General features: G+C 39.1%; 2 protein-coding genes across 6 annotated transcripts; one reads left to right on the top strand and one right to left on the bottom strand.

Annotated features, from left to right (window-relative positions):
* Window positions 1-12,276: 12,276 nt before the first annotated feature.
* LOC130430321 (uncharacterized) lies at window positions 12,277-19,974 on the bottom strand. Of its 2 annotated transcripts, XM_056759379.1 has the most exons (7): window positions 19,862-19,974; window positions 19,368-19,474; window positions 15,722-15,863; window positions 14,293-15,272; window positions 13,984-14,142; window positions 13,537-13,632; window positions 12,277-13,025 (listed from the first exon to the last, which is right to left on the bottom strand). In XM_056759379.1, the coding sequence occupies exons 4-7, from the start codon at window positions 15,268-15,270 to the stop codon at window positions 12,711-12,713; spliced, it is 1,548 nt and encodes a 515-aa protein (XP_056615357.1). In that variant the 5' UTR covers window positions 15,271-15,272; window positions 15,722-15,863; window positions 19,368-19,474; window positions 19,862-19,974; the 3' UTR covers window positions 12,277-12,710. The 2 variants fall into 2 exon arrangements, 1 of the variants encoding a protein (XP_056615357.1); XR_008907766.1 differs by lacking the exons at window positions 19,368-19,474; window positions 19,862-19,974 and having other exon boundaries at window positions 15,722-18,165.
* An 11,590-nt stretch (window positions 19,975-31,564) lies between these two features.
* LOC130430729 (ladderlectin-like) lies at window positions 31,565-59,728 on the top strand. Of its 4 annotated transcripts, XM_056759878.1 has the most exons (7): window positions 31,580-31,608; window positions 58,319-58,405; window positions 58,508-58,575; window positions 58,796-58,881; window positions 58,964-59,086; window positions 59,227-59,338; window positions 59,554-59,728. In XM_056759878.1, exons 3-7 carry the CDS (start codon window positions 58,515-58,517, stop codon window positions 59,619-59,621), a joined length of 450 nt encoding a protein of 149 aa, XP_056615856.1. In that variant the 5' UTR covers window positions 31,580-31,608; window positions 58,319-58,405; window positions 58,508-58,514; the 3' UTR covers window positions 59,622-59,728. The 4 variants fall into 4 exon arrangements, with proteins under 4 accessions (XP_056615857.1, XP_056615856.1, XP_056615855.1 ...); XM_056759879.1 differs by lacking the exons at window positions 58,319-58,405; window positions 58,508-58,575; window positions 58,796-58,881; ... (1 more) ...; window positions 59,227-59,338; window positions 59,554-59,728 and adding exons at window positions 44,102-44,170; window positions 44,306-44,452; window positions 44,534-44,653; window positions 44,778-45,230 and having other exon boundaries at window positions 31,565-31,608; XM_056759877.1 differs by lacking the exons at window positions 31,580-31,608; window positions 58,508-58,575; window positions 58,796-58,881; ... (1 more) ...; window positions 59,227-59,338; window positions 59,554-59,728 and adding exons at window positions 43,690-44,170; window positions 44,306-44,452; window positions 44,534-44,653; window positions 44,778-44,901 and having other exon boundaries at window positions 58,319-58,400.
* Window positions 59,729-60,948: the final 1,220 nt, after the last annotated feature.

A 60,948-nucleotide genomic window follows, 5' to 3' on the forward strand; every position in this document is an offset into this window, starting at 1 on the left:
AAAAAAAAAAAAGATGACACTTTAAAAAACCATCAACTTTGTCAAGATGAAAAACCGGCTAAAACGGTGCGTTGTGTGTGCGTGAGGGACAAATTGTCCCTTTCATTTATTTCATAAAAAAATGTTAAAATAACACATATGTGTACATATGTACGCAAAAAAAGTGTTAATAACAAATACATCCTTTTTGAGAGTGCATAAAACTTTAAAACACAGAATCAAGAGTTTTTATGCCTGAGGTATCTAATCCAAAAGGTGTCCAACAAACTTGATGTGTGTAGAAATTATGAATATTATATCTTCCCGACACAAAATGTTTAGTCCCCGCAATGTTCAAGACATGTTTACGGCCTTGTGCTAATCTGACATTTATAGAATGTTTCTTCTGAATTTAACATGAACAGCCGTTTAAGTAAACATACCTTCTTGTTTACATACCTTCACAGTTAGTTCCTTGTTCACATACTTTATTAGTGTGACTTATTCAAGTCTATGAATCCGTCTTGCTTTTTATATACCTTTTACAGCCAAATAGAAAAATAACGATTCAGATAAAAACAAAGTTCAGACTTTAAATGTGGACACTGAACTGCAATGACAAAACATTTGTGTACATAAATTTGAATATTACAGAATAAAAACAATAAACAAGAGCAGTTCATCAGACCTTTAATATTAACATGAGATATGCAGAAACTGTCTGAGTGATGGCCAAGAATGTCATAGTATTTAGAAAGAATTGTATAGCAGGGTAGTGTGTGTGTGTGTGTGTGTGTGTGTGTGTGTGTGCACCTTGATTTGCTTTTTCAAAATCAAAACCCCTTTAAATCATGCCCCTCTTAACAAAAAAAGTCAAGTCAAAGCAGGACGTCCACTGTTTTACAGAATTTAGATATTAACACCTGTGTCAATCCTAAAGACCCGGATTAGATGGACCAGGCGTAGAACTAAGGTTGGATCTAAAATCTACAGGACAGTGGCCTAATGTAAACTAGGTTTGATACCTCTGCTTATAACATAATTTATTTACAGAACAGGCATATGATGCAATTATTGTTTGATGTAGATCAAAAATAAATATTATTTATCTGACTTCGTAAATTCTTAGAACAGAGGCTACATAAAAAGATGCATTTACCTGCTTTTGCAGTATTATTTACAGTATCTGGCATTTGTGACATCTAATAAAAAAATGTGACATCAAGAAATCTGACATGTGACATTTACAGAATTTTCCTCTGAATGTAATATGAGCACAATTTGGCTGCTGTTTGTTGTTTTACAGAACTATTGTCAACAGCCTTAAAAAAACATTCTTCACCAAATTCCCATAATTAAACTAAACTGTCAGTTTAGGAATGTTATGTGAACTGATTTTAAGGTGAGAGTTGTATCATTACTAGAGGTCGACTGAGGTGTTTTTTTTTCCATATTGTTTTGGCCAATATATTTGGCAGATTTGCTTTTTCCCACCTTTATCTCATAGAATCTAATCAAGTATCAAGAAGTGGAGAGATTATTGCTTAAATTAAACATTTATTGAAGATATGTCTCTTTAAATCAGTGCACTGGATTGAGAAAGAGTGAGTTAGTGTTTATTGTAGGATACAAGATAGTAGTCTAATTCCTAGTAATATTGCCCAACACTTTTAAGCACCTTCTCATAGTGTTCTTAAGCAGTTTATGTTTGTCGGCAGATACTGCTATTAGTCAAAAGGTCGTAATCGAAGAGAGAAAAAGATAACTCTTACAAAGCCCTCATACCTGCGGTTTTAGTAATATTTAGCCCTTTTCTATTTTATAGGACAGTAGTAAGCCTGACAGTAAAGTAGACGCATTTAAAAAGCCACCAAAGATCGCCTACGGACATAATGCGTATACGATAGAAAACAACAAGTAAGGATTTAAACTGGTTTAATGACGAAAAACATTTAAGTAGAATGTTTTCAATTCATTTCAGATTTCGAACACACATCATAGTGTTCAGCGTGTCTCACGGCAATCCAGCAATGATGGTAGGCATTTCATTTGCGACACATGAACCCTGTAACAAATTCAAGGAATGGGAAGGAGTCGGGAACTGGCAAACGTTCAATAACTTTTAATAAAAAATTAAAAAACCACAAAACGAAAGTAAAATGCTGGTAGCTCCCGCACGGTCGACTGCCGGCCACACAAACGTAAACCATAACATAAAATCATGGCCTGGTCCTCTCTCGTCATACACTCCGGTCGCTCATCCTTTTATGTTTCCAATATCCTCCAGAGAGATGCGATACCCATGCAACACAGCTGACACTCATTATCATCAATCGCTCTCGCCCCGCCTTGCTCGTTACAAACGCGTTTGACCAGTCACAGCAGACTACACCACCTGACCAATCACATGACACTAGGCTAGCGGATAGGAGGGGATTAGACGAATGAATCGCGGAACGAATCATTTGGGAGCCAGTAAAGTAGGGTAAGAATAATTACCTACTATTATGATGTAATAGTGTTTTTACACCTTCTATGTACATAAACTTGTTGTTGGACACTCTATAAACCAAAGTAGGAACTTAAAAATCATATGCTACTTACTCTTTAACATGGTCAACTTGTCAAAAAACAAGTTTTATTATGTAGTATTTCTGTGCTCGCTACACTCCCCTACAATCCTACAGGTTTCGGAAAGTTATTTTCCAACATATGAAACTGTTTCGCAACAACTTTTGTTAGTCCCTTATTGGACGATTCTCCCAGAAAAGCACACGGCACGGCCACATGAGAGCAGGAGAAGGAGCATGCGCAGACGTCACTTTCACTTGTAAGCAGGAGAGAGAGAGAGCATACGTTCGGGAAGCTCAGGTGTTTGTTTGTTCACTGCATTTGGGTGGTGAATGTTATAAAAACATGTGGAAATAACGCTGGATTTGGAGATCGTTTGAAACTGATATACGGAGCCGTCCCAGCGCTGAAAGATGCCGGACATGAACCGCATGAGTTGAGTGAAACTGAGGTCTAAGTTTTGTTGACAGTGGGTGCGCAAGTGCTTTGGTTCAGCCCACCCCCCCCCCCCCCGCACGCGCCGTATGTTTTCGGAAACAATCAAAAAACTGTATCTATCTTTTATAAATGTGATCAAACGAAATACTCTTCCAAGATACAAAGTAAGCAATACTGCTCTATAGGTACTCAAGCTTTATATGAGATTGCCAGGAACCCCGTCTGTTCGCTCGCTTTAAGGAGGGGGAATGATGGGTGCTGCAAATGGAAATCAATCTGACAAGACTCAAAAGTTATGGTCATGAACACAGTCACCACACCGTACACGAGTGGCATTACATTAACAATCATTTTGATACTTCAAAATGCAGTGTCATCATTTTGTCTAAAAGAACACGTAACGTCGAAATGTTATACCCCAGCAAACATGTGACGTCAAGCAGACGTTCAGATCATGTCTATATAAGGTCTGTCAGTTCAGACCCCCTTTTGTACGTCTGCTGGACGTACAAAACCGGTTCAAGATATAGACGTCTGACTAGGACTCCATTTGTACGTCTCCGGACGTGCAAAACCGGTTCAAGATATAAACGTCTGACTGGGACTCCATATGTACGTCTGCGGACCTGCAAAACCGGTTCAAGATATATACGTCTGACTAGGACTCAATATGGACGTTTGTGGACGTGCAAAACTGGATAACCATCTGAACGTCCGATAAGAACTCTTTTTGGATGTCTGTGGACGTGCAAAACCGGTTCAAGATATATACGTCTGACTAGGACTCCATATGGACGTTTGTGGACGTGCAAAACTGGATAACCATCTGAACGTCTGATAAGAACTCTTTTTGGATGTCTGTGGACGTGCAAAACCGGTTCAAGATATATACGTCTGACTAGGACTCCATATGGACGTTTGTGGACGTGCAAAACTGAATAACCATCTGAACGTCCGATAAAGAACCCTTTTTGGATGTCTGTGGACGTGCAAAACTGGATAACCATCTTAACGTCTGACTAGGACTCCTTATGGACGTCTGCGGACGTGCAAAACTGGTTCACCATCTAATCGTCCAATAAGAACCCTTTTGGGACGTCTGTGGACGTGCAAAACTGGATAACCATCTGAACGTCCGACTAGGACTCCATATGAACGTCTGTGGACGTGCCAAACTGGTTCACCATCTGAACGTCCGATTAGAACCCTTTTTGGACATCTGTGGACATGCAAAACTGGATAACCATCTGAACGTCTGACTAGGACTCCATATGGATGTCTGTGGACGTGCAAAACTGGTTCACCATCTGAACGTCTAATTAGGACACTATATAGACGTCTGTCAACAGAGGACGTAGAGTGAAGATGGAATAAAAAACAAAAGTCTGTTAGCATTCAAAATGATAGAGAAAGGAATATGTATGGGATTCCTTTTGTGCCTATAAAAACGAACGCGAAATGAAAAAACCAAACAAAAATAAACAACACGAAAGAAGAAATATACTTTGAAAACGAAAACAATGAACTCCAATTGCAAACTTTTAACATACTTTCAAACAAACTGCATTCATCATCAAATGTTTTCTAATTATCCTTTTCGAAAATCATTGTTTATGAATACGATGCCCGAGATTTCGTTTGCGCTGCAAAAAGTTACGTTCGGACTTCTGGCAGAAACCTCTTGCGTGGGCGGGAGTTAACAGTGCTTTACACTCATTGGCTAGTCAGATCTTGATCGACAGGTCCGTGACCTGGAAGTGGAAGAAGTCTCAGTGGCGGCGCGCAACTTTAGAAAGCGATCTTGAGGTGGACGGTGAAGTTACTTGTGATTAGTTACCTTTGTTATTAAACGTAGAATCATGGATTTATTAAAATGTTGCATGAAGCATACAGCCCTTATTTCACAACTGTTTAGAACATGGTTAGCATAGTAAAATCCATGGGTTTGCCAATAATCAATACCCCAAAACAGGTGATTACTTTTATTACAAAAAACTATAAGCTTCGCAAGGGAGTAGGTTAATACCAGTGAGGAAACATAAATGAATGGAATGTACGGAGCCCGGCTAGTCTTTTTGCATAACCTTACATTTTTTGAAACATCTACTATTCATTTACATTCTTAACAAGTAGTGCTGTGATTTTCCTCAAATGCGGTCAATTATGTAAATGAGTAAAGGAACCAGTGTTTAAATACATTGTATAGAATACTTATTTCGCGTTCGTTTTTATTGGCACATAAGGAATCCCATATGAACCACTTAACTAATCAAGGTTGATGTAGGGTTTATAGAAAGTAATTAGTAATGAGTAACTAAATACTTTTTGGACAGAGTAATCTAATTACACTATTGGATATGTAATGAGTAACTAGTAATTAATTACTTTTTCAGAGTAACTTACCCAACACTGTACAGCAGACCAAGGGATATTCATTTATGATAGGAATACCTGATTATTTGCATTAAGATCAGTACAATAAACAAATCAAATAAAAAAAATCAAATTTGTGAGAATAATCGTACACGAGTGTATGGAAGTAAAATAGTGACAAATGTGTTTGAAGCAAAGAGACGTGCTGAATAGCACTAACTGAAAAAAATGCATTGTATTAACAGTTCTTGCATTTTAAGGTTCTGCAATTCAATATGGTTGCACATTTAAGCTGTGAATATTTCAAATTGAAACATTTCACACTCGGTGTCACTGTCTAAAAATGAAATAATCAAAATTCACCTTTTAAATTTATTTAAAAAAATTCAACTTGTTTTTAAATACAACCTTTAATATTCGACAGATAATTTTCAGTCCATATAATTTCGATTTAAAAATTCGCTTCCACAAATTTAGGGGTGCAAATTTGGCTTGAAATTCAAAGTTTCACATCCGGGAATTCCAGGAAAAGCAATAGAGCGCCGATTCTACAAATGCATGATCTCTTCCTTCTTCCTGACCGCTTCACCAGCAGGTGGTGCAAATCGGTTCTGACGTAGATCAAATCAAGAAATCCAGATATTCTTTATGTTTGCCACAGAGTCCACTCATCTGCTCGATTACAGCCATTGTATGTTGTAGCGGTGTTTGACCATTGAGTGCATTGATGCCAGGTTTGAAAAACCTAATTTCCTCATTGTCACTATCAAATACTCCAGTCATTCCATTTTCTAGGCCTGAGTCCTGGACTGGCATAGTGTCTCTGGGATTCTGTGCTCCACTATCTTGCAAAGTACTAGGACCAGCGTTTTTGCTGTGCACATTTTTCATATTCCTTTGAACCCTTTGCCATAGCCGTTTGTATTCTCTTTTCCTGTCTTCTGCAGGCATCCAGCTGTGTGACACAGCTCTGTGTTTTCTTCTCTGCAAATGGGTATAATGATGTTTACTTTTGTAGCCAACCTTAAGATTGTTAATTTTGTATGAAAGCATATTTCTGACTCACCAAAGCATTTGTATTATTTTACTCAGTAAAAATTGTATTGTAATAACTAGGGTCATGCGGTATATCGCGTTTGTAATCGACATAAGATATATGAAGGGGCCTATAAAATCCGTTTTAATTTTTGCAAATTCCGTTTTTTCCGTTTAACTTTTTTTTTTTTTACCCTTTATTTCCTTATAATTTACTCACCCCCATGTCATCAAATGTTCATATGTTTCTTACTTCAATCAAAAAGAAATTAGGATTTTTGAGGGAAACATTTGTCACGTGACATTACTATGTATACAAAGATACATATGGCTGATTCCTCTTAATTATTCCTTGGCTGGAATCATTTTAAGCCATTTTTGAAGCTGCATTGAAACTGCAATTTTGGACTTTTAACTCATTAGCCTCCCTGAAGTGCACTATATGGTGAAAATTCCTGGAGGTGAGGAAATATTCATAAAATTATATTTCTGGGGTGAACTAATCCTTAAATACACAATATATAAAGCGATATATTTTGAATATTCTAATAATGTAAAAATATTCCTATAACATGAAAAAATTGTTTCTGAACAACAGTAAAGAAGGTGAAGAACATCTTAAGGAAAAAATAACATTAAAATGTGAAATTGATCCCATTTTTTGGACTGTCAGTAGTATGCTGCTGTAATAATTTAGTAAGATAAGCCTACCTTTAGAGATGACATCATAACCTGTATTCGAAGGTCAGGGTACAAGAAAGGATCTAAAAAGCACAGAAAAATAAATTGTATGAAAACATTGAATTTATTTTAGTACAGATGTAATGTTTACTGCTAATCAAAGGACAAAATGGGCTCAAAAAAACAGTAAGACAATTTAACACTTTAAAGAGTACGTAGCATGAGATCATGAAAATGAAGTTTCATCCAGTCTGTTATGTTGCCGTGTTTGAAAGTAAGCTGTCTGCCATGTTGTAAATCCGAAAGTGAATAAATAACAAAATTATTTTCTTGTAAAACGGGAGTCGACTCTGCATCACACAAACGAGTCGGGACGCATATCTACGTCACTATACATAGTCCCGGTCTACGATTTGCTGAGACTGACGCGAAAACGTCCCTGATGGAGGGAACGAGATGTTGTGTCCATGGGCGTAAATCCCGGGGGGACGGAGGGGACATGTCCCCCTCTTTCCGGGGGTTGTCCCCCCCTCGATCATTTAAATTCGCTATTGTCATAAATATATTTATTTTTATCTAATCTAATTGTGTAATTAGTAGAAAATACAAAGGCAAAAATGCGTTTGAAATTTAACTCAACTCAACTCAACTTTATTTATATAGCGCTTTTTACAATTTTCATTGTTACAAAGCAGCTGTACATGAGACACATTGAATACAAGTATGAATTCTAAAGCAGCCCCCCCGGCCAGGCAGATAGTGCAAAATAATATGCAAACAGTGGTGAGGAACCCAAAACTACCATCGAGAAAAAAAACCTCAGGGGAACCCAGGACCAACCAGGGGATTCCAGTTCCCCTCTGGCAATAGCTGCTGCCCCTGCACAAGCTCAACAGTGCTTGCACAACAAGGCTTAATAAAAATATAAAAATGAAGGATTTAAGATTATCATTAACAATCTAATAGCATTTGAAATGTTGTAGGAAAAACAAAGTTGTCGCGTCCTTTATCCAGCTCTATCCTCTTAGCTCTTGTCAGGTCACCGCTTCCCATTCTCAGCTCTGCCATCAGGTCTGGGCATGAACTGCATCCTGCAAAGAGACAAGACTGGCTGAGAGTAGAGTACTGTTCTGCACTCTTTGATGCAACAAGTACATCATTTGTTGTTGGATGTGTTCCTGGTTCCGGTTGATCTAAATAATGCAGCCTAAATCCTCTGAGGATTAATATTATGGAGGTGTAGTGTATGCAAGATTAAAAAGATGAGTCTTTAGTCTAGATTTAAACTGACAGAGTGTGTCTGCCTCCCGGACCGTGCAGGGAAGAATATTCCAAAGTTTAGGCGCTAGATAAGAAAAGGATCTACCACCTGCACTTGATTTTGAAATTCTAGGTATTACCAACTGACAGGACGCCTGAGAGCATAATGTACGCGGAGGTCTGTAATACAATAGAAGTTCATTCAAATACTGCGGCGCTAGACCATGTAGGGGTTTATAGGTAATAAGCAAGATCTTAAAGTTAATGCGATGCTTTATAGGTAACCAGTGCAAGGTTGACAGAACCGGGGTTATATGCTCATACTTTTTTGTACGTGTAAGAACTCGAGCTGCCGCGTTTTGAACCAGTTGCAGTTTTTGTAATAGGCCCGCAGGGCAACCACCTAGAAGTGCATTACAATTACAAAATTACAATTACAAAAATTTAGAAACTGTTGAGTTCCCCCTCCCCTGCCTCTCACAATGGTTTGGCCCAATGCCTGCACTCCACGTTCATCTCACCTGCGTATTGCGCAATACATTCCAGTCAGTTATTCTGCTCAGTTCATCAGTGGTTGTTGAACTCCAGTAAGAAGGATATTTTATTCACTTTACATGAAGTGATTCTCTTTAATGTAGTTGATGCTGATTCATTAATTCATTCAGTTGGAGAGGATTGTTTTCTCAGCATCTATTTTGTGCAGTATGTGCGCAGCGGATGAGCTTAACATTCAGTTTACTGAATCTCCGGCGATTCATCAACGAGTAAAACACAGAATTTGACATGAACAAAGTTTGTTAGCGGAGATTGTGCACTACAGGGGAAAATAATAACCACTCAATAATGTCGATGTACGGTTACTTTGTCAAACAATGTTGCAGTATAAATCAGGATAGTTCAGTTCAGTTATAATATGACTGCAAGTCTGCATGATAAACCTTTAAACCTAATGCTTATTGTCGCTTAGTGTCAGACAGATGGGGTCCGCCCTTGAGAACCAATCAACTCTGACTACTATAGAAAAGGCCAATGAAATTTGGCGAATGAAATTTGCATCCCGGTCTCCGCCCCCGGATGTACGGTATAAAAGGAAGCTGGCCTGCAGCATTCATTTACCTACTGTTCTGAAGAGCCTGAGAGCCTCTCACGACTGCAGCAGAATACGATACGAGTTTGTGGCATAAGGGACACAATGTCTCATTTCCTCCATCAGGGAACTGAGGTAACATACGTAACCAAGACGTTCCCTTTCTGTCGGTCTCTCTACGTTGTGTAGAGAACGACAGATGGGATAACCTATGGAAAACGCAACAACGCTGTATCGCGTCACAATCTCTGCTTCATCTGCTTCATCATTCCCACCGTCTGTCGCGGGGGATCCCCGGAGGGAAGGTTGGCGACGCCTTTTAGGCTGCCTGGCGGAGTGGTGACAGCTGTCGCATGTGTACAACCTCACACCTCGCCAGGGTGTGAGGTTGGTTCGTCAAGCACAGTCCAGACGAGTGTGCGATCGGCCAGGCCCTGAAAAGGGCCCGGCTTTGGTGACGAGGCAGGAGGACCGTATGGACCGATCAGAACCGTGGCTGTGAAGCTCGGGCCCGATGTTGTTCTCCCTGGGGTCTTCCCGCCAGTGTCCCTTCTCGTGAGGAGGTTGCTGACGGGGTGGAGGTTTCTCCCTCGACCTCTGCTTCCGGGATGCCGTCTGTGGGGGCACAGGAACCGGAGCCGATGTCGAAGAGGTCCTGGGTTTCCGGGAAGCAGACGTCACGCAGGATCTCGGAGGCCTCTAGGCGGCCGAGTGGCGGCGTGAAAAAGTGTTGCTAATTGCCACTGTCTGCTTCACCGTCAAAAACTGCTCGACAGCGTTACCAACAACCCACCCTGTGAGATGGGTGCATCAAGGAAGCGGACTTCCAGCCGGGTTGTCTCTCCTGGACCACTACCGTTGACATCGTCCGACCCATGGCCCGTGCCGCGGCCTTGGTCGCCCGTAGAGAGCTGTCAGCAGCGGCACAGAGATCCTGCATTATACCCGGGTCGGCATTACCCTCATGGAGCTCTCTCAACGCCTTGGCCCTTGCGGACCTGCAGGATGGCCATGGCGTAGAGAGGAAGCAGCCTAGCCCACGGCATCGCAAGCTTTCGACACCAGTGATGCCGAAGTCTTACGCGCTTTGGACGGTAGGCGTGGCCGACTGGTAGCCGTCTGCAGCACCGGTACACCGCAGGTGGACGTTCCACCCGGGGGATCTCGACGTAGTCCTTGGCTGCCCCACCATCGAGGGAAGTAAGGGAGCCGGAGCTGGTTTCACTGGAACGGTCTGTGAGTGGAGCGTTTCAGGTTTTACACAGCTCCTCATGCACCTCGGGGGAAGAAATCGGACGCGGTGCACAAGAGCGAAGATTGTCAGTGGGAATGTAAAGACTGTTATCTGGAAGAAAGCTAAGTACCGGGTTTCAAGATTTCAACTTACTACAGAAATACTTCGTTTGTGTTCATGGAGTTATTATGATAAACAGGAAGAACCGTGGCGGTATGCTATTCCTTTTCTTTGTGTGGTTGAAGTTGGTGATTTGAGGATACGTTTGTCTTCTTGGATAAGCATCGCACAATCGAAAGCACGCCGCACCCCCTTTTCGGACAGAATACGAGCGGCTGATGGAGTGGCCCAGGCGGAATGGAGTGATGGCTTAAATCCACTGTGAGGTACTTGGAAGTGTTGCAGTGCTTACGAATTGAAGTGTGCACGTGTGAAATTGTGGAGTGAGTCATTTATGCACACGTGGGAGAAAGTTTGACATACCCTAACGCTCCAAATCCTTCCTGGGAACTTCCAGCCTTTAAGAGGAGGGTGCTTTGGAAATGCATTGTGTGTGTAGTTGTGTGCAGGTGCCCATCCGCCCATAGTCAGCCGGCTGTTCTGAGGCACTCATTGAGAGATCTTCGCCGTCCGCGCATCCGAGTCCCTTCGCTGTCCCGAGGAAGTAGTAAGGTGTCCTGAGGAAACAGTAAGCTGTCCTGAGGAAGCAGTAAGCCTATTGCTGTCCACACGGATCTGAGTAACGTACCGAAGATACCCTGCTGGGGGAGTATCCTGAGCCCCATCGCTGTCCTGAAGAAGCAGTAAGCCAACTGCCCACACAGTTCTGAGTTACTTACGGAAGAATCCTTGATGTCAGAGTGGCCTGCACCCCTTGGTAGCCCTGAACAGGGAATAGAGCTTCGGTTCTCCACGCTGACACTATTTTAAGTATGTTTTAAGACTAAATAAAGTCCATTAAATTATCTTGTCTCGTGTCCTTCTTCGTGCTACTCCCTTGGTGTAGCTCCTCAGAGTGGTGGTTGGTACGGGTGGTGTTACGATTTGGGTTCAGCCCCCACCCTGGCCCGTGACATTAACCGTAATCCTGTAATGATGGTACTGGGGTTCCATTTGCAACAATTGATGAACGCGTTTGACCAATCACAACAGACTACACTATCTGACCAATCAAATGACACAATGTTAGCGGGTAGGCGGGGCCAAGGCGGAGGAATCGCGGAACGAATCATTTGAGAGTCAGTCAAGAAGTAAGGTACGAATAACTGGCTATTATTACGAGATTATAGTGTTTTTACACATTCACTGTAAAAAATTTAAAGTTGACATAACTTAAAATTGTAAGGCAACTTGCTGCACAGCTTTTTTGAGTTTACTCAACTTTTAAACAAAGTAGTTCACTTAACTTAATTCACTAAGTAAAGTAACATGTTTACCAATTTAAAATCTTTTGTTCAGCTGATTGAGTTTTTATAGTTAAAAAAACTTACAAAATTATACAATTTCAACTTTTAATGTTATTTTCACTTGACTTAATAAAGTATGTTCAGCTGACTAAAAATGTTGATTACAAGGTAAAAAAATTAAGATACTACAGGCTTGATATTTTGGACCAGGTTTTATTTTAAACCAGCAGCAACACGTTGGTGTGGAAATGGAAAAAACAAACAATGTTTACCACTAGCCATACTCCTTATCGTTAAAAAAAGAAATAAAAAAAGAGTAGGCAGAAGAATAAAACATTTTTTTTAAAAGAGTACTTTTACATTCAAAGTGTTAACATTCAACTGTTCATAAATACTTTAAATGTTTTATCTTTTAAATGGTTTACATTTTAAATTGTAAACACTGAATATGTTACAACTGAGCAGCTTTATACCATAAGTGCAAGTTAACGTTTGTTCTGTAAGTGCTGAAACAGTGGCACCAAGGTTTATCACAACCTCAAGTTAACAGTTTAAACAAAAATGAGTCAAACAAAATGCAAGCAAATATAAAAAAACGATCTACTTGCATCTTAAATGTAAGATACAAACATCTCACAAATGCATCTCACAGTAATAGCTTAGTTTTGAGGGACTGTACCCTAGCAGAGCAATGAGTGCCCATCTCCATAAACACTTTCTCAATAACCTCAAAAGTGTATTTCAGTTGCTTTGGGTACTCAAAGTCCAAGGCAAACAGAAGGCCAAACAGGTATGCAAGTGCAGACTGCAAGTCTGGAGCATCTCTCAGTACAATCACCTCCTCCAACACAACAGCAAATTTTGTGACACTGGGCAGTGTGCTGGGGGGGGCATCATCTTCAATTACAATAAGGATTCCCACCTTCATCCCTCTGGTCTGTCTGTCCTCTGGAGTCTTGTCCTTATAATAAAAAGAATGAATCAATATCACTTGACACCAACAAACAACAACAACAAAAATGAACTTTAAAGTATCCTATACCAATGTGCTCTTAGGTATGCATCCCATTTGCAGAATCAGCAAGATGTTTATCATTTTATATAGTAAATACACAAATTACAATTGGCTCTTTTTTGATTTAGTACTACCCTGAATAAGCTATATCACAAAAAAGCAATTATAACAACTAAGATGGTATATTTTCAGTCATTATTCAGTTTGATTGCAAAATCTACCACAAAATATAAGTGATTGGTGACTGAGGCTGTCATGTTAACTGTAACAAATTTCATACCCAATCATTGACCAAATTCATGTTGTATTTGCAAAAATATACTTTGAATCAAAAATGATCCAATGAATCATCAAAACAATCTGTTTTCTGTTAAAACAAAAATTCACATTCCTATTAATCACTCATGGTCATGTGGCAAGATGTTGTATATCTGTTGAAGTAATGAAACATACTCACCAGGCATGTTTTAAAAAGTACAGAGGAATCTTCTCGTAGAAACATGGGGAGACCTTCCAGGACGGTTTGCTTTCTGTGAGTCACAATATTTGTGGTCTAAAAAAATGGGTACAAAACAACAACAAACAAAAAAAATATTGTAATGCACTGTTATTAATTTAAACTTTTTATGAGTTTGCATGTATGTTTGAAGTCATAAAGCCTCTGCTAATGAGCCAATGAATAAAATTAGATGGGTTAAATAGGAAATCAGTATTGTATGCAGTATTCTAAGTTCAGAACCAAATTAAGTCTAATCAGCAAGTGAACACTTGACATACATTGTCATATTCCTTCAAAAATATCTTCCGAAAATGTTCTTTATAGAAAATAAAATAGCAAATGGCTCTGATTAATCTGTTTTTTTAAATTATCTATCCATTGGTAACTTTGACATTAACAAGTTACCTGCTGATCAAGCTTGTTGAGAAGATCTTCCATTTCTGTTCCAAATGCCCCCTTTCTTGCTCTGTATAGCTTGAGGAGTTGCGGAGTGTGCTGGTGTATTGATGCTCTGAATGTCTCGAGGAGGTCCACACTAGTGATGCGTTTGAACTCATTACATAACTGGTTATAGAAATAAAACAGGTCTTGGTTGTAACATTGTTTAACTGGCTTCAAATGTGTTACAACAGACATTTACAAGCAAGACAACAATAACATGTATTAAAGATCATCTACAGCCAATTAATTCCACTTCAACCTTCTTTATTTTACCTCATTTGTAAGAAACAGGGCAGGCCATCGTTCCAGCACTTCAGATACCATTGGCACTACTTCCACAATCTCCTTTCGTCGGAGGGAGAAAGTCAAGCTCATTTTCTGATTGATGAGCACTTCATTCTTGGTTTTCTTCTTAATTTCCTCAACCAAGATGAGCCTTTCCTCCTCCAGAGAATCATCAGACTGGCCTTTAGGATGATCAGGCAAATAATTAACCTCTCCTCGTTTGGCCTTTTTCACAGTACTTGTCCTGTCACCTCCTCCTCTTTTCCTGTTGATACTGACTTCGTTGCAACCAGCTGAACGTAGTTTGGATCTGTAATTGCCAAGTTTGTACTTTATGCTCATTTTCCAGCCTTCAAATCCTTTGCCATTACCTGGCTCTGTAAGGCAGGGATGCTTCAGTACGAGTGAAGAAGCAACATCTTCAATTTCCTCAGGGTGTGGATATGCTTTCAAAGCAAATATTGTCTCTGCAAGTTTTTCTAAAATGTGTGACTTCATTTCTCTTGGTACACTTAAAGCTTTGTTTGTTTGATCATAAACGTCATTTCCTTTGTGAAGCCTAAGCTCGACATCGTACGAGAAAGTAGGAATTGGAAAGGGTGACGGCCACTGTGATGTACTTCTCATATTGCCCTGAATGATGGCTGATGGGGTCTCGGTAGAAGCAGATGATGACACACTGGCAGTACCAAGTGAGGAAACAGATTGTGTATCAGACTGATCAAGAACAGATGAATCTTTGTCCCACACAATTTTTAACACAGCCTTTTCAGCAGGCAGTTCAGAAATGTCTGATAAATTGCACAGTTCATTTCCAAAATCGGGGTCCTCGTATTGGAGCAAAAACTCTCCCTGAAGCTGTAACTTCGATTTCAACTCTGCTTGCAAATCATCCACAGAGGCCGGCAGTTGTGGAAGTTGGATCTTCCTAATGTTTTGGGGTGAGATGTAAACCCGAAGCCACATTTCTGTGGAGACAAGAAATCCTAAATATGTTTTTTCTGTGTGAAAGGCATAACTACAACTTTACACGCTAAGCTTGTGTAAACTATGACAATACAAGTGCGGTGAGGCCTAGGGCCGTGAGAGACCTCCGCGAGGCCGGTGGCGTGATTACTGAAGAGGGACACCTGCGTGATGCACCGATCTCGTATCTCTCAAGGAGGAGCGAAAGCATAAAATGAGGAGCTACGATCGTGAACTCTTGTCCTTCACTGTCGTTGCTCCTCATTTTATGCTTCCGCTCCTCCTTGAGAGATACGAGATCTGTAGTAATCACGCCACCGGCCTCGCGGAGTTCTCTCATGGCCCTAGGCCTCGTCCTGGTTGCCGCAACAAGATTCACAACATGCATGTTTTTTTAACTTTTTTTTTAAAATAGACTAGGAAATGAAAAAATACAATAAAAAGCACTTACCTTTTAATGGAGGAGGAAGACTTTTAGAGACACCAGCAGCTTTCCTCCTACTTTATATGCTTGCAGTGGATTGGGATCATTCAAAGACTCAGGCTCCAGAAGATCTATTGATGCGTAACTGCTTTCAGTAAGTTCAAAGGATCTGTAATGTTCCAAATACCAGGATGAAAGTTTTTTAGAGATAAATGATACATTGTTTTCATCAATCATAATATTAACAATCCTAAAGAATTCTGGCAAACCACTGCACTGGCCAGCAGAAATGATCATGTCCCTAACATATCGGACACCTTGCAGACGTACATCAGAGCATAAAGAAACAGTTTTCTTGTGAGGATATTTTTTCGTGACTGCTACCCTCAGTGTTGTATCCAAAGAACTGGTCTCAACCACTTTAATGTTCTCAACATATAACTGTGGCTTGAAGAGAGAATGTCCTTCTAAATAATATGCAGACATTTGCTGATGCTTTGTTGCCAGAGTGAGAAGCAAATTCTTGAAATTGTGTGTATCGTGCACCACTTTTTTGAAAAAACTGTGCTTGGCTTCAAATCTGATGGTCCATAATTCCACTAATGGCCCAAAGCAGCGGATCAGGTGTGGGTAATGATCGACAAAGTGGTGTTTTGGTCGTATTTTCAAATATGGATAGGTCTCTGTGAGTAACTTTCGATGATCTGCTATTTTAGCCTCCAAATAGCATAATGTCTCTTCTGAAAACTTTGTAGAAACAACCAATTCCACAATCTGTTTAAGGTCCATTAAAATCTCCCATGCCGGGTCATTTTCAGGGATACTGCTTCCGATAATGAGAGGTAGCAATCGTAAGAGTGCCCAATTTTCGTGCCCATTGCCACCAATTGTTCCCTTGGCAAAACTAGATTTGGGAATTTTCTGTGGTTTATTTACACGGTCTGCATATTTGTAAGGGAATGCTTTGATACGACTATTCAGTTCATCTAGCGATATAAATCGTTTTGAAATCAAGTCCTTTAGACACAGAGATAGTTCAACAGGAACAATTCCTTCAAAAAAGTCATGTAAAACATCTGCAGGAAATCCTGTAATTGGATGGAAGTAGGATAAGTGCTTACTGAGAACACACTCCTTTTTCACACCATTCAAACTTTGGGGCTGGTCACCTCTTTGAAGTTCCTTCACCAGAGAGTTGTGTTGTTCTGGAGTTCTTAACAAAAAATCTCCAGGCTCAGTGTTGGCAATTTGTTTTTGAGATATTAAGCAGAATCTGCAAAATTTCTCCACAATGAAGCTTTCTTGGAAGCCTGCAAGGCCATGGGCACCAAGATTGTCTGCACAAACGCAAAACACAGTACCCTTTATGTACTGCTGTAGAGCTGGAGCAAATATCCCCACCTGTTCTAGGGACTTTAAATCCTTTAATAATGGGTCGAAGAACTTTTCATAACCAAACAACCGCACATCATCACTCTTTCCCAGAACTGCCAGATTAATTAAATTTAGAGTGGAGCGACTTTTTGATGGCAAATTCAGAACGACCCAATATACAGCCGTAATTTTATGTATCTTCCTTGAGGTGCCGAGAGGGTTGCAGACTTCAAAGTCATCAATGTATAACCCCAAAGAAATACTAATCTCCTCTTCACCTAACAGTTTGTTCTCTTTGTAGTATCTTCCATCTTGAAAAGACTTGTAATGGCCAGGCAAAGACTCCTGATTAAATACAACCTTGTCCAAAAATTCTTTATGGCCAAGTAAACATTCTAGCTGCTTTGTAATAGAAACATAAACATAAGAATTTTTTTTTGATTTGTCATACAAATATTCAGTAGGTTCGATCACTGCAAATTGCTCTTTAAAATATAAATTTCTTCTGTAATCTGTAGATAATTTGCCTCGCGCAGATGTAGTTACAAGAAGAGGATTTGTTTGAAAAATTGCATCTGTAATGTCTTGGGCAACCTGATAATCTGATATGTTATGATTAGCAAGTATTTCTCTTACTTTATCAACAGCAATGAACTTAGAAAAATACAAGATGTCATGGAACTGCTCTACTATTTTTTGTATTGCACTTTTAGAAATATGCAATACAGTTTGCATAGAAAGAAAAAGATGTGCAAGTTTATGCTCAAGCGTCTCAGCATTAAAACTTTCTGTGTCCGGTTCTATAGATTTTTCTTGGTCATGTGATGAAGGTCCTTCTTCAAGATCACTGTTCACCTCTGGCTCTGTGTCATCTAAGTCTTTTTCTGATTCCTTACGTACTAATCTGAAATCTTTGATGGTGTGATTTTTATGTTTTCTTGTTCTATGACTGCTAAATGTTGAGAGATTGTTTGTTTGGAATCCACATTTCTGAAAGGGGCACAGAAGACTTTCTTTATTCCTTAGATGTTTTCCAAGATGACAGAATAATTGAGTTTCAGTGCAGATCTCGTTGAAATCACACAAATCACAAAAAAATGTGGAATTTTCTAGTCTTTTTCTGCTCGTGTTGTGTATTTTGGAAAGATGTGATTTAAGTGAACTTGGGTTTTTGAAGGTGCAGACACAATTGTCATAAAAACAGGGCCAATTTATTCCTCCTCCATGTCGTAGTCTAATGTGTTTCAGAAGTACATCTTGAGCAGAGTGGGAAAATTTGCAAATTTTGCATTGCATGTGCTGATGAGTGCCGAAATCTGAAATGCAAACACAAGGCCACTGCTAGAGCAGAACTGTATGCATGTAACCTCAAAACCTACATTAAATCCCAAAGTATACATCCCGTTTGTGTTCTGCGACGGTCTGTGTGATGTATTTTTTTTTAAAAGACCGTTTGCGGACTAGCTAGATTTTTCTGTCCATGCAAATGCATATACGAACGTTTGGCTGTTGCGACAATAGTTTACAGCATAAATGATATGGAGTGAATTTAGACTCTTAAGCTATGGTTCGTCTCTGCATGATTGTGTGATGAATATGGTCTATGGCTTCTGTGAAGACATCCAACAGAAATGTCATCGGAGCATGTAAGCGCAATATTTTATGCGGTTTACTCGCCTGTTGAGTGATAGAAACCCCATCTCCACGCCGCTTTTACATTTTAAATCCCTAAGTGAAGAGATATGACGAAACATGCGGGGGGGGAGTGACGTAAGCATGCAATCTCGTGCCAAAAGTGTCCCAGTCCGTCTAAATATAAAATCTTATAATTTAAAATCGTGAATCAGGGTAAGACTTAACAAATTTTCTAAGGATTGATGGTATTAAATTAGTTTAAAAAAAAGTTACATATTGTACCTTTAAATCCATGCACACAAATCCATGAACTTGATTTAACTTGCTAATTTATTTAGCATTTCAACTTTTGTCTGTGAAATTCGAAATTAAATAAATGTGCAGAGTTTTGTTCAAATAGAGACATGTTTGTATTACTGTATCACAATTTGTGGTAATAATAATAATTCATTACATTTATATAGCGCTTTTCTATGTACTCAAAGCGCTTTACATGGAAGGGGGAATCTCGTCTGGTATACTTTGAATTCGATCAAGACACAAGTTTAAATGCATATTTGTGGATAGCTAAATACATTTGCAAATCAGTTCAAATTCATTGATTTTTGCACATGTATTTGTTTATAATATTAAATCTAAATCAAATCCATAAAATGATACTTACTTTAAATGAGACGATTGCAGTCTTGTCGACACCGTCGAGTAGTCTGCAAAACACGTGAGAGCCTAGCCAGGCTTCGAAGGGCCTCGTTTATTGCCTCTGATCTCAGTCTGAAACGTAAAAATTCTAATATTAGGCCACTGTAGCGTCTGTGAATTTAAATTTAAGATAAAGAGTCGACTTTAAAATATTTCTTATATTTGTGTACTGCAAAAATTGCCAAATTAAATAGTAAATGTGTCAGTGCAATAACGTCAAAGTTACTTTGAAATAAACAAACTTGTTCTTAACTTAACTTACCACGATTGCCTCAGGTTCTATTCTAAAATTTTTACATGCTATTTGCTGAAGTTGGGAGACTAGTTAAAAGTTAAGCATCCTCGCGGCAAAAAAAAATTATACAGTGCATAACTAGCCGTAACCACGGCTCTGCGATCAAGCAGATACATGCTACTTTTACACAATACTTCAATGCATATAGCCTACTTATTACTTACATAAAACGATGGCTTTGAGTAGAAACACGTTGGCTGTGAGTAGATCCATTAGTCTCGCACGAAGATGCTAAAATGTCTCCGTCCAGCAGTCTGACTGTGTCCGTTGGCGCGCGCTTCATTGCACATGCGCCAACCTCGTGATCGTTACAATGCGCATGCTCCAACCTCCAACCCAACTTCAATGGTTGTTAACTTGCATTAATTAATCGAATTTACAAGTAATAATATGTTAGTCCAACGGTTGTTGAACCAACTTCTTTTCACTGGTTAAGCCAACTTTTTTGCATTTATTTGTCCAGTTAACTAAAAGATAATCATTAGTCTAACTTTTTGTGAGTTGGATTTTTTACAGTGTTGTATCTACATAAACTTGTTGTTGGACACTCCATAAACCAAAGTAGGGCCTAAAAAACCATATGCTACCTACTCTTTAAAACTTTAAAGAGTTATATACATTTCTGTCAACGCTTTAACACATTACAATGGGTATTTTAATTTTCAGGAACCGAGTACTGATCGTCCAAAATCTTACTTGCATACTCAGAGACAAAAAAGCAACGCCCAATTCGTCATATTCCTGCCGTTAACATTTCAAGTTTTAAATTAACGGATCACAAATAACACGTTAAATTCCTAAAGAGGGAATTACTTTTTGAATTTGCAAGGAGCGCTGGTCTCCATGCTGTCGCTGCGAGTTTGTTGCATCGATTCTAAAGATTCGGATTACAGTGCACAAATAAAATTGATAACTTCTGTATTAGTTTAGGTTTTGGTATTTCTTACTTTTTAATTTTGTTGTTGTCAGCCACAGCATATGCTGGATAGTATTCGATGTTATTCATTTAAAGTTTGTAGTCTTTTTGTACAGTTGTGTATTCTTCCAAATAAGTTTGCGGCAGAAATCACAGAAAAAAACGAAAAGTTATCATTATATTAAGTAACGTTAAGTAAACTGCCTAACATAAGAAGTGCTTAAATAGCTATACTTGATTGAGAGATATTCAAATTAGCAGACGTTACTCACCGTAGAAGATGACAAATTCAAATGCCGCCAAATTCAGTCTGGATCTGCGGATGCTGGGATAGGTGGATGTCCCTCCCATCTGCTCTCGCTATTGGGGCGCATAACACCAAGGACTTTTGTGATTGGTTTAAAACGCCAAGTATACAGTGGTCCAGAAATATAGGATTATGAGATATAAGGATTTACTTTATTAAATCTGGAGAAACCTCCACCCCGTCAGATTTGTTTATAACTTATTTTTATCATTCTTTTATGGAAGATTTCGCCTGTTACCATAGACGTGAAGTCATTTGGGAACGAAACTGAACAACAGAGGACAGTTTGTGAACATTCTGTTGTTCTCTTTGTTGCTATATGACCATAGAATAACGAATACGAAAAGTCCTCTTAAAGTCATATCAGAAATGTTATTATATAACATGAGAGAACCATGTGAGAACGTTCTGTTATGGTCCCAAATGTCATCTGTGTAACGTTCTAATGTGACCATAGAATAACCAATATAGAACGTCCTCTTAAAGACATATCGGGAACGTTATTATATGACTGAAAGAGAACAATGTGAGAACGTTCTGATATGGTCCCAAATGTCATCTTTGTAACATTCTAACGTGACCATAGAATAACCAATATAGAATGTCCTCTTAAAGCCATATCGGGAACGTTATTATATGACTGAAAGAGGACCATGTGGGAACGTTCTGTTATGGTCCAAAATGCAATCTTTGTAACGTTCTAATGTGACCATAGATAAACCAATATAGAACGTCCTCTTAAAGCCATATCGGGAAAGTTATTATATGACTGAAAGAGGACCATGTGAGAAACGTTCTGTTGTGGTCACAAATGTCCTCTTTGTAACATTCTAATGTGACCATATAATAACCAATATAGAACGTCCTCTTAAAGCCATATCGGGAACGTTATCTCCTGATTGGATCAGTCACGTATGTAGGATGTGACATCCTTACAGTTTAAAAGAGACCACGAGAAAAGTCTCTGGGATTTTAGTTTTGTTCAGAGTTTGGTTTTCTTCAGGGTTCTTCAGTTTTTCGGTTCGCAGGGTTTTATTCTTCCTCTACTCTCTCTCTTCTTGCGTTTTGCATCTCTAAAGGAGACTTCACCTTTGACCCATAAGTTTGTGCAAGGATGCGGCCTTGTCTTTCCAGATACAGATCCTCTGCAAAAAACTGGTTCTCTCTGATCACTTCCAGCCAAGATCAACTGGAGCCTCAACAAACTGCATCAGGACACTTTCTTCCTTTTGATTGGCAAGACGTGCAAGTGTCTTATTAATGGATGCATAGAGCATCATTAATCCTTTTAACAAAGGTGATTTACAATTAAGAAACTGATGTTTTGTTCAGGCTATTGTTCAAAGACTGCCATAAATCCATGCTCTATTCTTCTCTCTGCTTCAACCTTCTTACAATGCTTGACTGTATGAGTGTGTATGTAAGATAAGTATGCATCTAGTCTAGGTAATAAAGTCCTGTTTTATTTCACACCTGACATTGTTTGTAGTTCATGCTCATAATCCGGAGTCCCTAAACATGCAGATTCTTGCTACCTGCTCGTAATGCTAAGTGAAATCCCCAAATCATGAATTTGATCCAGATAAGTATAATTGATAATCCCAATTTGGACTGATATTTGCATCCCTTTAAAAGGGTGGTGGAGAGTACATTACTTATAATTGTTATCAAAGCTTGTGATAATTATTACATATTTAAAGAAGAATAGTGTTTAAATAATAATGTTCCTTATTGAATCCTCTGCATCATTATTAGCTATAAATGGTATACTTTTATTTGTATATACAGTGAAAACAAAACCTTGTGCTTTTGTAATATAAACAAAATTAATAACAGGGTGCTTTTAATACCAGCACTACTAATATTGTATTATTTATATTATATTAATACAGTCAGCAGGGTACTGCTTGCGATGTGGGCTGCACTGTCCCTAGATACGCCACTGGTGGTGGAGCAGAGGTGTAACAGGGGGCGGGATGGAGGGCCAGGCCCATGAAGTGGAACAGGGTCTGGTCTGTGGAACAGGCAGGCATGGGAGTTGCAGGCAGGGAGTTCAGGAACGGCCATTTTGGATCAGGCAGGAAGCTTTGTGGGTTCGGAAACAGCCCTGGTGCGAACAAACACTGCACAGCCCAGACACACAGCAGGCCAGCAGCCACCACCAGCAGAGCAGTCTCCAAGGGCAGAACCTCAGGAAAGGACACTTCTGGGACCACCAGACTTGGGACTTTGGGCAGACCAGCCAACCGCACATACAACTGTGAAGTGTCTGCCAAACTAGAGACTAGAGATTTGAACCTGGAAGATCATGTGAGCGAACTCTGGATTGGTGGCCATCTTGTGAAAGGACTCTGGGCTGGGGGCCATCTTGTCTACGGACACTGGCTCTGTCCCATCAGTCTACATCCTGCGGAACCTGAGGCACTTCGCAACACACATCCATTGCCAGTGTCCTATTGATGGTAGTTAATGGGATTCAAGAAAAAAACTGTTTGGTTATAAGCATACTTTCAATTATCTTTCACTGTGTTCATCAGAACAAAGAAATGTATACAGATTTGGAACAACTAGGAGTAAATGACAGAACTTACATTTCATATGAAATACAGCACAAAATCTCTGTACTCATTTCGAAATTTCATAATCCGTAGAAAATTTACCTTAATTTAGAAATTAGTTTGTTTGTTCTGAAAATGTGCACAAAATAAGGGAGTTTAACAGAAAGACTCAGGACAACCAGGTAAGTAAAACCACAGTAGAGGTATTTATTGAACAGCAGACAATATTGACAGTTGAGTATACTTTCATTAGAGTTCTTGCAGGAATGAAAAGACAATGGAGAGCACTCGGAGAGCTGAAAGAACACGCTAACATCCCAGGAGCTGTTGAGAGGTGAGAGGACACACATCTTGATACGACAGAGAGAAACACGGGGCACTTTAGAGACACATAGAATCAGCCTTCAGGTAAGTAATTCCTATCAAGTATATTCAGTTGCACATAACATGACAACAGTGTCATTTCAATACCACACATTGCCCTTCATCTTGTATTAATAGCATCTAACGCTGCACTTAACAGTATATATTGACCAATTTTTCAGTATTTCAAATGCACGGAAAACTGAAACATGACTGTATTGTCCTTGTACAAAAGTCTCCGTACTGCAAAATTACTAGGCAACTTTAGCATATAAAGCAATAAAAAAATAAGCACATAAACAGAACAGTATAAAGCTCATTTGCCGAAGAGATCCCTTTTGATTCAATTTGATCCTTTTCTCCTGGTTTCTCTGTTAAAACCAGAAATGGAAAAAGATTAAACATTTTATCAATCATTAGCAACATCACAATTCTAAACAATAATATATGAGTCCTCTTTAAATAATAGTACTTTGTTTAGATTTTACTCACCCTTAAAAACATAAAGCTCTGCACTTTCAGAATGTTGTCTTGAGTTGCCTGTGATAAGACACTGATATGTTCCTGCATCAGATTCTCGAAGAGGTTTGATTTTAATGGAGTAGTTTCCATTCTGATACTCTTCACTGAAACTTGAAGCTCTTCCCTGGTACTCTGAACCAGCTTTTCCAGATCCATTGATAATGTCAAACACACTCTTGCCATTACTATCTCTCCAGTGAACCTCAATCTCTTCAGAATTGTTGTTTGTGAAAGAACAATTCAAGATCACATATTCTCCAATGACACCCCTAACTTTTAACATCTGGGAAACTGGAAAACATGCAATTAAGTGCAAACACAGTTTGTCATTTTATTTGTGGCATTAATTGTACAATGTGTGTTTGTTTATTGCTCACCTCCAATAAATGTCACAAGTACACAGATGATGCACCAACTGTAGAAACAAAAGTCATAAAATGACATCAACAACCTGGTGATTTTATCTCTCCATTTTGAGAAATACACAACATTTTAGTGTAAAATGCCCAACCCAACTTTGTTCCATGTGCACAAAGTAAATCTTTATAGAAATCATCTATGAATTTGGTGTAAAAGAAGAGTGGCCTTCACACAGCGGAGAGCCAAACCCTCATCACCCAACATCAATGTCTGACTTCAATGATGCTCTTGTGTCTACTCTGAATGTCAGACTATTCCTTCTGCTCCCAGCTAGACATGACCCATCAAATCTGTGTCCAAATCAGTGGACCACTGGTCTTGATGGTAACACCCCATTCAAAAACCAAGAGTTATTGAAACTCAAAAGGTTAACACTTTACAACAAGGACTCATTCATTAACATTACTTCATGCAGTAACAAACATGAACAACAAGCAACATAATTCTTGAATATTAACTAATACAAATATTGCTGTTCATTGTTACAGAACAATATTTGATTTTAAACATGCATAACTTGTCATGAACCAGAATTAACAAATGATGTAGAAATATTCATTTTTGATTTATGTTAACTAAATTTAAATGGTGTTGGTGTTTACAGGCAAATACCAATATATACTAAGAAACTAAGAGCACAGAAACATGTTCTCATGGCCTACAATAGCTAATGCTAACAAGAAATAAACAAACAAACATTTAAAGTTTCCAGACCAATTAATCGTTTCTAAAAAGTGGTGTAACAAATGATTTGTATTGAATTCACTCTAACATTCACTCTTATCAACACTAAATGATGCCTATTTTGTAAAAAACTCAGGTTTCCAGAGATGGCTACAATGACCACATTCCGTTATCAGTTTCAAAGCCTGTTTAAATTTCCATTTAAATGCATCAATACTGTACAAACCTGTTGCCCATGTTGGTTTAATTTAGAATGCAAACAACCCAAAAGAAGCAACTGGACGAATTAAAGCAAATTTTGGTCAATTTTTTTTTATTTTGATGGTAACGATCAACCATGTGACTACGGAAGAGCGTAATGACATAACACGTTGTCACATAACACGTCATTATTAACATCAAGTATTTATATACAATTTGATCTATTCAATGCACATTTAGATTTTCTATTTGTTTAACTAAAAGAACTTTGAGCTACAAATGTCATTTTAACATTTGTTTTCTCACAACTTAAGAATAATTATATTATTATTACTCCAAAATGTTGTTAGAAGAACACCGTATATAAAATATATACTTGTTAATATTATGCTTTTTTAGATAGATACTCATAAAATTTAAGTAGATATTTTACCTTTTGATAAAGCTTGCTTGTTCTCAGATAGTGAAGTTAAAATACCTTTCTCCTCTTGATTTTTACTCTTTTACCCCTTTGATTCACATAGCTCCTGTTTTAGGGGTTTCCATTCAGTTGAATGAAGTCCTGATTTTCAGGTGAAATACTTTTAATCATACTCTTGTCATTTTTGTTCAAACAAAAGTGAAAGACAAAAATGCAGAAGCTCCAAAGAATACTTGAAAAGTCGCCTGCCCCTTTAAAAAAAGGAAGAGGAAATTAAAACACAATCAAGAAAATCAACTCAAGATGAAACACAATGAAGATGGAAATCATAGGGATAATATTGAGAAAACTTACATTTTGGTTCTGCCAGGCAGTGTAAAAACTTTTTACAATTCTTCCTGATTCCTTGCAGCTGTTTATTTTCTGGAAACCAATGAAATGCAATGGGGAGGAGCCATTAAACATCTGAAAACAAATTTAGGCAAATAGGCTTATTCAAAACATGATAAGCAGGTACAACAAGTTGTCACGAGTCTTTGCATCTAAGAATTAAGATTAAAAGAGTCAGTTTAATTTATGAACACATACTCTTTAAAAATGTTGACCGATTGAACGAGCTAGCACCGGATACACTGTTTTCAATGACATTTATGATGATGGCTCATCTTGTGTGTGACATGACCAACTTCTCTCCTGCTGTGTATACTTAAGCAAATTCAAGCTTCTCTGAATAAGTCATATTTAGTGTTTAATCATTCAATATTTATCATTCATAATAAGTACATGAACTGTTGTCAGTTATTTACACTAATAATACTATTTTTTTTATAAGTAATTAATATTGAGCAACATTAGGTAGAATGTGTCTAATATGTTTTAGTGTGTCATGACTCATAGCTGATAATTTTAGGCACTCCATCCATCCATCCATCCATCTTCTTCCACTTATCCTGGGCCGGGTCGCGGGGGCAGCAGTCTAAGCAGGGATGCCCAGACTTCCCTCTCCCAAGACACTTCCTCCAGCTCTTCCTGGGGGACCCCGAGGCGTTCCCAGGCCAGCCGGGACACTTAGTCCCTCCTGCGTGTCCTAGGTCTTCCCCGGGGTCTCCTCCCGGTGGGAGATGCCCGGAACACCTTCCCGGGAAGGCGTCCAGGGGGCATCCGGAAAAGATGCCCGAGCCACCTCAGCTGGCCCCTCTCGATGTGGAGGAGCGGCGGCTCTAATCTGAGCTAACACTGTGACCATAAACTGTGATCTAGATGAATTTGATGAGGTTTATTGGTTATTACTGAATCTACTGAATCCTCCAGTGATGATACTGCGCTCATTCTTCTTAAACACCTTTTTACTACAATATGACATTCAGACACATATATTCAGTGCATTCTAAACATCTCATAATAAACAGTGTCACCAAGGACGAGTTAGGAGTTTATTTCTGTATGAACACAGGCATATTCCCAAAATTTAGCGATAGCAACAAACTAAATGTTATCGGTGAATTTATCTTCGCCGATCAGGTGATTATACTTATGTTCACTAGTTCATGTTATTGGACTCAAATATTGCACTCTGTAAATGTGTTTGTTGTTTTTTACAGAACCAACAGAGTTCACAGAGTGTCAGAATCACACAATAGTGAGTTATATTCAGTCGAATCATACTGAACAGAATCACACACAATGGAGGACTATAATCATTATATCAGGTGTACTGATTTGCGTTTTGGTCTTTGTAGTCATTGGTAAGCTCTTTAGATGTTATAATAAGTTAAGATCTACATTAGAGTGGCTCTGTTAGCAGAAATATTAACATACTTTTCTCTGGTAGGAATTACATGTCAATACAATCTAGAACTTCAAAATGCAGATTCACAGCATATTAGATTCACATCCCTAAAGAAACTTGAAGAGCTAAAGCAAAGTATAAGCACTTTTTCGGTCTAAATTTCTAATTTATTTTTAGCTTTAAACAATACATAGTGCATAGTTTGATTGCAACATGAGTTAAAGTTAATATTGCTTTCCCCATTATCATTTCAGTACACAATGAGCTGGTGTTTTCTTCCCCTGTCTTTGTTTGCTTTGAGGTCTAGCTACTCCTCTCTCTGTAGCTATGAAATGTGGTGTGGTTTTCAGAGCAAATATTTCCACTGGCTTTGGTCACCTGATCAACTGTTAATCACACACCCAGGTAGTTTCATTTTGTTTTCCTAATATATCAAAATTGCCATTATGTACAGACCGAAAATATAAACAAGATGTTTTAATGTTCTACAATGTAAAATATAATGTATGGAGATAAAAAGTATGTATAGGTAACATTTCTCAAAGAGCTTGAATTGATCATAAATGGCTTAAACATTTATTCATTTAGCACAAATTCATCCAAAGCAACTAAGAAAGGAAAATGAAATGTCAGATTTACATTGCAGGTTAACAATACTAACCAGACTTGAATGAAACCTTTCATGATGTTCAAGGTTAAACCACCTGCCTATAGAGAAAGATCCAACAATGAGAGCTTCACTCTTTGTAAAATGAACCACCCAGGGTTTCAACAGCGATGTAATAACTCATTGTTTCATTTTGTTCGGCTCCACTGATATTCTAAACATTGCTCAGTTAAGTTCTGGTGTTTTAACATCTTCAGCTGCGATTCATGCTTTAATTTCTTCTAGAATAGACTACTGTAGTTCCCTTTATCTGGGTATAAATAACTTTTCATTATCCAGACTACAAATGCTCCAAAATACGTCTGCAAGACTTTAAACTGGTGTTTGTATAACACTCCTGTTTTAATGTCCCTGCACTGGCTTCCAGTCCATTCGAGAATTGATTTCAAAGTGCTTTTGCCTGTTTTTGAATGTATAAATGGTCTTGCTCCCCCTTATCTTTCAGATCTGCTGTGTGAACACGATCCAGGAAGAGGTCTTAGATCTGCCAATCATAGACTGTTAACGGTTCCAAAGTCCAAACTAAAATCCATGGGTGACCGTGCTTTTGCGGTAGCAGCACCTAAACTCTGGAATAGTTTACCTATCCACATTAGAACTGCACAAACTTTATACACTTTTAAAGTTAAATTAAGAAAGTATTGTTTTGCTACATCTTATGACATGTGATATTTCTTGTTTTATGTTGCTGTTGTTATTTTATTTGTACTTATAACATTGTACAGCACATTGGTCAATCTGTGATTGTTTTTAAACTATGCTTTATAAATAAATTGAGATGCACATTTGTGTTAATTTCTCAATTAGCAAAGCTTTGCAGACAAATATTAATTAGTACATACGTGTTGATTAATTCTGTGAAGCAATGTTATGAATTGAAACAGGAAGAACCTTCAGAAAAAAAATATTTACAATCTCAGAAAGTGCAGCACAATCACGCTTTATAGATTACATTTTAAAAATAAATTACAAATAAAGTGACAAATCTAATATCATTTCATATATATACAGTATATATATATATATATATATATATATATATATATAAATCTCACAAAAATATTGGTCCAATGTTATAAAACGTTTTCAAGGCCTAGTCTATCTTCTAAAAAAATTACATTAAAGTAATACTGTTACTGGCCTCTAGGTGGAGACATTTAACCATGATGTGTCAGAGCTAGGGGAAAAGTGTATTTCTTTCTGTTAAATACTTTATCTTTAATATCAAACAATGTTTAACTGAGCATTAACATATTGCTTTGATTATTCCTGCCCTTCAAAAGTTATTTAATGAAAGACATATATTAAAAAATCAGCCCACAACAATGTTTTATATTTTATGATGACTGGTCAAATTTAGTGGGAAGTTTCTGGTTTGTATCATGTCTGTGAGCAAGGAAAGAAGTAGCCTTCTATGAAAGCGAATGGTTTCATAGTTTAATGTTGGGTCAAACCAACGTGCTTATGCATAGCACAATCTACCGACTGTTTAGGGACATTCTGATACACTATTTTGCTGTCTAATGGATTGGTAGCAAAATCATTGGTTCTGGAAAAGCAGTTGTAAAATCCCCACTGGTTCTCCAGTCATGCCGTACATAAATCATACATAACCCTTTAAATTACTGTTCTGAATAATAAATAAAAATACATGATTTTTCTATTGGAACAAATTAGGGTGCGTAAATAATATTTGAATTTCTTGTTATAAATTATCCTGTTGATCAATGTGCAGGTTACTTTTAAAATGTATTTCACTACAGATTACAAAATACATGCTTTAAAAAGTAATGTGTAATTTATTTTGTTAGATTACACATATTTTGTAATTTAAACAAAACATTTTAGAATACTTTGAAATACTAAAAAGGTACAGTACGTAACACAAAGGGATCACCAAACCGAGGACTTGCCTTTCCTCTGCATATTATTTTAAACAACATAAGTTTTAACCAGTTCTGTTTCCCCTTATTGGACAATATAGTCCACAACTAGTCTGTGAGTGTATGTAATTCTAAGAAAAGAAGTCAGAATTGTGTGAAAATGGTAAGAACTGTGCGACAAAAATTTGCAATATCCTAAAAAATGACTCAAACAAGAAACTCACAAACGACTATCATAAAACATGAAAACAGCCGTTGAACATTCATGTAACGACAAATGGACAATAAGGGTGTACAGGTATGCACTTTTTTTTAATTTATATAAAAAAGTAATTTTGGAGTACAGATTTAAAGTTATATTGTGTGAAATGGCTTTTTCAGGACAGAACTCCATACAATTAACATAACATTTTTATGAAACCAGATCCCTCTTATTTTGGTAAAATTATTCAAATTTTGTATTTTCGGCAAGGGGTAGCCTATGAAACTTAAAACTTTTCTAATTGTGACCGTAGTTTAGGATATTTTTGCAGATTGTCAGAGTCAGAGAATCACTGATTGCTGTTTACATTCATGTCTGTTCATGTCTAAATGAAATGAATGACATTAAAACTCCAAGTAATTAAACTTGAACTTGAACTGTGCTAATCGCAAATACCTTTCGGATGTAACTGTAATCGATTACCACCCATTTAATAGAAATTGTAACGATGTGTAACCATGAAACTGCATAAACAATAAAAAATGTCAAGAAAAACGAAATTTCCTAGAATAGCCACTACTGAATTGTGGACATTATGCACTCTTAAAAATGATGTGTTAAAAACGAACACAACATATGTGTAAAAGGATTTGTAACACATGTTGTGTTACTACAGACACATGATGTGTAAATATTGAGCTCAACTGTTTACACAATTACTGTGTTAAACACATTTAGTAGCCTATGTTTAAACATAATTATATAAAAGGAATATTTTCTGCTGCAAATACTCAACGGGCGATGTCAACTTTAACGACCGGATTTATTTATCATGTTGCAAATGTGAATAAAGCATTTTAACTCGCTGTGGAAAAACAACTGTTGGGACTGCGGGAATGTTCTTGCTGCGCCTGCGCAGTGGCGTTCTTTTCCAACCGACGCTCAGCCAGCCGTCAGAAATGCATCTGTCTGCCTCAGGTGAGTGAATATGATTAAACGTGTAAAATAATAAATATTTCTCCACCAAACATTAGAAAGATTTGTGTTAATTGTCCAGGAAACATAATTTGTTTGTTTTAACCGTTGTTATGCCGTTTCCATGTTCCGTAGCCGAATATGTTTTGTGTTCAACATTAACGTTAGCGTCAATAGGCCAGCGAGCTCTTACGCTTCGCAAAGCTGTTTAGGTAACGTTATTTATTTATTTATTGGGTATGACTGCTAATGATTGTTCTTAAAATACTTAAAGGTTATGCATGGCACCTTATGTTTGAACTCCTAACATTCCTTTTACCATAAACTATGCAGTGGTTAAAACGACGTTCTAGCGATGAGTGCTGTGTGGTTTAAAAAAGCGCGCGACTTTATGAGGGGCCGTTTAGGCCATAATTATTGAAATGACTCTTACAAACACTAGTGAAATAAAAACATCGATCGAACTTAGTGAAATTCATTCACACGTATTACTGAAATGACTCTTACAAACACTAGTGAAATAAAAACATCGATCGAACTTAGTGAAATTCATTCACACGTATTACTGAAATGACTCTTACAAACACTAGTGAAATAAAAACATTGATCGAACTTAGTGAAATTCATTCACACGTATTACTGAAATACCTCTTACAAACACTAGTGAAAACATACATACGTATTACTGTAATCTTTTACAAACACTAGTGAAATGTATGTATATGCATGCTAAAAAGCCTCTTATAAACAATGGTGCACTAATGAGGCAACATATTTCAGGTATAGTTGATGAAAGATTTCAGTGTAGTTGATGAAAGATTTCAGTGTAGTTGATGAGAGCATATTTCACTGGAAAAGGAAGCTGCATCCGCACTTCCGTTTAGTTTGGCGCACGTTGATGACGTGCAGATACGCAGCGAACAGGAAACTGTCAGATGCAATTAATTTACGGAGTAATATTTTACATCGCCCCCCACGCTACCTTCGGTTTTTCCTTATACAGTTCCGTTGTCAATGCAATTTTTTTCTTTGTCTAAAAATATATTTTGGATGGCATGGTATGCTTTGAAACAAAAAGTCCCAAAAGCTGAAGAGTGCGGTTCCGTAATTTTTGGCTTCTGCAATTACAATAGAAATTACACATGCGAAGGAAGCATTACTCCCACTTACCAGGGGTTTAAGAGTGTGTCGAGGAAATAAAAGTTTGTTTTAAGATATCAAAATGACGCCACAGCGATGTTTTTTGGTTTTGCATATATGGTTTCGTTTACTCATATAATTATACTGAAAAATCGCACATTGCATAACTTGTTTTTTTGTAAGTCAGACATTAAGTATTAACCAAGACATGTTAGCAAAATGCAGTGGCTTGTTTAAATACAAGTTTGAATCCAGTTACTTTATTCTTCATGCTCTGCATAGCCCATACAATAAAGATCTCGGGACACCGTCGTAACTCTACAAGAATTAAGCATGGTTTTACTACAAATAAAACGAACAAAAAATGGTAACCAAATATTATTAAGTTTTTTTACATTAAGTTTTACCGTGGTATACAATTAATGTATTTAATAATTCATGTAATTGTAGTGTAATTACTCTACAATTGGTTGTTAAATTGTAAATTGTATTATGTAACGTACTAGCTGTTTAAATTCATTATGTACATCAAAAACGAATCAGACAAATTCTATTACCAATTAAAGGCGCTGTTGTATTTATATTTTATGCACCTGAGGGGTGATCAGTGCCCTTGAACTATCACCACTATGTAAAGTATGAAGAACTTTAAGTGTTACAGTAAATTTTAAGCTATCTGGGTTTTAACTTGTTGCAAGAAATTATTAATAATTTTGCACATTTGGGTGATTTGGAGTCACTGTCATCTTTTTGAATGGAAATAAGAGGTTTTTAATTTATATCAAAATATATATTGATGACTACCCAATAAGTTTAGACCTACAAATGTGTTTTTTAATAATATTATGAACTAAAAAAACCTGATGTGACATTATGAACCACCAACGTTGTGTTTATGTACTGTCAACAGGCATATTGATTGAAACCATAAGCTTGTGAGGTGGAGAATGGTGTTCCATGGCTGTGTTGATGGCTACAGTCGAACAATAATCTATCTTGACTGCCTTGACAACAACAGAGCTACCAGTGTTCTGTCTTTGTTTCGTGCTGGCGTGCAACATTTTGGATAACCATCTAGAGTACGTTGCGACCATGGAATGGAGAATATTGAAGTGGGACGCTATTTGCTTAAACACTGAAGTGCACTTCTTAGAAAAGCTGTAATATCATCTTCATTGTTACTCGTGAATGAAAATAACGCAGACACTTGCAAAACCAAAAAACATCGCTGTGGCGTCATTTTGATATCTTAAAACAAACTTTTATTTCCTCGACACACTCTTAAACCCCTGGTAAGTGGGAGTAATGCTTCCTTCGCATGTGTAATTTCTATTGTAATTGCAGAAGCCAAAAATTACGGAACCGGACTCTTCAGCTTTTTGGGACTTTTTGTTTCAAAGCATACCATGCCATCCAAAATATATTTTTAGACAAAGAAAAAAATTGCATTGACAACGGAACTGCATAAGGAAAAACCGAAGGTAGCGTGGGGGGCGATGTAAAATATTACTCCGTAAATTAATTGCATCTGACAGGTTCCTGTTCGCTGCGTATCTGCACGTCATCAACGTGCGCCAAACTAAACGGAAGTGCGGATGCAGCTTCCTTTTCCAGTGAAATATGCTCTCATCAACTACACTGAAATCTTTCATCAACTACACTGAAATCTTTCATCAACTATACCTGAAATATGTTGCCTCATTAGTGCACCATTGTTTATAAGAGGCTTTTTAGCATGCATATACATACATTTCACTAGTGTTTGTAAAAGATTACAGTAATACGTATGTATGTTTTCACTAGTGTTTGTAAGAGGTATTTCAGTAATACGTGTGAATGAATTTCACTAAGTTCGATCGATGTTTTTATTTCACTAGTGTTTGTAAGAGTCATTTCAGTAATACGTGTGAATGAATTTCACTAAGTTCGATCGATGTTTTTATTTCACTAGTGTTTGTAAGAGTCATTTCAGTAATACGTGTGAATGAATTTCACTAAGTTCGATCGATGTTTTTATTTCACTAGTGTTTGTAAGAGTCATTTCAGTAATACGTGTGAATGAATTTCACTAAGTTCGATCAATGTTTTTATTTCACTAGTGTTTGTAAGAGTCATTTCAGTAATACGTGTGAATGAATTTCACTAAGTTCGATCGATGTTTTTATTTCACTAGTGTTTGTAAGAGTCATTTCAGTAATACGTGTGAATGAATTTCACTAAGTTCGATCGATGTTTTTATTTCACTAGTGTTTGTAAGAGTCATTTCAGTAATACGTGTGAATGAATTTCACTAAGTTCGATCGATGTTTTTATTTCACTAGTGTTTGTAAGAGTCATTTCAGTAATACGTGTGAATGAATTTCACTAAGTTCGATCGATGTTTTTATTTCACTAGTGTTTGTAAGAGTCATTTCAGTAATACGTGTGAATGAATTTCACTAAGTTCGATCAATGTTTTTATTTCACTAGTGTTTGTAAGAGTCATTTCAGTAATACGTGTGAATGAATTTCACTAAGTTCGATCAATGTTTTTATTTCACTAGTGTTTGTAAGAGTCATTTCAATAATTATGGCCTAAACGGCCCCACATAGGAATCCAGCATCTCTCCTCCGGACCGTAACCCTCCCAGTCTACCAGGTATTGGTGACCTCTTCCCCGCCGTCTCACATCGAGAAGTCGACGCACCGTATATGTCGGCGACCCCTCGATGAGTCTAGGAGGCGGAGGAGCAGAGGTCGAGGGCTGAAGGAGGGAACGAACAACAGGCTTGATCTTGGCCACATGAAATGTAGGGTGAACACGCTTAAGAGAGGGAGGCAACTTGAGGCAAACTGACACAGGATTAACAATCTTAGTGATAGGGAAAGGGCCGATAAACTTGGGACCCAGCTTACGTGCGGGGACATGAAGGGGAAGGTCAGATGTAGACAACCAAACCCTTTGACCGCACACGTAAGAGGGCGCCTTGGAGCGACGGCGATTAGCTGATGTTTGGTAGCGTCTACGAGCGAGAATGAGAGCCCGTCTAGCAATCCTCCAGGTGCGAATGCACCGATTAACAAAGCCCTGAGCAGATGGAACGGAGGTGTCAGCCTCTTGGGAGGGAAATAACGGGGGTTGGTAACCAAGGCAGCACTGGAAGGGCGACAAACCCGTAGACGAAACCGGAAGGGAGTTGTGAGCATACTCGACCATTGTCAACTTAGAACTCCAAGACAAAGGCTCAGAAGAAGCAACGCAACGCAGGACCCTCTCGAGATCTTGATTCGCCCGCTCGGACTGCCCATTAGACTGTGGATGGTAACCAGAGGATAAACTGGCAGTGGCCCCCAGGAGACGACAAAACTCTGCCCAAAACTTAGAAACAAACTGGGGGCCCCTGTCAGAAACCACATCCACGGGAAGGCCATGGATACGGAAAACGTCCTTAAGGACGATGCTAGCAGTTACACTAGCAGACGGAAGCTTAGGGAGGGGAATAAAATGTACCGCCTTCGAGAACCTGTCCACCACAGTGAGGACCACGGAATTGCCGCAGGACGGAGGAAGTCCAGTGACGAAGTCCAAGGCAATGTGGGACCAGGGTCTCGAAGGGGTGGGTAACGGATGCAGGAGTCCCGCCGGGGGACGATTAGAAGATTTGTTAGTCGCACAGACCGGGCATGCAGAGACGAACTCGTGAGCGTCCTGCACCATGGAAGACCACCAAAACCGTTGCTTAATAAGAGACAAGGTGCGAGCAACTCCTGGGTGACAAGCTAGTTTGGAGGAATGACCCCACTGGAGAACGTCGGTACGGACCGCCTGAGGAACAAACAACAGATTCGCTGGAACACCAGCCGGGGGAGTAATGTTGACAAGAGCTTCGCGAACCAAGGATTCCACCCTCCAAGTGACCGCCCCCACCACCCGAGTGGGGGAAAGAACGGACACCGGGAGGGAGGAAGAAGCCTCGACCTCGAACTGACGCGAAAGTGCGTCCGGCTTACCATTCTTACTACCCGGCCGGTAGGCGATGACAAAATCAAAACGCCCAAAAAAAAGAGCCCAGCGAGCCTGCCGAGAGTTCAGACGCTTAACCGAACGGATATATTCAAGGTTCTTATGGTCGGTCCATACCAAGAAGGGAACCTTAGCCTCCTCCAACCAGTGACGCCACTCCTCCAACGCAAGCTTAACAGCTAACAACTCCTTATTACCGATATCGTAATTCCGCTCCGAGGAATTGAGCCGGCGGGAGAAGAACGCACAGGGATGGATCTTGTCGTCCGGGGCAGAACGTTGGGACAAGATCGCTCCTACCCCCGCCTCAGAAGCATCGACCTCCACAATGAACTGACGAGACGGGTCGGGATTAACCAGAATGGGCGCAGACGTAAAGAGACCCTTAAGTCTATCAAACGCAGTCTGAGCCCGCTCTGACCACACGAACCGCCTCAACGTGGATGTGAGCTCCGACAAGGGAAGAGCGACCTGACCAAACCCTCGGATGAACCGTCTGTAAAAATTGGCAAACCCCAGAAATCGCTGGACCGCCTTGCGATTAACCGGGGTAGGCCAATCAGCAACTGCTTTTACCTTACTGGGGTCCATCCGAATACCCTCGGGCGACAAGATAAAACCCAGAAAAGGAACCGACCGTGCGTGAAATACACACTTCTCCATCTTAGCGAACAGGCGATTCTCAAGTAACCGACTTAAAACCCGCCGGACGTGCTGGACATGGTCCCGTTCATTCTGCGAGAAAATCAAAATGTCGTCGAGGTAGACGAAAACGAACCGGTCGACCATGTCCCTCAGCACGTCATTGACGAGTCTCTGGAAAACCGCCGGAGCGTTCGACAGGCCAACAGGCATCACACGATACTCAAAGTGGCCTGTGGGAGTGTTAAAGGCGGTCTTCCACTCGTCCCCCTCCCTTATCCTGACCAGGTGATAAGCATTGCGTAAGTCTAGCTTCGTAAAGATGGTAGCACCCTGCAAGAGACCGAAAGCTGACGACATCAACGGCAAAGGATGGCAATTCTTAACCGTGATGTCGTTCAGCCCCCGGTAATCAATGCAAGGGCGAAGGGAACCATCCTTCTTCTCCACGAAGAAAAACCCCGCCCCAGCCGGAGAGGAAGAGGGACGAATAATGCCGGACAACAAGGAATCGGCCACATACCTTTCCATGGCCTCCCTTTCAGGACCAGAAAGAGGGTAAAGGCGACCCTTAGGTGGAGAAGTGCCAGGTAAAAGGTCAATCGCACAGTCGTACGGGCGGTGTGGAGGTAGAGATGTCACTCGGAACTTACTAAAAACCGCTCTCAGATCATGATAACATTTAGGTACCCCCGAGATATCTACAGGCTCCTCCTGAAACAGAGGAGAAGAAATCAAAGGAGAAAGAGCAGTGTTTAAACAATTAGAAGCACAAAAATCACTCCATTCACAAACAACATTCTTTCTCCAGTCAATAAGAGGGTTATGTTTAGTCAGCCAGGCGTGACCCAACACGATAGGAGCGGAGGGAGATTGAATCAGGAGAAACTGAAGCTTCTCGGTGTGATTTCCAGACGTGGTGAGCGAAACAGGTTCAGTAGTCGAAGAAATGTGTGTGAGAGGCGTGCCGCAGAGCGTCTCAGCCGCAATGGACTGAGCGAGAGGTACTACGGGAATCCTCCACCTCTTAGCCAGCTCAATGTCAATAAAATCACCCTCCGCTCCAGAGTCAATGAGGGCAATAACCGAGTGGCTAACTCCCCTCCACTGAATGACTGCGGGAAGAACAGTCCGGCTGTGAGAGAGGGGAACAGTAGAGCAAATGCTTACCCCACGAGAAGACAAGCTGACTGGACGACTCTTAATAAGTGGACAACCAGCCACTAAATGCTCAGGATCACCACAATAGAGACACAAATTGTTGGCCCGGCGTCGACGACGTTCCTGATTGGTGAGCCGGGCACGGCTGATCTGCATAGGCTCCTCCTGGGGCGGAGATAGAGAAGGGGGCTGGACAACATCCCTGAACACGCTAGAGGACTCCCCGTCCACGGTTTCCCTCCCGCGTCGTTGAGTACGGAGTCCCAGCCGAAAATCGACCTGAAGGGCGAGCTGTATCAGCCCGTCGAGCGTCGGAGGAAGCTCCAGAGAATAAATCTCGTCCAGCACACGATCCGCTAATCCGTGCAAGAACCGATCCCAAAGAGCCTTGTCATTCCAGCCGCAAGATGAAGCCAATGTACGGAACTCAATGGAGTAATCAGAGACCGTCCTGCAACCCTGTTGTAAGAGGGACAACGACCGAGCTGCCTCGCTGTTAAGTGCAGACCGGTCGAAAACCTTCCTAAGCTCCTGGGAGAACAACTCAAAAGAAGCACAGCAGGCATGTTTATTGTCCCAGAGCGCCGTACCCCATTCCCTGGCGACACCCTTCAGCTGCATGACCACGAAATGCTACCTTCGACTGCTCGGTGGAAAAGCAGGAGGGCTGTAGGGAGAAGGTCAGAGAACATTGTGAGAGAAATGAGCGACAGGAAGTGGGCTCACCGGCGTAGGGAACTGGAGGATTGAGACGAGGCTCCGGTCGGCGGGAAGAGACTGCGTCCGTCTCAAATGGTGCAGCACTAGCTGAAGCTGCCGCTTGTATAGACTGGGTCTGGTCAAGGTGATGAGCGATAGCAGCGAGTTGTTGGGAGAGAGTAGAGATGCCCACACGAATCTCCGCTACCTCCTGCTGCTGACGTCCTAAAAGCAATCCCTGGCTGGCGATGGCACGGCGAACATCGACCTCTTCTGCTGAGTCCATCTTTGGTGGCGATGTACTGTCACGGTTCTCAGAAGGACACAGATGCAGGTGAGGATAATACAGCTTATTTGCACAAGGTTACACAGCAACAAACAATAAATCGGCAGGGCACTCCTGACAATAAACATAGGAACCACGGCCGGCTATAACCTCCGTGAGAGAGAATGTGGCCAGGGCACACCAGACCGTAAAACTGGAAAACTCCGCTAGTCGATACTCCGTGAGAGAATAATCCAAACGTAAATCCAAAAGGAACACGAGATCCAAAAGAGAGCTGTAAGGGAAAATAAAGTCCAAACCAGCTCACGGGATGCCTCGTTCCTACGAAAGGATAGATCAAAAGTAACTACAAGCGCTACGAGCAAACATGGTACAAACAAATTACATCGCCACACGGAGAGAATGGCAAAACGAGCTGAAATAGAGGGAACACAAATGAGGAGCAGGTGAGGGAAATCAACAGCAGTAAGAGCCTTAATGGGTTACCAGACGTGAGACAAAGGCAAACGACAAAACACAGCAAACTGGATAAGAATAAACCCAAAATAAAATAAAACGACAGGCAAAGCCTGACAGGAACAATATGCAAAGTTTGGGGAATAAAGAAGTTATATATTAACCCTAACCCTAAGCATTTTAAAACTAAGGGGTAATTATTTTGATATAACGTGATATTAATGACCTTCAGATGCTGTACAACAATCTCAGTATGAACATAAACTACATTTTTTTAATAACAATGTAACGATAAATAAGCTACTGTGGATTTTAATTTAGGACGGGGTTCTTATTTTATTATCATAGCAAATATGAGATAATGGGAAATGATGCGCAAGCAAAACGAATGAAACATACAGACTGTCAACTGGAAATTTGACTGAGTTGTGACTTAAGGATTAATTTTTATTTCATTGATTTAAGATTATTGGTCATAAATTAATTTTTATTATGAGTTTGTTTTAATGCAAGTTTGTTTTAATGTGTAAAATGTGCAAAATCAATGTTGATATTTCGAGACTATAATCAAGTAATTCAAGATGTCATGGCAGACAAGGAGAGACTCAAGTGCGGGGCAAAAACAAGGTTTTATTGACCGGTAAATAACTCCACCACAGTCTGGTAAATAACACACCACAGACGACCCCCTGCGGGCCACGGGGAAGAATCTGTAGAGAACTGGGTCTGGGGAGACAGCTCAACCCGGAACTCGCTCGGCGAGAGAATCTGAAGAGAACTGGAAACTGGTGGAATCCAGGAGCAATGGTGGAGTCTGGTGAAGAGGGAGATCGCAGTCCGGAACGCCAACGGGATCTGTAGTAGGTGCAGCGGGAGAGGTTACGAGGCAGGGCAGCAAGAAAACACAGAGAAGCAGGGTTGTTGTCTCGATAAGCTAATGCTAGAATGAGACAAGGGTAAGGCAAAGGCTAAAGCTAATGCTAATGCTAAGGCTAAGGACGTCTAGAACACACTAGAACGTAGACAGTCTGAGCTGGCAGAAAACACGCAACGGTCAGACAAGGAACGAGGGAAAACAGAGGGGTTATAAGGGCAATTCTAAGGGGAGGTGATATAAGGCAGGTGAATGTGAATAATTACAAACAAGTCACCGGTGAGGGGGAAGCCCTGACGGGGAAAACACAAGGGCGTGGTAAATGACGTAGACACCGAGCGCGTGCTCGACAAAACAAACATACACCTCCCAAGCCAGACAACACAAAGACACGAACGGGATCATGACACAAGAGCAGTATGATTTGGATGTTTCCATGGCATGCAGTTCCCTCATAAATATTGTTTTAATTTTCCTTACTCTTACCACGAACTGCTTTAATGCCCAATAACCCATATAGTTCGCGGAGGGTTCGTGACATGAATGCCGTGCCTTGATCCGTGAGAACCTCCTTCGGTATTCCCACGCGGGAGATGATTCGAAACAGCCAACCGCTCAAATGGCCGGATCAGGTCCTTACCAATTCTCTCGAAGGGGACCCGAACCAACGGAAGAGGGCACAATGGTGCTTTTGAAATGGCCGGTGGGTTCACCAACTGACATTCAGGACAAGACATGCATACGCGCACGTTCTCATTAACGCCCGGCCAAAATAAACGGGCCATTAGGCGGTTTTACGTTGGTGTTTGCCCTAGGTGACCGGCCATTGGATTGCAGTGAGCCGTCTGGAAAAGCATTTCCCGACGGCTATTCGGAACGACTAACTGGGTTGTAACCTTCTTTGATTGAGTGTCTCGGGTCACTCGATACAACCTGTCTTTTTAAATGGCAAAATACGGATAGACGATCGGTTGTGCAGGCTGGAGACGCGGTCAAACGCATGTTTGAGTGAATCATCTTGAAACTGCTCCAGGGCAAAATCAACGCACCGAGAGTGATGATGCCTCTCTACGGCACTCCGTTCCCCTGAGTCAGTCTCCCGAGGTCCTGGCTCAGCTTTCCCTGCCTGTACGATCGCTCTCTTCCGTCGCCTTTGATTCCCTGAGGAAACATCCACACATAGTTTCCCCAATAGCACAGAAAACATTAGCCAATTCGTCCCCAAAATCAGCAGAGGTTTGAGATGCGGGTTAACCGCCACCTCCACTCTATGCTTTTGACCCCTAAATTATGAAAAAGTTTCACTATAAATGGAGGCTGGAAAACACCAAGTTTTCAGATGTTTTTTCGGAGACTTGGGACATCTCACTTTGTTTGACTTGTACAAATAAAGTTAAATCTTTGACACCTGGACCTTCCTTGTCTGAGCAATTTTTTGAGCTTCAAGATCAACATTTTCCCCATCAGGAACAGTAGGAATGTGATTTTAGAATAATGAATGAGAAAACGATACACCACCACCACCAGTAGATGCATGAAAATTCTTGATAATCATGAAACCCTACCAAAACGTGACCAAAGTGCATTTGAACATATGTATGAAATGATTCCATTGGGAATTACGGCGAGAAGTCTCATTAAATCCGTAGCTGGAGTCCAGTCTTGAAGCACCTAACACATTTATACACTCTGAACCTAAAGCCTAAAAATATCATAATGCTAGTATGGAATTGTAGCCAGCAGCCTACAATTCCATATTCCATATTCCATATTCCAATTCCCAATTCCAGCAGGTGTGTTTGAAATGAACAAACAAGAAGAAATGAGGAATATGATGAGACTTTCACTTCAGAATGCTGATGGGGTAATTTTTGATCAGAAACACTGATATCAAGACATTTGCAAATTTAAAAAAGTTTATTTTAATATACCTAAATGCTTTCAGGGGCTGTTTTTCCGTACAGGGAACAATACAAGTCCTAGTCTAAAATAAATGTTAATGCTGTCCAGACTGAAAAAATATTTGAACTGACATATATTAAAACACATCAGTGCCATTGTGTTGTCTCAAAATGTAAGACATGATTGTAAAGTCGTGGTTTAAGCTAAACACTGTCTGAGAAAACTACCACTAAATGTCCATTTTGTGAAATTTAGCTGCATCTAGCGGTGAGGTAAACACATTGCAAACCTACAGCTCAATTCATTGCAAATCCCTCCCTTTCAAAGCACTATGTAGGCTCACACAGGACTGAGATGTTGACATGTTTTTGCTTATTTGGCAAAGGAGATAAAGTATTTACGAAATGAGCAAAAATAGCTGCCCACTGCTCCAGGTTTGTGTTTCTCACTGGTGTCTGGCCTCACATCACTTTCAATGATGTTTAGGTTTATATGCCTTTACCTTAACTGAGCACATGAGGCCTGTGTCTACAGTTAAAATAGTATTGTTTGGATGTTTGCACACTTTCTATAATTTCTCTTAAAGGGGTGTTTTTCCCAGACAGGGCTTAAGCCTATAGTCCCAGACTAAGTACAATGTTGAAAGTGTCTTGATTGAGAACAACTTGCACTACATACCTTAAAATATATCAATTTGACTGTGTTGTCTCAAGATGCACACCACTAAAGTGTTTTATAAAGTACAGTCCTGGAGATCTTTATCAAAATGTACACAATAAAACATTTGGCAACATGTTTAGTGGTTATGTACTTAAGATACAAAAATGTCTTAGTATTGTGGTCTGAGGAAACTTGACTTCCTCTGTTGGGTGTGGTTATAAAAATAAGTTTAGTACATGTGAGTGTTTATGACGACAACAACATGAAAATAACAAGGCTTCAAATATGTGAGTATATCGACTGAAAGTTAATGTTTTCATTTGGTCAAAGAATACTGATTATATTTTTGGTTTAATCTTTGTCATTGGTTGAAAGTATATTTAATGGTGAAATTTATATTGTGACTTTATGATTTCCATAGACCTACTCATATGGTGTCAAGCTGCAGAGACTGTTGATCAATTGACTGATTTGGGACAAAATGTGAATATAAACTGTGATCTGGATGAAGAAGAGATTTATTGGTTATTACTGAAAGTACCAGATCCTCCTGTGATGATATTATGCACTTTGCCCACAACATTTATTCTTTTCAACAAAGGATTTAGACAGAAATATTCAGTTGAATCTAAAACTCATCTGTTTATAAATAACATCACTGTTAATGAATTAGGAGTTTATTATTGTATGAAGAAAGATGGACCTCCAAAATTCAGCAATGGCACCAGACTGCAGATAAATGGTAAATGTTCATTTTTAACCAATTTATTCATATTTAGTCTTATAGATACAAATATGTGTTTACTATGCTGTAACAGAGACAGTTAAATTAATTATAGATACAGTAAAATATTATAAAATTACTCATTATTTGCAGAGACAACAGAAAATCCAAATGAAGAGATCAGATATAAACATCAGAATCATACAGAAGTGAAATATATTCAACAGAATCAGACACTATGGCAGACTCTTACTCTCATACTTGGTCTGCTGAATGGTGTTTTATTCATTGTGGTCATAGGTGAGTTATTATTCTTTAATTCAACATCAATATAAACATTGTCTTTGATAAGGTCTTTGATGTAATTGTGTTGTTCTAAAGGACTATTAAAGGCTTTTATTGATGGGAATAAAACAATTGAAGAAGGTTTTATAAAACTCCCCAACACTTATCTACAGCAGGTGACCTACAGAAGCTTTTCTAATCTCAAACCAGCTAAAGGTAATGATCTCAAATCACAATGTTTCATAGTTTTAATAAAGTACAGTGTGTTAGCATCATTTAGATAAATGTAATATAAAACAATTGCCTTTATCAAGCTAGATGTTTTCATTTGCTCTTTCAGTGACTTTTGATAGCTGCATAGAGTCTTGTTCCAGGAAATCCAATCACAACTGTGCTGCTTCAAAGCTGCCAACATAATCTGTACAACAAACCTGAAATACATATCTCACAGTGTACAGAATTGTGTATGATGAATTATGTTACCTTACCAATTTAGTGATATTGACTGTGATGTTTTTGATGTAATGATGTTTTTATTCTGTAAATTATATTGATAGCACATGATAGTCTCAGGCTGTTGGCAACAATTAGTTGTAGTTCACAAGTTATATTCACATCCACTCAAATTTCCACAAAAAGCTATCAAATGGGGAAATTCTATGAGCAAATGTTTGGTAAATACCATATAGATTTGATTGGTCAAACTGTAATAAAACGAGTATTATCTCACTTTACCAAGCTATAGCTTGACCCAAAGGAACGTTAAATGATAAAAGCGTCAGTCATACACTAAAAGTGTGTGTTTTAGTCAATAATCATGACACAAAAGAAATGTAAGTCTTACATTTACAAAAGAAATGTAAGACTTATGTTTCACCATGTGGTTTTGGAATAAAAAGAGTTAAAGTGGTTGTTTGTTTTCACACTTTCTATAGATCAATTTGTAAGTGGGGGGGGGGGGGGCACGGTGGCTTAGTGGTTAGCACGTTCGCCTCACACCTCCAGGGTTGGGGGTTCGATTCCCGCTTCCGACTTGTGTGTGTGGAGTTTGCATGTTCTCCCCGTGCCTTGGGGGTTTCCTCCGGGTACTCCGGTTTCCTCCCCTGGTCCAAAGACATGCATGGAAGGTTGATTGGCATCTCTGGAAAAATTGTCCGTAGGGTGTGAGTGCGTGAGTGAATGAGTGAGTGTGTGTGCCCTGCGATGGGTTGGCACTCCATCCAGGGTGTATCCTGCCTTGATGCCCGATGACTCCTGAGATAGGCGCAGGCTCCCCGTGTCCCGAGGTAGTTCGGATAAGTGGTAGAAAATGGAATGGAATGGAATGGAATTTGTAAGTGTTTTATCATAGACTATTTTTAGTTAAACTAAACTGATTTGGCTAAGTGTTAAAAATAAATAAATTATCATGTCAGTATTTATTTTATGTAATTTGTTAGATAAAAGGAAGGGCTATTACAGGGATGTTACACTCAACAGTTTAACAAAACCCACAAATTTATTACAATCGTCACTCTGCAACAATGACTAATAATAAATCTCACCTTTGACAAGACCTGTGGTTTAACCTTAAACCAAGTGGAGTGTTTTTCTCAGACCACTTAACATTTACATTTCACACAAGTATTTTTCCAAACCTTTAAGTCAGATAGTTGTGGATATAAGAAGATAACTTGCATTAAACATTTTAAAATATTGACCTCAATAACAAATGTAACATTTCTGTTTATGCTCTATGGTTATTCTATGAACAGTGGTCCTGAATACACTTTCAGAGTTTTTTGAATTAATTTAAGTTTGAAATCTTACATAAATTATAAAATCTTAAAGTTGTTCAACAATTTGATTCGGTTATGAATGCTCTGTTGGTTGTTTGTACATTTGTGGAGTGTGAAAAACTGAAACAGGAAGTAGTTCTCAACCATCATTGCATCGTTGCATATACATTTTCCGTATATATTGTATTGTAGTATCGACATTTAGACACACCCGACGCACGCACACACACACACACACACACACACACACACGCACACACACACAGACAAGCACACGCACACACACACACACACACACACAAACACATACAGATATCTAAAAAAAAAAACTCAGGTAATATTTTATGCAGACTTTCCATTCCTATTCTCATTATTTAAATCTGGAAATAGATTGATTATAAAAAATGAGAAAAATGAGAAAAGACAACTGAGAGCAGAATACCGTTCTACAAGTGCATCAGTTGTTATAGGAAGTGTTCCTGGTTCATGTTGATCTAACATACATGTTGTTGATTTGGATGATGAATGATTTTAGACAATTCGTCCTGCTCTTCTGTATAGAATAATTGCAGTTACTCCTTGGGGGAGCTCCATTTTCCAGGCTGCTCTCTTAAGAGCATGCCTATGCTCACTACACCACGGTGTTGGACTACTATCTTTAATTTGCTTAAGGCACAGAATAGAAACTGTGTTTAGTGTTTCAGAGCAGACAGAATTTAAATTTTGTTAATAGTATCAGAAATGCTGAGAATAAAGTCTTTAGAAGTTGAAGTTTTTGTTCCACAGTACTCGTAAAATGGAGGTTGATTTGCAGCTATCAAGTGTCATTTCATGTTATGAGGATTCATGTTAAGAATCAGGACCAACTGCTTCATTTTTTTTTATGGCAGACACTTTAAAAGAAATAATGGTGACATGTTGCTCCCACATAAACATGCACTGAGTCCCAACATAGTCCAGCAGCTGTCAAGGACGAGCTTGTTTTTAATTTCATAAGAAGCTTTCCTGTAGCTCAGTGGTAAGAGCATTGCCTTAACAATGTAAGGTTGTGGGTTTAATCCCAGGGTATTGCAAATACCTTTTTAAAATGTGTAAGATAAAGCAATGTAAATTGTTTTGGATAAAAGCGTTTGCCTAATGCTTAAATATTTAAGAAATTCAAATTTTGTCCACCCTCCCAATGCATTTTTCTCCGGCCTAACCTGTTTAAAAGAAACCCAATTGAGTGGGATCCGCCCTATCTGGCAACACTGCATGAGACTTTGTTGTCAGATGAGTTGAGGATAGACTAAAACAGGGCACGTGGAGGACATCTGCTGTTTAACATGTGTAAATGAGAAAACAAAACAAGATCTACAGAATATTTTCCTTAAAATCTCAGCAGCCAGATAAACATTGATAATAATTCTAACCGTAATATCCTTTATTTTAGGTAGAATTGGCCATTTAAGATAATTACAAAACGTTTTTAAGAGTATTTAAGGCAAGAGTTCCCTTTTTTTATTGAAACATAGGCCTGATGCTTTGGAAAAAAAAATATTGTTTAGCGCTTTCTTGACTATAGATTTATCTTTTTAAAATATTTCTGTATCAGCCGCAAATTGACTAATTTGATACTCTTACTCAGAAATGGTAATTCCCTCTAATTGGGGATGATTGACAAATAAATAAGCTAACATTTCATGCATTAAATAAATAGTTTTGGAGAGATTGGACAACCTTGTCCAAATTCCAAGCAAAATCTCAATTCTAGGAGTCATACCTGGATTACGAGATACATAACTGTAAATGTTGTTATAAAACATTTTGATAACCTTGCAAAACCCTTCCCCAAAACGGAACGTTTTTAACGTTGTAATTATAAATTCATGTTCCACTGTATCCAATGCTTTAAATTCTATAAAACAAAGGCGTTCTAATTATATCAATGATTGATAGTTGATCATATCCAAATTAATCTGATATGATTTTGAATGTATCTTCCCTTAATGAATACTGATTGATACTCATCTACAAGTTTCCCCAAGTATACATTTAAGACAGTTAGCATACACTATGGCAAGTCATTTATAACCTGTACATAACAGATTTATTGGTCTCCAATTATCTAATGACATCAGTTGTTTTCTGGGTTTGGGTAGCAAGGTTACTAATCCTGTTTTCATAGGTGATAAGCTTCCTTTTTAAATGGATTTAAAAAAAGCATAATATAACAATTTCTGATTATCTTTGCAAAAACTATTTTAAAATGATGTAGTTAAACCATCTATACCCGGTGATTTATGGATATTCACTTGTTTTAGACTAGCGCTACATCAATTGCCTCTAAAGTCAATTTATCCTCAAGTAAGTGTTTGTCTTCCTCATTCACTTTATGTTTTTTTTCTCTTATATTCATAAATAAAGAATCACAGTCAGATTTATTATAATTTGATTTATAGCAAAATTTCATTCATTTACATCCTAAATTATCCGTTATAATATCATTAATCTTAAACTTAGAAATGTTCTTTTTTTAGTCTTTGTTTTTCAAGGTCGAAAAGGTATTATGCACTGTGTTGGTGGCTCTTCCATAATTAGATTAGATTAGATTCAACTTTATTGTCATTACACATATACAGGTACAGTGTAACGAAATGTAGTTTAGGTCTAACCAGAAGTGCAATTAGCAAGTGCAGATATACAGTGTGAATAAATACAGAATACAATATTAGGAAAATAATTTACGTTGGGCATGTACTATGAAAATATGACAATCGGTATGTACTATGAACAATATATACAGAAGGCTATATACTGTGAACATTAATGTACAGGAGGTTATGAACAGATAACAATATAGACTATACAATAGTGCAAGTGACTTGAGTGTGCATTAGTTACAGACATTAGCTATTAAAGTTACAGTGCAGTAGATGAGTTAATGTGGTTATTAAAGTTACAGTGCAGTAGATGAGTTAATGTGGTTATTAAAGGTACGGTGCAATACATGAGTAGATGCAGATATACAGTCACAGTGCAGTAGATGAGTTAATGCAGTTATTGAAGTTATAGTGCAATAGATGAGTAGATGCAGTTAGTTATGCGATAGATGCAATAATGCAATAGATGAGTTACAGTGCAGTAGGTGAGTTAGTGCAGTTATTAAAGTTACAGTGCAGTAGATGAGTTAATGCAGTTATTAAGGTTACAGTGAAGTAGATGAGTTAATGCAGTTATGAAAGTTACAGTGCAGTAGATGAGTTAATGCAGTTATGAAAGTAGTCCATTAGTGCAAATGAGCATTCAGTGTAATGTTCCTGGTGTGCAAGTGAGCAGTATAGAGTGCAAATGATGCGTGTAAACAGTCCGGTAGAGCAGATACATGAAGTACTGGTGTGTACAGTTCCGTCATGCATGGCAGCCCTGTAGTGCAATGTAAACATTGTAATAGCAGCATTAAGTTAAAGTTATGAGGGTAGTGAAATCAGTGGGGAGCAGAGTTCAATAATGAAACAGCTCTGGGAAAAAAGCTGTTTCCTAGTCTGCTGGTTCTTGCCCGGAGGCACCTGAAGCGCCTACCGGAAGGCAGGAGAGTAAACAGTCTATGAGCGGGGTGAGAGGAGTCCTTGAGAATGCTGCGAGCTCGACGCAGACAGCGTTTCTTCTGGATGTCCTCAATGGAAGGGAGTGTAGTTCCTGTGATGCGCTGGGCTGTTTTCACCACCCGCTGCAGTGCCTTGCGCTCAGCAACAGAACAGTTCCCGTACCAGACTGTGACACAGTTGGTCAGGATGCTCTCTATCGTGCAGCGATAGAAGTTCACCAGGATAGTTGAAGACAGTTGGTTCTTCTTCAGTGTCCTCAGAAAGAAGAGACGCTGGTGAGCCTTCTTGACCAGGCATGAGGTGTTGGTGGTCCAGGACAGGTCCTCCGAAATGTGGGTCCCCAGGAACTTAAAACTGGAAACACGTTCAACAGCCGTCCCGTTAATGTGGATGGGGTCGTGTGTGCCTCCTTTCGCCTTCCTGAAGTCCACGATGATCTCCTTTGTCTTTGAAGTGTTAAGGAGCAGGTTGTTGTTTGAGCACCATGTGGCAAGGTGCCGTACCTCCTCCCTGTAAGCAGTCTCATCGTTGTTGCTGATGAGACCAATCACTGTTGTATCGTCTGCAAACTTGATGAGGGAGTTAGATCCATTCACAGGCCTGCAGTCGAGTGTGAAAAGGGAGTAGAGAAAGGGGCTCAGTACGCAGCCCTGTGGTACACCAGTGTTAAGGGTGGTTGTGGTGGAGCAGATGTGGCCTAACCTAACAAGCTGAGGCCTGTTCGTCAGGAAATCCATAATCCAGTTGCAGGTTGTATTGTTAATGCCTAGGTTTCCAAGTTTGATGATTAGCTTGGAAGGGATTACGGTATTGAATGCAGAGCTGAAGTCTACAAACAGCATGCGTGCATAAGTGTCCTTATTGTCCAGATGTGTGAGCACTGAGTGCAGCGCCATGGACACTGCATCATCTGTGCTCCTATTGCTACGGTAGGCAAATTGGTATGGGTCCAGTGTGGATGGTAAAGAGTCTTTTAGGTGTGACAGGACCAGCCGCTCAAAGCACTTCATAACAATGGGTGTGAGTGCTACAGGGCGGTAGTCGTTCAGGCATGTCGGGCTGGAATGTTTTGGAATGGGCACAATGGAGGTGGATTTGAAACATGCTGGAACAACTGCTTGGGCGAGGGACAGGTTGAAGATGTCCGTGAAGACCCCAGCGAGCTGCTCCGCACATGCCCGGAGTACGCGACCAGGGATGCCGTCAGGGCCAGCAGCCTTGCGCGCATTTATCCGGCTTAGTGCAGTGAAAACATCTGTGGAATTTACTGTGATGATTGGGTGGTCGGTGGAAGGTGTGAGCCTGGTGGCAGGTTCCTTATTGTCTCTCTCAAAGCGTGCATAAAAGTCATTAAGCTCGTTCAGAAAGGCAGCATCTGTGGTTATGGGGATGGAGTGGTTGGGTTTATAGTCACTAATGGCCTGGATGCCCTGCCACATGCGTCGAGGGTCAGAATTGGTAAAATGCTCCTCTAGCTTCAACTTGTAGCAGTGCTTGGCCTTTTTGATGCCCCTCTTCAGATTTGCCCTGGAAGTACTATAGGCCTGTGCATCACCTGATCTGAAGGCGGTGTTGCGTGCTTTCAACAGGAGGCGCACTTCCTTGTTCATCCATGGCTTCTGATTAGGGTATATGGTGATCTGCTTTTGAGTTGTGACACTATCAATGGTGGTATTGATGTAGTCCAATACAGAGGAGGTGTAGCTGTCAATGTCCGTGTGAGAGCCACTGGTGGCCTGAGAAGCAAACATACTCCAGTCTGTGTGTAGAAACCTTTCCTGGAGTGTGAAGTCTGCCCCCGCAGGCCACACCTTGATGGTCTTCATTGATGGCTTCACACGATTAATGAGAGGTGAATACTTGGGGGTGAGGAACAAAGAAAGGTGATCAGATTGACCAAGGTGGGGGAGGGGGGTTGCGGTGTAAGCTTCAGCCATGTTTGTATAGACATGGTCTAAAGTTTTGTTTCCTCTTGTGTGGCAGGAAACATGCTGATGAAATTTAGGGAGCACTGTCTTTAAGTTTGAGTGATTAAAATCTCCCGCAACAATAAATGCAGCCTCCGGGTGAGCAGTCTGTTGTTTACTGATGGCTGCATGAAGTTCTTTCATAGCAAGCTTGGCATCAGCATCCGGTGGAATATAAGCTGCCGTTATAATGGTGGAAGTGAATTCCCGTGGCAGATAAAACGGTCTACATTTAACCATGAGAAACTCAAGGTTAGCCGAACAGTGTCTCCCGACAATAACAGAGTTCGTGCACCAAGCTTTATTGACATAAATGCACAGTCCACCTCCTCTTGTCTTACCGGATTCCTCTGCCGTTCTATCCGCGCGGTGTGTGTTGTAGCCCGCTAACTCAATAGCGTTGTCCGGTATGCCGCTGTGTAGCCATGTTTCCGTGAAGATTATGACATTGCAGTTCAAAAGTTTTTTGTTGTCGATGATGCGGAGTCGAACCTCATCCATTTTGTTCACTAATGATCGTACATTAGCAAGGAAAATGCTGGGTAAAGAGAGCCGGTGTGGTGTTAGCGTTAGCTTAGCTCTTAGCCCTCCGCGTTTTCCCCGCCTCTGTTTACGATCTCGACGCCGCCGGCGAGCACTTCCGCCGGGCCGTGTGGGGTGCGTAGCATCGGAGGTTTTGACGATCTCAGGGACGAGTTGAATGTTGCTGATATAACTTCCGGGAATGCGCAAACCGATATCCAAAAGCTCATGCCGGGTGTACGTTGTGAATGCACAACTGTTCTTAACGAACAGGCCCGAGATGAGCAAGAAAAACACTATATAATTGCTAAAACTGGAGAGACGCTGAGCCTCGCGATGTTCACGCGCCGCCATCTTGGTCTTTACTCTTTACAACCTAGATCTGTTTTATATTAATTTTGCTAAATAATATAAATTGGGCGCCAGGTGGACTTTAAATCCACCAATTGTGTATACCAGTGAGGTAAGGGTAACTCTTAATATACCTCAGTTTAGCTATCCCCAATTACATTGAAAGATAAAATTATTGCAACGACACACAGATTTCAGTATTAAACTCAACGTATTGTTTACTTGGGTTTTGTTTCAGTAAAAAAAAGTATCAATTCAAACTGTGTTTATAAAACTTTCATGTGATTCTTGTGAATTAACTGCCAATAAATGTATTTCCCCTATCAGTTCTCTTTGTTTCTGTTTTCCCTTCACTGATAAAACTTTGCCTATTTCAAATGCTATTTGTTTGACCTTAAACCATTCCCATTTATTTAAATAATTCATATCTAACTTTTCAATCTCCTCAACCAGAGCAACACCTGTTGACAAAATCTATCATTCTTTAACAAGTTATTATTAAACTTCCAAATATTTGAAGAGATTTTAGGTTTCTTAATTATCGATAAGGACCGAGTAGTGATCTGTAAGTGGGGCAGATCAAAATTTTACACAGTTCGCAAGAATAAGCCAATAATGTTATCATGAACATGGTCCACTACCTGAGGGGTTAAACCATGTATGCTGAATACTGTTTGGGTTAGACCCTCCGGTCATCAATTACATTTACTTTTTTACAGAAATTCAATATAGTGTCATTGTACACTGAAGGTGAAACTTTTTGAGGTCTCCTATCTAGCCATGAATCAGGAACTATATAAAAGTCACTCACTATTATTACATTTTTCTGCTTTATACTTTTTTTCCACTCATTAACCAAATTACCAAGTTCCTCCAACATTTCTCTATTAGCCACTTTGTTATTATAACCATAAATACGAAGTAAAATATAACTGACATCTTACATGTATTTCTACTACTATCATTAACCAGTGGCCTTCCGTGTCCCCTTAATGAACAATTAGCCTAAACAGAGCCTTCAAATCTGTTAAATAATACCATCACACCGGCTCTACGCTTTACCTTGTTTTCTAACAAATGGGATTTATTAAACATAAAATAAAACAAAACACACATGATGGGGAAAACGACAGTAAAAGACAGTATAAACTCGAAAAAAAGACTTTCCTCAAGGTGGCAAAAAGCAAAGGAAACAGGATAACTAAATCTACTTACAACAGCTAAGACAATATGTGAATGAACAATAAATACCCAGACACGGGTACAGGAACACGAGCATGAAGCACAGGCATCAAGGTACAAGCACAATTAATTCAAGTCACAATAGTACAATGAACGAGCACAGGACAATGAACACAAGGGTTATTCAAAGGGGAGGAAATCAAGTGGGGACAGGTGTGGTGCGTGAACTAATTAACAATTAAATAACGAGGAATTCAAGAGGGCGGGAACAAAGACGAGACTGGAGAGAGCATGTGAATTGCTAATAGGGACGAAAATGTCTCTCTCCACATTAAACAAGGAATCTTGTCATGATTCTGCCACAAGACCAAGAAAGACATGACATGATGAGGCAGAATCATGACAGTTTATTTTCTATCTTTGAATACTAGGGCCTTATACCGCCGCCTGCAACTGGGTTCTTCCCCCACGTTTAATGACAGAAACAGACATAACTTAACGTAACTTCAGTATGCACTCAACTTATTGCTATTACACAGGAGTGAACATTTTGTCCTCAATAACTCATTTACTTAACAATCCCGACTGCTACATAAACAATGTAAATTTTAGTTCAAACACCCTTTTACCTTAATCTGTTTAATCAGATTTTTCCATCATCTGATATACGGCAAACTTCACATACTTAAACAGGAGACTATGTGTTTCCTTGAAAACCTCCGCCACGGGTCAACTCTGAGTCCATCAATAAAAGCATTGCCTTCTTTTAGAAAGGCTATCTTCCCATTTTTCCTGGCTTCTTGCACTTTTGGCCACATATTAGCACTGGCTTCGCAATCTTCCTTTGGAAAGTCTTCTTTGAACTTAATGTTCATCTTTTTACAAGCTCTTGCCTCTCGTGATCTTTCCACACTTCGTCTCAAACTGTCCGCATTGCAAACTGGATGATCACTGGCCTGGGTAACTTGTTTGTAGCGGCATCATATCACTTTCCTAAAGATGTACTGTATCCACTGACTGCCGAGCTTCTCCGCTGACCATGGAATCACACGGGTAAGAATCCTGATGACCGATTCTTTTGTGTTTTCGTTTTATTTTTTCAGAAGGCAGATCAGACTAAGATCCCATCTCCTCTTGTACCCAGCATGCTCCAAACACTGTTGTCTCAGTGAGATATTCTCTTTTCCCAAGTCCGCGATTTCTTTTTTCACTTCGCTGAAGTCTTCTTTGTTCTCTTAAACCACGTGTGCAATTATTTCTTTTCAATTATTTTCATTCGTTGATCTTGGTCATCAAATCTCTTAATTATAGTTTGAATTACACGGAATATAAATTATGACCAATAAAAGCCTCAACATTTTTGACGGTACGATCATTGGACATTTTGGCGGCAAACAAATGTTTAATGAATCACACGAAAACCCTGTTGTTAAACGATTTCTTCACATGGATATGCGATCATTTCTACGTTAGATCGATAAATGAGATCCAATGTCATTCCTCTTCAATTTATGAAAAAATTATTTGTATAACGTCATCTTAGATCACTACATGGCATACATGATAAGAGTGAAGGATCAGTTATTTGGTTTCTGCCCAGCACCTTTCCACATAAGTGTTTTAAAATGCTTGTACAAACTGTACACGGAAACTAATCTTGCAATGTAAATAGTAACATCAATCAAGCCAAACATTCCAGGCAATGTGCTTAGAGGATGTGCTGACCAGCTGGCAGATGTCATCACTGACATAACATACACCTGTTCGAGCTTTGCTATCATTTCCCATATGCCTTAAGACTACCACTGGCTGAATCCGAAATGGCATTCCTTGCTATAAAGTAGGAAAAAAGCAGTAGGCGAACGAATAGTAGCTATGTCCGAATCGTCAGTTTTCACAAAACAGAAGGCGAGAAATACCCGGTTGGTAGACTATTTTTGGAACTTGCATCCGAATACGACTACTTAGCTACTAAGTAGTAGGAGAAAACAACACTTGAACAGAGGATAATGTCCGAATCGTCAGAATTCATAAAATAGGTGATGACTTTCCGGATGGTTGACTGGTTAAGCCCAGATTCTGAAGCACTCAGTGACGGATATTTGAGATACTTATATATTCCATAAGCCCATTTGACAGAATACATTTATGTATTTTGCAGACGCTGTTTTCAAAAGCGACTTACATTACATTAACCTATACATTTATACAGCAGTATGTGCAATCCCCTGGAATCGAACGCAAAACATTGCGTTGTAACGCAATGCTCTTACCACTGACCTAATGGAAAGCTTAATACCACGCGATGCCCGCAAAACAGTCTCATCCGACTTTCATGTACAATTAAACACGTTGTTAATTATTGTAAAGCTAATGTAACATTAACAGTGACCTTGCTTTGTTCTCGAATTGACCGTGTTTTATATTGTGTATAGTTTTGATTAATTTATTTAAATTTAAATACGAAGCATTAATATTGAGCTTATTTTCAGCAGTTTATTTACGCTTCTGTTTTATATGTATATTTGCCTTTACAATATTATTCCTTTAAATTGTTTACTTTTATCAACAGCATATAGCCCTACAAGTTAAAATGAAACTACATCAAAATCAAAAGCTCTAAATATGCTTTACTTGAAGAAAATGGAAAGCTTTTTTCCATGTTTTGTATTGTTCTTGATGATGTAACCTGTTAAAATGGTTGTAAAACAGTAGGCTACAAAAGAATCAAACAAAGTTACTCAGAATGTTATCACATTTTATAAGCTTCATTCCAAAATTGTAATGTCAGAGTAAGCAAACAGGCAACTTAGCATATGTGTAAAGTCAATGATAACAGCCAATAAAGTCCAGTATTTAATATAAGACTATGCGTACCTCACAAAATTCCAACTAAGTGATTTGTAGAACATACAAGCTTATAAAACATGTCATTTTACACTGTTTATGTATCATGAAGAAAAAGGTATAAAAGTGGGATTCTTCATACAGCTTCACTCAATCCTCATTAAAGTTCTGAAAACAAGAATAAAAAAGCGGTGAGTTTAAACCACTGACCTTCTTATGCTTTTGTCTTTAATATAAACTACTAAATAGTCTGCTTTTAAGAGCAGATGTGTCACTTTTGCATCGCGGTTTTTTATTCATTTTCAGATTTATCATGGAAGTGATAAGAGGTCTTGTGCTTCTATTCTTGGTATTTTCTGTGGAGAATGCAGCAGGTAACAAACACATTTATTTATTGATGCAATTACAATGTATAAAAAAATTCTGACAGACTGTTCTGTGCTCTTAATGTGATAACAGGAAATATGTGACATGAATCAATATTGTCATGATATTGTCAATATTGTCCCAACATAATCTCCCGGGACTCCCGGGCCAACTAACTCAATCTCCGAAAAACCCCTCTTTACCAGTCGGGCAAAAGTATTTAATTCATTCGGGGGTTCCCTCATAAAACAAAACCGCACTCTTTTTAAACATATATATAAACATATAATCTGAAAGAAATACAAAAACTTAATAATAATGACACAACAGTACAATGTAATGTACAGTACAAAAACACAAAATACCATCTTCTTAAATCCAAAGCCTTGTTATCCAAATGAATCCCAAACCCACAATCCCAGACAGAATATATAGGTCTTTGGGAAATAGTAAACCCCATTAGTTTCCAGCCTCCAACTCATGCTGGAGCCAAGAATCGTATACTGTATATCCAATCCCCGGCTTATTTTTTGTTCTATTTCTTATGGGCCAATGAGCGTCTATTTTTCTTCCTCCTGAAGTAAATTTAAAATAAAAAATAATAATTGTGCCAATCAGAGGCCCCTAAACTGGTGGGGTCCCTAGACTGAAGTCTAGGCTAGCCTGTGCATTAATCTGCGAGTGCACAGAAGAACCATTTTTGGTCTCATAAAGAACCATTCAGTCAATGGTTCTTTGAAGAACCGTCTCTTTCTTATCTTTTTATACTCTGAAGAACCATTTTTGACTGAAACATGATTTTGTAAAAAAGAAAGGTTCTTGGGATGTTAAAGGTTCATTATAGAACCATTTATGGACGAAAAAAGTTATTCTATGGCACCGTGAAGCTCCTTTATTTTGTGAGTCTATTGTATATGTTTAAAAAAAAAGAATCTTAAAAACAACACATTTTTTCGATGTCATCAGTCGATCACTAAAGAGAGTAAAGGATCAGTTGTTTGATTTCTTAGCTCCTTTCCACATAAATGTTATAAAATCCTTGTACAAATAGTAGGCTAGAGGAGAACTAACAAAGTTAAGTGTTATCACACTTTATTAGCTTCATTACAAACTTAAAATGTTAGAGTAAGCAAACAGATAACTTAGCATATGTGTAAAGTCAATGATAACAGCCAATCAAGTCCAGTATTTATTATAACACTAAGTGTACCACCCAAAATTCCAAGTTAGTTTTAGAACATGCAAGCTTATAAAACACGTCATTTTACTCTGTTTACATAGCATGAAGAAAAAAGTATAAAAGTGGGATTCTGTATACAGCTTCACACAATCCTCATTAAAGTTCTGAAAGCAAGAATCCAAAAAGCGGTGAGTTTAAACACTGACCTTGTGTAGCTTTTGTCTTTAGAATAAACTTTTAAATAGTCTGCATTTGAGACCAGATGTGTCACTTTTGTTATTCATTTTCAGATTTATCATGGAAGTGATGAGAGGTCTTGTGCTTCTTTTCTTGGTCTTTTCTGTAGAGAATGCAGCAGGTAACCAGCACATTTATTTATAAATGCAATTAAAAAGTGTCAAAAACTCTGTTCTCTTAATGTAATAAAAATAAATATGTGACATGATTCAATATTGTCATGATTAGAAGACATTTTATTGTCTAAATAAAGTATAAAACTGATAGCTTTAATAAAAAAAACCTTACTTTAATGTCAGTGTTACAGCGAGTAAATCTCTAATATTTCATGTACTGTATAGCTGAAGACTGTTCATTTGGATGGACACCTTTTGGAGTTGAATGCTTCAAGTTCTTCCCTCAGACAGTTAACTGGGTCAGAGCAGAGGTACTTTCATCTCAACATTTTTCAAGAACATTCCATTTAAAACGGTTTGATTTTGTAATGACTCAAAAAATTCTCTCTTTAGAAAAATTGTCAAAGCCTTGATGCAAATCTTGCGTCTGTGCGCAGTAAAGCACAAAATGAGTTTCTCCTGAGTCTGGTACCTGTTAACACATATGCTTGGATTGGAGGTCATGATGGTGAAATGGTAAATATTTCTGCTTTAAAATAATTTACATACAAACAGTTTTCAGTTACAACAGACTAATTTGTCAGTTTAGACTGTAATGTTTAAATGTTAAATGTTTAAATTACGTTTAAATGTCACTGGCTCTTCTCATTCTTTAGGAAAAACAATGGCTGTGGACTGACGGATCTCCATTTGACTACACCAACTGGTGCAAAACAGAACCTAACAATAGCGGAGGTAATGAGCACTGCCTGGAGATAAACTTCACAGGTTAGAATTCTATTTTTGTTTCATGAATCCTTTCAATCATGACAATTTACAGTGCTTTATTAATAAAATAGCTAGTTTTGTACTTTTGCACAATACATATTGTTTATATGTAATATATATATTCAAATGTCGTTGACTAATTTATGGGTTTACCTTTCATTAGTCCAATAACTATATTTATTAAATGTAAATGTAATTTTCATTTCATCCTACAGATAACCATTGCTGGAACGATGAAACCTGTACTATGCCAAAGGGTTACATTTGTGCTCAAAACCGCTGATGAGAATTCATCATAGTGCACCTTTAGAATTTATCCATCACATCATCCCTTAACTTCCCATATACTTAAAATATCTCTCACAGCAATAAAAGCATTTCAAAAGCAAATTGTCTGAGTTGTGGAATACATTTTTTTGTCATGTAAACAGTTTAGTGATCAATTAATCTTAACATTCAATAGTATGGGCAACTCATTTGAACACTGTGTATTAAAACTTACTAAAAGTCTGCCCTTTCATTGCTGTTAATCCAGTCATTTAAAGTCTAATTCACACTGATCCAACATATGGGAACAGATTTGCTTGTTGTTCATTTATTTATTTTATTATCTTTGTCTTATTTATATATAATTTTTCTTCCAACTTTGCTACTGTTTGAATGCTCTTTCTTACTACTCTCAGATTTTTACTTCAGCAGATCAGAACAGCACTCAAACAACACAATTTTGGCACAAACACTAAAACTAAAAACTCTTCAGGACTAGCATTAGTCGTTATGCTTTTTTGGCTAAAGATTGCAGGCTTTCCATCATAGCTTCCCAATTTCAAAAGAGGAAGATACTGCAAAGGGGGCAGAGTTCTTCTGTGCCGAACCACATGTGGAGGTTTCTGGGACAAGGTAGAGTGTCATAGGTGGATCTGATCAGGAAGCTGAGCCTGGCTTGGGGGAATCCTCCACAGGTTGATCCTGGCCAGGCCATCTGCGAGCTGCTTCCTCACTGCTTCCCCCATCTGCCTATCGTAGAGATCTCCTGTGAAGGTACGACCCAGGCTACAGACTGGTTGATTTACCAGCAATGCGATTTCCTCACCGCCGGCGACAAAGATGGTATTGTTGCTTCTAATCCTTTTCCTGAGGGATAGGCTGCGTGTTTTGGCGTGTTTGATCTTCATCCTCGCTCACCCCACAAGCTCGTCAAACCTCTTCAGCAGTCTTGTTGTACACGCTCCTGTCTGGAGAATGGTGGTAATGTCATCCATATAGCCTCTCACTGATGGTAGCCTTTGGTCTGATTGTAGTTTACTTCAACCATCACCCTTTCCCCCATCAGGATGACCTCAAAGGCTGCAACAAACAGGATGGGAGAGATTGAACATCCCATGGCAATGCCTACTTCCAGCTGTGGCCAGCCTGTGAGGAAGTCCTGATGGGATGCAACTCATCTTGATGTCTTCAAAGTACTTGGCCACCAGGCACGAATGCTGACAGGGATGTAGAAGAAGTCCAAGGCATACTCGATGAGTTGATGGGGGACGGACCCGTATGCGTTTGCAAGATCCAGCCACACCACATGCAGGTCACCTCTCTCTATTTTTGATCACTGGATC

This window comes from Triplophysa dalaica, chromosome 10 (genome assembly GCF_015846415.1).
Source record: "Triplophysa dalaica isolate WHDGS20190420 chromosome 10, ASM1584641v1, whole genome shotgun sequence".
NCBI classification, from domain to species: Eukaryota; Metazoa; Chordata; class Actinopteri; order Cypriniformes; family Nemacheilidae; genus Triplophysa; species Triplophysa dalaica.

Bases quoted from the DNA above. Each gene is read 5' to 3' on its own strand.
- LOC130430729 (XM_056759877.1), top strand. From the start codon at position 43,837: ATGATTTCCATAGACCTACTCATATGGTGTCAAGCTGCAGAGACTGTT. The intron at 44,171-44,305 runs GTAAATGTTCAT...CATTATTTGCAG, and splicing joins CACCAGACTGCAGATAAATG to AGACAACAGAAAATCCAAAT. The intron at 44,453-44,533 runs GTGAGTTATTAT...GTTGTTCTAAAG, and splicing joins TTTATTCATTGTGGTCATAG to GACTATTAAAGGCTTTTATT.
- LOC130430321 (XM_056759379.1), bottom strand. From the start codon at position 15,270: ATGTGGCTTCGGGTTTACATCTCACCCCAAAACATTAGGAAGATCCAA. The intron at 14,143-14,292 runs GTAAAATAAAGA...TTCTATAACCAG, and splicing joins CCCTGTTTCTTACAAATGAG to TTATGTAATGAGTTCAAACG. The intron at 13,026-13,536 runs GTGAGTATGTTT...TTTTATTATAAG, and splicing joins TACTTTTTAAAACATGCCTG to GACAAGACTCCAGAGGACAG.